This window comes from Alnus glutinosa, chromosome 13 (assembly GCF_958979055.1).
Source record: "Alnus glutinosa chromosome 13, dhAlnGlut1.1, whole genome shotgun sequence".
NCBI classification, from domain to species: Eukaryota; Viridiplantae; Streptophyta; class Magnoliopsida; order Fagales; family Betulaceae; genus Alnus; species Alnus glutinosa.
The window spans coordinates 23,047,709-23,119,171 of record NC_084898.1 but is presented as its reverse complement, the minus strand read 5'-3'; the positions used below and the strand labels follow the sequence as shown (position 1 = coordinate 23,119,171).

At 37.6% G+C, this 71,463-nt stretch overlaps 4 protein-coding genes across 4 annotated transcripts; 2 read left to right on the top strand and 2 right to left on the bottom strand.

Moving 5' to 3' along the window:
• Positions 1 to 26,499: 26,499 nt before the first annotated feature.
• LOC133854808 (acetylornithine deacetylase-like) lies at positions 26,500 to 31,512 on the top strand. The gene is made up of 10 exons (XM_062291076.1): positions 26,500 to 26,894; positions 27,766 to 28,010; positions 28,123 to 28,231; positions 28,935 to 29,073; positions 29,156 to 29,213; positions 29,303 to 29,320; positions 29,468 to 29,590; positions 29,880 to 30,033; positions 30,117 to 30,150; positions 31,208 to 31,512. Exons 1-10 carry the CDS (start codon positions 26,565 to 26,567, stop codon positions 31,318 to 31,320), a joined length of 1,323 nt encoding a protein of 440 aa, XP_062147060.1. The 5' UTR covers positions 26,500 to 26,564; the 3' UTR covers positions 31,321 to 31,512.
• Positions 31,513 to 39,380: 7,868 nt separating this feature from the next.
• On the top strand, positions 39,381 to 44,328 carry LOC133854801 (acetylornithine deacetylase-like). Its single transcript, XM_062291072.1, has 10 exons — positions 39,381 to 39,775; positions 40,647 to 40,891; positions 41,004 to 41,112; positions 41,816 to 41,954; positions 42,037 to 42,094; positions 42,184 to 42,201; positions 42,349 to 42,471; positions 42,752 to 42,905; positions 42,989 to 43,022; positions 44,114 to 44,328. The coding sequence occupies exons 1-10, from the start codon at positions 39,446 to 39,448 to the stop codon at positions 44,224 to 44,226; spliced, it is 1,323 nt and encodes a 440-aa protein (XP_062147056.1). The 5' UTR covers positions 39,381 to 39,445; the 3' UTR covers positions 44,227 to 44,328.
• Positions 44,329 to 54,108: 9,780 nt separating this feature from the next.
• Positions 54,109 to 57,960, bottom strand: LOC133854968 (uncharacterized). Its single transcript, XM_062291248.1, has 9 exons — positions 57,470 to 57,960; positions 56,442 to 56,593; positions 56,061 to 56,156; positions 55,902 to 55,964; positions 55,245 to 55,313; positions 54,980 to 55,082; positions 54,816 to 54,887; positions 54,474 to 54,562; positions 54,109 to 54,368 (listed from the first exon to the last, which is right to left on the bottom strand). Exons 1-9 carry the CDS (start codon positions 57,780 to 57,782, stop codon positions 54,216 to 54,218), a joined length of 1,110 nt encoding a protein of 369 aa, XP_062147232.1. The 5' UTR covers positions 57,783 to 57,960; the 3' UTR covers positions 54,109 to 54,215.
• A 1,885-nt stretch (positions 57,961 to 59,845) lies between these two features.
• On the bottom strand, positions 59,846 to 70,390 carry LOC133854214 (protein PARALOG OF AIPP2-like). Its single transcript, XM_062290302.1, has 11 exons — positions 70,153 to 70,390; positions 67,078 to 67,962; positions 66,697 to 66,984; positions 63,220 to 63,305; positions 62,675 to 63,078; positions 62,536 to 62,589; positions 61,750 to 62,434; positions 61,408 to 61,638; positions 61,206 to 61,330; positions 61,019 to 61,101; positions 59,846 to 60,627 (listed from the first exon to the last, which is right to left on the bottom strand). The coding sequence occupies exons 1-11, from the start codon at positions 70,216 to 70,218 to the stop codon at positions 60,121 to 60,123; spliced, it is 3,414 nt and encodes a 1,137-aa protein (XP_062146286.1). The 5' UTR covers positions 70,219 to 70,390; the 3' UTR covers positions 59,846 to 60,120.
• Positions 70,391 to 71,463: the final 1,073 nt, after the last annotated feature.

The window sequence follows — 71,463 nt, the reverse complement described above, 5'->3', positions numbered from 1 at the left end:
TGAGAAAAATGGATGAAAAAATCACGGAAGAACCTGTTTCAAATTCGCAAAAAAGTTTAGCATTGAATAAAGACTTTCAAAAAGTGAGGGATCGAGTTCAAATGGCATTTCGACTCAGAGATTTATTAGACATTTATTCTAAATTATTTCTACTTCATATCACATCAAACAAGGCATTTTTAAATTAAAGTTTGGATATATTTTTGAATTTCTTCAAAAGTGGTAAAAGATTAGAAGATATAAGTAAAGTTTTTTCTAATAATAAATAGCTACCGACCAACTTAGTGGGTATTAATTTTCTTTATTATTTGTTAGTAATTATGTAATAGATCTCTCTAACATTTTCTTTATTAGTAATTTATTTAATAGAGATATATATAGTTGAGGACTTGAGGTGTGATAGTCGGCTCATGCTGTTCTTCTTTGGACTCTTCTTTATTAATTAGGGGTAGCTAGGTAGGCCTGCCGCGCTGCACATGCTATTAGAGCTCCCAACCTTTTCACGAACACAGATCTTTCCCTTTTCCAGAAGAAAGCAAAAACATTCCCAAAGGGCAGCTAAATAAGCGAACGTCGTTAATATATATATCCCAGATTCCCAGTACCTTTGTGCCATTCCCTTACACGCGCATTCCTTCTGAACAATGCAGGATTCCTTTGCCCGACCACCAAAAAAAAAAGAAGTAAAATAAGACAAAGAAAGAAAAGCAGTACTGAACTCGATCTTTGTCATCTACACAAGTATGTATATATCAAGCTAGCTTCATGTATATCTCAAACTCCAGCCAATGTACATCATGTGCTAACGTGGCGGCCATCTAGAATAGTGAATTTAGTCCATCCAAAAGATGATGACCTATTGCATCAAACAAAATAATAATAATAAAATCACAATTTGGCTAGGGGTGGTTCGGCCACCTCCAAAGACAAAAACTTTTTTTTATTATTTTTTATTTTTACTTTGATCCTTAAGGGTGGTTGAACCACCTTCTCATATATATATATATATATGGGGGCCACATGTCGCTAACGTGAAAAATTATTAGTTTTGAATGGAAAAATGGACGGAGGTACTATCTTCGTCTTTTCCCATAGCATAGATACTACCTATAAAAAAAAAAACTGAAGGAACAAAAAATAAAGTTTTTAAACCACAAAGATTGTAAGGTATTTAACCCTAAAATGAAAATAATACTCATGTATCAAATAAAATAATAATAATAATAATAATAATAATAAAAACCACCATGGAGATCGAAGGCTGCCATGCATGGGTCTCCTCCATATTAAAAGAAAGAAAGAAAAATGGGCACCGACTTTGGGGGCGGTTCAGCTAGCCTCTTTGGACATGCAGTTATGGAAGTTGTTCGGCCACCCCAAGCCATTTTTCTGTTCTTTTGTTTTTAATTTTTACAGTTTTTTAAAGGTTACATGTGTAACTTCATAATGACCCTAACAGACAAATCGATATGATGGTCAGAATTTGTATGAAGAGAGTAATTAATTTGTCAAATAGGTGTACCACAAGGAGTGATTGGTCACTCTTTACACCATGGGGAGCTATTTGTCAAATGGGTAAACCCCAAAGACCAATATAGCAATTTTCCCAAAATAAAAAGAAATTTTCTTTCACACTTAGGAACCCTTATGAAGCTTATTGGGCAATTATTTGAACAAAAAATTAAATTTAGCAGCAACAACAAATTTTTATGCCCGCTATTTAAGCATTTTATATAAAATTCCAAGGAGTTATTTATGATGAAAAAAAGGGAAAAATACTTAAGCCCCCTAAACTACCACTACGTTTTTATTTACATACACCACCAAACTTTAAAAAATAATAGGAAAAATATAATTTAACCCCTCAAATTACCACCCTTTTTCCAGATGACCCCCCAAATTACCAAGGCTTGCACTTTGGCCCCCCAAACTACTAAAACCTTTGAAAAATGCACATTTTTGGTGAAATATTCTTATAATACTCCTGCCATGTAGGGGTGAAATAACCGTCCGCTAACCATTAACCGCCTATAAACCCTAACTATATAACCGCAAAACCGCTAACCGCTAACAATCTTACAAAGGTGGTTAGCGGTTATAACCACTAACCGCCTTTATTATTATTATTATTATTTAGATATAAAAACATCAAAACACGTTGTTTTGGAGATTTAAACTAGACATAAAAAAAAAAATAATAATAATAATAAAAATAAAAAAAAATCCACGACTCATCTCCATTCTGTCACGTCTCCCTCTCCACGTCGCCAGCCTCTTACCTCTCAACTCTCTCATGATTCTCATCTCTATTCTCTCTCGTCTCCCTCTTCAGTCGTTTAATGCAGTCTTCGAAGAGAAGCTCCAGGGTGATGGGGAGGAGATCGAGGGCGGTGGAAGTGCTATCGATGGAACCGGAGAGATCGGAATAGTAGAGGAGTTGGAGGACGGTTAGGTGGCACTGGAGAGACGGTTAGCGGCAGAGCACGTGGGAGTGAAGGTAGATATGGAGTGGTGGTGGTGGTTGGGTAGATCTAGAGTGGTCTTTGTTGTTGGATGTGGAGTCATCGGAGTCTGGAGTGGTGGTAGTGGTGGCTAGGTCCATGAAGAGGCAAAGGATGATGTCGGAGGTGGAGGGGTCGATTTCCGCACGGCCAAACGTCAGGCACGGCATAAGGTCCCCCCCACCCCCAAAAAAAAAAACACAAACAGTTGGCGGTTTTTCCATGACCGCCAACCGCCTAGGCGGTTGGCAATTTTTGCTAACCGTCTAGGCGGTAACGGTTAGTGGTTATTGGTCAAAACTGCTAACCGTAACCATCTTTTCACCCCTACTGCCACGTGTCATTTTTCAATTAAAAAACATTAAAAATTCAAAAAAATAAAAAATAAAAAAAAAACTAAAATTTTATTTCTTATTTTTTATTTTTATTTGAGGTGGCGTTATTTTTATTTGGGATAGCATTATTTCTCAACTGCAAAAGATCAATATCATAGACATCGAAAGATAGGAAATTAGCCATGTCTGCGTTCGAAGAGGCAGGGACAAGTTCGCTAAGCTGCAAGCGTGCATCATGCCCAACGACAATGCTGGAAAGAAGCAGTACGTCCTCCACCAGTACTTAATTTGCCTTAAAAATGTGCTGGAAAAAAGTTCTTTTAACTCAATATATAAAATTATAATGTGTCCTTCGAATCATCATGCGAGAAATATAATAACATTCACTTTTTTATATTTCAAGAAATTAACGCCGTTGATAATTTACTGCTAAGACCAACATAATATACTTAATTATCTCACAAAGTAAATAAAAAAGACCAATATGTGAGAAACATCCACTTTTTTTAATATTATTAACAACTTTGAAGAAAATTTTATTAAAAAGGGCATGTGTTTCTCCGTGCTATTAAAATATATATATATTTTTTACAGGGTAAGTAACACATGGCACTTTTATAGATTAAATTTGAGGAACTACGATCTTCCTCCAATCCATATTAGAGAAAAACTATATATGTCCGTTAAGGTTTTTGTTCACCTTCCAGTGTCATCACCACAGGTTTTTGTTGTTTGTGTTCTTAGCTGCTATTTATGCAGCTAGTTGTGTCTTTTCTGTTGGAACTCTTGTTAATTTCCAGTTTTTACTGGAGTGCTTGTATTGTTGTGTTTGGGTTTATATAGGTTTAATTCATAAAAAAAATAAAAAGGAAACTGAAACGATCTAGTGTAGGTACGTGCACAATTAAACACCTAACCTAATATACGTATATTACAGCATACCATCGATTCACATGAAATTACTGACTTATATCCACATTCTCCGTTAATATTTACTGATCATAAACGCTAAGATCGAGTGTATAAGGTTGAAAGGAACACAACATAAATATTGTACGTCATTCGATCCCTATCCCATATATATATGTGCTGTGGCTGGAGTGCCATTACTCTAGTATGTATTTGTCCCTGCGCAAATCTAAAAGTACATATTAATTAAATCCAAATTATATAATTTTAGAGTATTGTTAGGAGTAGTGTTTAATACAAATCTCTTAAAAAATAACGTGGCAGTTTATATGCCATTTACTGTGTCAACTAATAGACAATCAAATTTTTTTGGTAAATTTTTTTTCATTAATGTTATAATACCGCGTGCATTGCTACGTAAATTTGTAAGAAATAATATATAGTAAGAACCCACTATTTTTCATAATTTTATCCTGCAATTAGTAGTCAGATTAGTGAGTTTTGGAGAAATGCTAGCTATTAATTGTAAGCATATCCAGTAATAATAGTTATTTTAGTTACTTAAAAGATATAATTTTTTCTTTTTTAATTTTAGCTATTAGTTTTTCAAAACAAACTCCAACATATTATTTATTTCACTCTCTATTTTCTATACATATTATTTTTTAATGTATATTTTTATTGTGAAAGTTGAGAGAGAAAGGAAAAAAAGAATAATAAAACAAAAGATCACTTTAACAAAATAGATAAAGATAATGTATTTTAAAGCACTATTTACCAGAGAAATAAAGTGATTCATAATACCTCTCCGGCGAGTATGCTGAGATGCTCGAAGATAAGCAGAGCATGGGTATTTATAATCCCGATAAAATATATATAAAAAGGGTTTGAAGCATTTTCTTTGGAAACTATTACCGGTGCATGTGCAGTTGTGCACCTTCGATCGTAGAAGATACTCTCTATAAATATCTTTGTAACTTCGTTTATATATATATATATATATATATATATATATATATATATATATTCAAGTACCATTCATTTCATTCATAGATGGACCCCAAACCCTAATCGTACCCTGTCATATATGGACCCCACAAAAATCCTTAGCTAGACAGAGAGCCAGCTAAGAGACCAGAACATATTTCATGATTTCAATTTCTTTGGCCGGACGCTGTGGTTCTTTTCTTTCTTGGTCCCCTCTCTCCCTCTTCCACCTCTCCTGTGGATGATCATAAAGATGCATGCTAAGATGCTAATAACCATGAATTCAGTGTCCATTCTTTATTTATTCTTTTTTTGATGAAGATTCTTTATTTATTCTCTCTCTGTGTGGGAGTGTATTGAAACCCTAGGAAGCTAGGAAGGCTTTGAACGAAAGAAACAGCTTTTAGGGGCTATATATGTATATATAATGCATGTTTTAGGTGGCAGGGGGGGAGTAATATATATCGATCGACCAAGATTCGGACAGTTAAAAAAGGTATACAGAGAGAAAGAGATGGGTGGGTGGGGATTGTTAAAAGCAATGCGTGTGGGAAGTGGGATTGAGGAATAGTCGTGGTCAGTGCATGGGCTCGGATTCCGAGTCACCAATGCGTAATCATTGCCTTTTCTCTTATCCTCAGCTGCATGGAACTCTGTCGCCCTTTTCCCTCCCTTCTAAACACTTGACTGTTACGAATAGTGACACTTCTTCCATATGTACATGATCACTTTATAGCATTTGCCATGTTTGAAAGGTGTGCTAGCTAGTAGGTACATGTATAGATCGAGAAAGAAATTCAGTTTGGTGGTTTGCTCAATGCATTTGAATCTAGCTCTCATAATGTATTGCTTGATGGGATTAGGCTTCGCTTAAGGGAGCATTTGTAAATCTCCCCCATTTCTGCTAAAAAAAAAAAAAAAAAAGACAGTTTTTATTTGAAAATATTTTTTCCTTTGTCAATAAATAATTATAATATATAAAAATCCATGTCTTCTAGAGTAAGACGTACAATTAGGCTTGGAAAAAGCTAATCTAATAGCTCTCGCCACGTCATCACAAGTTTGAGGAAGAAAGCGCGAGAAAAGCAGTAAGCCAAGATCGGCGCGTGAGAGCACGTATGAGCCGGAGAAGGTTGCCGACGGCCGATGATGATGATTACTCAGAATCTATTGATCATTCAGATTGGTTCTATTCAATTTGAATGTTGAATTGATTCTGTGCAATTCGGGTGGTGGTGTGAAGTCATGGCGAAGAAGACAGGACGAGGCAGAGGAAAGTTGAATGTGACTATTGGGAAAAGTGATCGCTCTCCATGTTCGGTGACCGAAGGATCATTGGAGCCTGAGGTCTTTGATGATACAATTGATCCTGAGGATAGCCAATCGGAATTGGAGAATCGGGTTGATAAATTGGATGTGGAGATTGATTAAAAGGAGGATTTTGGTGGGGATTCCTTTGTTGAACAAGGAATTGGGAAGGGTGATGGATTTGTGGTTGAGGAGGTGGATTATCATAGTGCTGGAGAGGGGGAAATTCCCATTCTTGATGGCCTAGAGATTCCTGAGGTTGACTTTATTGATGTCCCTAAGGTGGGGGATTGGGTGAATCTGTTCAAGACAGATAGAACTATGGGTTCTCTTCAACACTTTGAACCTAAGAAGAATGGGGGCAAGACTTGTGTTTTCCCTCCTGATGCTGTCGTAGAAGAAGGCATTGTGAAATGGAGTTCCAGTTTAGTAGGGCAATTCATGGATAAACCATTGCCGTATTTTCTTGTGAAGAAATATGTGCAATTAATGTGGAGCTAGTGTGCTGAGGTCGAGGTTTTTTCCCTGGATAATGGCATGTTCATTTTTCTGTTTCAAGATGAGGCTACTTGTGAAGAAATTCTGGAGAACAAGCTCTGGCATGTTGCAAACAAGCCATTGATTCTACGTAAATGGCAGCCAGGGATGCAGGTTCTCAAATTATCTCTTACTTCGGTTCCAGTTTGGGTTAAATTTCTTCATTTACCTATGGAGTTTTGGACTCCCACTGGCCTTAGTTATGTGTCTACTGGCGCAGGCAAACCTTTGTATGCTGACAAGGTCACTGAGGAACAAAAATGCTTAGGTTTTGCCCGAGTTTTAATTGAAATTGACATTACTTCAAAATGCCCTAAGGAGATAGTAATCTGTAGAGAGAATGGTGACACTATTAATATAGTAGTTGAATACTCAAGGCTGCCTCCCAAGTGCTATTTATGTGGAGGTTTTGGCCATGCTGCCTATGCATGTGCCAAGAAGGATAAGAAGGAAAAAAAAGGTATGGATTCTTAAGGTACAAAGGAAAGCACCAGTGAGGAAACTATTCCTCATTCAAAGCAGGAATTGTCTTTTGATAGGACAATTAGGAAGCCTGTTGGGGCTTCAACTTCCAAAGGGAAATCAGGGCGTATCCGATTGTCTAATTCCTTTAAGCACTTAGCCAAGGAGGACAAGGAAGATGAGGAAGTCCAAAGTAGGCAACCTATCACTTTCCTGGATGTGTTTGAAAATGTCCTTTCTTCTAAGGGTAAAGGGAAAGCAAAAGTGGGTAAGGGAAGTTTGGATGTGAGGGGATTTTCCCCTACTCAGGTCCTATGAATATCCTCTTTTGGAATGTTAGGGGATTGAATATGCTCCTAAAACAAAAGGAGGTTAGGAATATGGTGAGAAGGATTAGAATTTCTATTCTTTGCCTAGTGGAAACTCGGGTTAAACATGAAAACTTTTTGAAAATTGTTGCTTCTATGCTTCCGGGATGGGAGGTGGTCAATAACTACTCTACTTATATTTTAGGGAGGATTTGGGTTTGCTAGGACCCGAGTATATCCTCCCTCAAGGCCATGGACATTCATGAGCAAGTTATCACTTGCCAAGTTGAATCTAAAACTATTGGTTCTCCATGGGCTCTTTCTGTGATTTATGGTGCTCCTTAGGGTTTGGATAGTAGAGGTCTATTGGAAAGGCTGAAGTTTCTTAAGTTCTCTGTTGGTTTCTTGCCTTGGCTTATAGCAGGGGATTTTAATGTGGTTCGGGCTACTCAAAAGAGATGGGGTTTTGTTGGATTGAACTGTTATGAGAAGGACTTTGGGGATTGTATTCTTAGTCTGGAGGTGGATGATCTTGCTTATTCTAGTTCTTTTCACACTTGGACTAATAAGCAGGCAGGTTCTGATTTTGTTGCAATGAAGCTTGATAGGGTTATGACTAATGTTAACTGGTTGCAGCACTATGGTAATACCTCTGTGGAATTTCTGGAAAGAGGTTTATCTTATCATTCTCCTTCCCTTGTTTCTGTTGCAAAGTATTTTAGCTATGGGCCTAAACCTTTTAAGTTTTTTAATTTCTGGGCTGAACATGCTCAATTCCTGAATTGGGTTGATGAGGGTTGGAAGATAGAGGCTATTAGCTATGCTTTGTTCAGATTGTATTCTAGGCTCAAATCTGTGAAGGGCATCCACAAGATCAAAAATCTTGAAGTTTTTTGTGGCCTAAGTCAAAAGGTTGTCCAAGCTAGGCAGAATCTTGCCATAGCTCAAGTTGATTTCCTATCTCCTAGTGGAAGTGTTGCTTGCCAAAGGAATGAGAGGGAATGTTTACATCACTTCATTTCAGTCTCGAATGCATATGAGAACTTCCTCAAACAAAAATCATGGAATAGGTGGCTGAACTTGGGGATGGGAACAATGCTTTTTTCCATAATTCAGTTAAGATTAGTAATTCTTCTAATCTTATCAAACTGCTGAAGGATGAGGAGAGTAATTGTATTTCTGATTTTCAACAGATCAAAGAGTTAGCTACTGAGTTTTATCATAAGCTAATTGGTAGTTCTTCCCACGTGTTCTCTCAAGATAAGGCTGATCAGGTCTCTGGGCTTATCAAGAAAAAGTTCTCTGCAGCTAGTGTTATGGGGATGAATGATGCTATTACTAGAGCTGAAATTCAGAAAGTTTTATTTTCCTTGAGTATGAATAAGGCACCAAGCCTGGATGGGTTTTCTGTTGATTTCTTTCATAAAACCCGGCCTCTCATTGGTGATGATGTGTGTGAAGTTGTGCTGAAATTCTTTCAACATGGCCAGCTTCTTAAAGAAGTCAATTCTACTATACTTACCTTAGTCCCCAAGAAGAAGAACCCCTCATTTATGGGGGACTATTGCCCCATTTCTTACTGCAACATTATATACAAATGTATTACTAAAATCTTGGCTAACAGGATGATCCCGAGGTTGGAAGAAGTTATTAGCTTTAATCAAGGTGACTTATTCCCCAGCCGGGGGATAGCTGAAAATGTTTTGTTGGCTCAAGAAGCGGTTAGTGATTATCACAAGGAGAAGGGTAAAGCTAGGTGTACTCTAAAAGTTGATTTGATGAAAGCTTATGACTTCTTGAGTTGGGAGTGTATTCTGCATTGCCTTCAATGCTTTGGTGCCCCTCCTAGGTACATTGCTTGGATCTGGGAGTGTATCAACAGTCCCAGCTTTTCCATAGCCCTCAATGGGACTTTGGTAGGCTACTTCAAAGGAAGGAAAGGTCTAAGGCAAGGGGATCCTATTTTCCCTTACTTGTTTGTGTTAGCTATGGAGGGTCTTTCTCCCTTGCTGGAAGAGGCTTTTGTTTTTAATTCCCTTTTTAGCTATCACCCCAAGTGCAATTTGATTAAACTCCCTCACCTTTGCTTTGCGGACGACTTATTGATCTTTTCTGCAGCTACTTTAGCTTATGTTCAATGTGTCCTTGGTGCTCTTGTTGATTGATGTGCAAATTTGTTTAACTCGCAAGCGCACGAATCGTATGTAGCATAGTGCGTGCAAGTGCGAGGTCGAATCCGCAAGAAAGTGTGTGTGAAAAAAAGAAAATCACTTTCTATTTAGATAAATCTTGTTTTAACCTAGACCCAAAGATTTTGGAATTTTTGTTAACAAAATAATAAACAAAAAAAAACTAAATAAGAACAATTTATAAAGAAAGACACTAAGGTATCGGAATTCACCAAACCAAATCAAACACCCTACTCTTGTATTTTATTCATAAATTCAATTCAATGGGCTCAATATTCAAATTCAAAACATGAAAACATTTGTAGAAATCAATTCAAACAAATCACAACTATTATCCCTTTTTAATTGAAATCATCTATTGTATCCGGAAATCACAATAGATATCCCAATCTCAAAGAAATCAATCGATGTATCCATCGATTGAATTACAACAAACATTAAATAAAGATCATCAATCTAAAAAAAATAAATTGACGTAGAATTTGAACATATATATAAGAACAATGAATCTATGAATATCACGACAAGAGTATAGGTGTTATCATTGATGGGGTTTCATCCTCAACCTTAGTTGAGGATTTTAGCCTCTCATGATTAAAAACACCAACAAGTCGTGAAATGAAATCATGAAATAATAAAAGCGAAGAAGAAAAAGAAGAACAGAAGTTTTTTTTTTTTTTTTAAAAAAAGTAAAATTAAAACAATAAATTAAAACAATGGGAAAGAAAGGAAGAACGGAAACGAAGTAACAATAAACAAAAGATAAGTGATGAGAAAGAAAGAAGAACAATTGAAAATTAAATAACAATGTCAAAGAAAGAAAGAACGAAAATTAAATAAAGAGTAAGCAATAAATAAAAATGAAAAGAAAGAAGAACAACTGAAATTTGAATAACTTAAAATTAAAAGAAAGAGTAACAACTTACAAAAGAAAAGAAAAGAGCTAAGACAACTGCTCTGAAGAGAAAAGTTGATGCCCTAAGTGGTACCTAGCAGGGGGTATTTATAGCAGAAGATTAGGTTAAACCAATCTTTTACAAAATGGCACCTCTACCCCTCTAAACCTAATAGGAGAAAAGAACGCTAGGGTTTAGGGCCATATTTTCAAAATAGCACCTCTACCCCTCAAAAACCCTAATAAGATAAAAGAATGCTAGGGTTTGGAGTGTCTGCAATCGACAGGAACAAGGAAATTCACGCTCTTATATTGCGAGGCATTTATGACGTGGCAGACATTCGAATTGGGAAAATTATATTTCACAATGATTTGTATAATTTTGAATTATCTTTCTAGCGCCGCTAATTTCACTTCAATCCAATACTTGAGCTGAAAGTTATGATCAAAATACTATGACTTGTGCAGAACTTAAAATTTAATCCAATCCAATTTTGACTTCCAAAATTTGCATTTTTTTTTCACTTTCAAACTACGGTTTTCTCTCTAGGATCTGAAAAATACCAAAATACAAAAACTAACCAAAAATATTAGAAAATAACAAAACTAAAGGTCTAACTAATACAAATTAAGGGGTCCAAATATACAATATTTGGCACTCATCATTGATTTTGAAGCTCTCTCAGGTTTGAAGGCTAATCCTTCCAAAAGTTCAGTCTTCATTGCTGCAGTTTCTACTACTGATAAGCAGAATCATTTTGAGTTGCTGTATATGCCGAAAGGGGTCATTTCTGTGAGATACTTAGGTGTCCCTCTCATCACCAAAAGGCTCTCTGCTACAGACTGTGATAGCCTTATCTCCAAGATCTCCTATCGGATTGATCATTGGTTAGTAAGGAAGCTGTCTTTTGCAGGTAGACTACAACTTCTCTCTTCTATTTTGGTTAGTTTGCAATTGTTCTGGGCCCAGTTTTTTATCTTGCCCAAAAAGGCTATTTAGCTCTTGGAACATAAATTTAATAGCTTTCTTTGGTCTGGTAGTGATGTGAAGGCTAAGGCCAAAGTCTCTTGGGAGAATCTTTGTTTTCCAAAGGAGGGGGTTGGCTTAGGGATTAAAAGGGTTGCTGTTTGGAATCAGGCCTCGATGTTAAACCATTCTGGAGCTTGTTTACCAAAGCTGGATCATTATGGGTAGAAGTCTATGGCAGATCCCTATTCCAAAGTCATTTTTTTGGAGTTGGAAAAAGCTTTTAAAGCTTAGGGAGGTTGCTAAAACTTTTATCCATTTTCAGGTTGGGGATGGGAGCAATATCTTTCTTTGGCATGACCATTGGCACCCTACAGGGTATTTACTTGAGAAGTATGGGTACCGTGTGGTCTATGATTCTGGGTTTTCAAAGGAAGCTAAGCTTTCTTCTATTCTCCTTAATGGAGACTGGTTTTGGCCAAGTGCCAGGTCAGATACTTTGGTGGAAATCCAAAGTAAACTTCCAAAGATTACTCTTGGAGACTTTGATAGGCCTGTTTAGAATTCTTGTAGGGTTTCTTACTCTTGTGCAGAAGCTTGTGAGAGCTTAAGAGAGAAGCAACCAAAAGTCCCTTGGTGGAAGCTAGTCTGGTTCTTTATGACCATTCCTAAGCATTCATTTCTAAGCTGGCTTGTTTTTCGGGATGTTCTTGCAACAAAACAGAAGATGTCTTGTTAGGGCTTTAGTGGAAATTGGATTGCCTTTTCTGCTATGGTTGTATTGAATGCAAAGAGCACATTTTCTTTAGTTGCAATTTTAGCCATAGAATTTGGAGGGCTGCTATAAAAGCCTGCTGCTTTATTGACCCGCCTTTTTGCTGGGATGATGTTGTGGAATGGGGTACTTTTAAGCTCCATGGTAAGAGCCTACAAGCTTGTTTAGGCCGTCTTTGTTTTGGGTCGGTGGTTTATCATCTCTGAAAGCATTGCAATGATCTCCTGCATGGCAATACATCGAGATCAGAGGAAGCTATCTTGGTTCAGATTCTATGGGAAGTTAGAACCAGGATTTTAGCTAAAGGGCGTTTCAAGAATTTGTCTTCTTGTTTAGACCTTATGTATAGGTGCATGGAATCTTCATTCCTTGTTGTAACTTTGTTGCTTTCTTTAGTTCTGTGTTGTTGTATTGGTCGCTACTAGTTACTGCAAGTTATCTTGATATTGTTGTTTTGTTGCAGCAGGTATTTCTTGTTGTTAGGCTTCTGCTTAGTTGCAATTATTGCGTGTCCTGTTTTTTATTTTTTAGACGTGGTCCAGTCTTTACTAGCGGGTTGTATTGGTGTTGTTCTTGTTCTATAAAAGATTTGATTCATCTAAAAATAAATAAATAGACGTACAATCAGATTCTAGTACCAAGGGAAAGCGTGAACTCTCATTAAATATAGCTTATCAAGCCAAATCCATATAAGTTTTTGTACCGGATGGAAATATCAATATAGGGATTTATTCCAATAAACAATTCATAATATTCGAGATGGACTTGATTCAAAAGCCAATATGTTGAGTAATCCAAATTGTTTATATCTTTCTTTCTTTCTTCTTCTTCTTCTTTTTCTCAAACTCTATTCTTTTTGTTAGTTTGTGATTGGATGTATTCTGTTGAATAAAATTACTTCTACGTAATGATGCTTATTTGATAGGGATGTTGTTTTATTCAGAGTCTACACTTCAATTATGAGCTTCAAGAAGACTCTGTGCAAGATTCAAAACAGTGTAGTTCAGTTCCCTTACATCCTTCCAAACGTGTGGTATTCCGTCCGAACGCTCATCTATCAAAGCATTATCTGTCAAGACGACGAGAACTTTCCGTCCGGACGTCCCTCTGTGTCCAGAAGCTTCGAACTATTCTCGGTTGCATTCGTCTGGACGTCTCAACAACACGTCCGGATGCCTTTCAATGTTCAACAAGTAAAAGGATTTCTTTCCAAAACACAAATATGGGAAGACAGCTGCAACCTTCCGGATGATGTGGCTATTTCGTCCGGACACTATCCTTGATAAGGCAAGTCGTGCAGAAGATGTTCAACCGTCCGGACGTCAGACTCCATGGTCTGGATGCTTAGGCCTTAATATAAAAATTAAGTGCAGCAGAAGTGCAACCGTCCAGACGCTAGGGCAACACCGTCCGGACGCGACCCTATTCAGAAAAGAATTTCAAGCGAATTTGGAAAGCCGATTGCACAGTTGTCTGTCTGGAGGCCACCTAGGAAAATCGTATCAGACGCGATTTAGGTTTTTGTAGCCTATAAATAGAGGCTCCTAGGCATGGAATTTGTAAGAATTCGGTATTGAATTCCGTAGAGCTTAGAGAGTTTATTTTAGGAGTTGTTGTGCTGATCCGCTCACTCTCTAGCCGTTGCCATTGTGTGTTGTTGCTAAGCTGAAACTGAAGTCTATCTTTGGAGTTAGCACTAAGGTAAAGGATTTCATTGAAAACCCCTTCAAGTAGATGACTTGGTTGGGAAACGTTCATGTTGGGTTACACGTCAGAGTTCAAGGTACGACCACTACATAAGGGTATGGGAGTGTTACTGCTTTGTAACTAGCTTTGTCTTCTGAATAGTGGATATCCTGGGTTTTGCTGCCCCAGAGTGGTTTTTCTCTTAATTGAGTTTATACTTCGTTAACAAAATTCTTATGTCATTTAAATTTCGCTTTTATATTATTTTCTTAACACATTATGCACACACACACACACGGTTAAAATAGAAGTCATCTATTTTTAAATTGGTATCAGAGCTTGGTACACTCTGAGAAGCTTAAATTCTAGAGTGTAATTTTGTTTGATTTCTATTTTTTGTATCATGTCTGTCAATTTTGATTTGATGGAAAAATGTGAACTCCAAAAGATGTGTATCGAATTGTTTAAACAATTTGAAGATTTTTAAAAATCTAGCATTGATCATTTACAAAGACTTAAAAATTTTGAAGTTGAAAAAGATGTGTTTATTGAAAAAATTAAGTCTTTAGAAGATGATCTAATGAATTCAAAACTCCCTTTGGACAAACCTTTTAATTCTGGCTTGAGTATTGATAGTATCACTTCTATTTCACATGCTATGCCTGCTCATAGAACTATGTTTATTAAACCTAGCATGTCTCATAATCATACTTAGTCTACTTGTGGGGATAAAGGAGATAGTTATAAAAACTTCAATTCTATCCCTACTTGTCATTATTGTGGCAATTAGTGGTCATATCCGCTCTAATTGTTTCCATATTCATTCTCAGAAACTTTAGGATAAATTGCATGTACCTAGGGAAGGTGAATTAGGTTTTGAGAACCAAGTCAAGAATTTAAGTGATCAGGTTAAACTCATTAGTGAAAAGCTAGAAAGCCTCACTCCTAATGAAAAGAAATCTGTCTTGACTAATAATAAGAAGAAAACTTTCAAACAAGTTTGGGTTAAGAAAGAGGACAGCCTGTGTCTAACTGCTCATACTGCCTTAAAAATTCTTGATACTTGTTTGTGGTATTTGGATAGTGGTTGCTCTAAACACATGACATGTGATAAGACTCTACTAAAAGAAGTTCAGATGGGAAAAGGAGGAAGAGTCACCTATGGAGATGGAAGTCAATCCAAGGTAATTGGAAAAGGGATCATCGACATTCCAAGACTCAGAGCATCTCAGGAAGCCTTGTATGTAGAAGGACTCAAGGCAAATCTTCTCAACATCAGCCAATTCTGTGACAATAATTTGGTGGTTCAATTCTCCAAAAAGGAGTGTAATATCTTGGATAGCAGTGGCAAGTGGCTAATGGGAGGAGAAATGACTGTTGACAATTGCTATGACCTCCCTGGTCTCATTTCAGATCCTCAAATTATCTGCAATAAGGCAACCATAGATACAGTGAATTATGGCATCAAAGGTTGGGGCACTTGAATTTCACAGATATGCTGAAGATAGCTAGCAAAGAGATTGTCAAAGATCTTCCTAAAATGGAAAAGACTGGGAAAGAAGCATAGCTAGCAAAGAGATTGTCAGCTAGGGAAGCAGACTCGAGCGGCTCATAAGAAGACTTCAGATATTCTCACTTCCAGAAATTTAGAATTGCTGCATATGGATCTCATGGGTCCCACTAGAACTGCTAGTCTAGGTGGAAGGAAGTATATATTGGTAGTGATAGATGACGTTTCTCGATACAAATGGGCTCTTCTTCTCCAAAAAGTCTGATGCTTTTGATGCAGCTCAATAGTTATTCAAGAAAATTCAAATTGAGCAAAACTGCCCCATAATGAGAATCCGCAGTGATCATGAAAGAGAATTTGAAAATGCCAAGTTTGAAGAGGACATTTTGCCTTTCGTATGAGATCCAGTAGGAATTTTCATCCCCCATCACTCCTCAACAGAATGGGGTTGTAGAAAGGAAGAACATGGTGATTCAAGAGATGGCTCGTGTAATGATCCACTCAAAAAATCTTGCTCAACATTTTTGGGGTAAAGCTGTCAATACTGCTTGTCATATCATCAACAGAGTCTACCTGAGGCCTGAAACAAACAAGACTCCTTATGAGATTTGGCGAGGAAAGAAGCCCACAGTTAAGTACTTCAAAACTTTTGGAAGTAAATGCTATATTCTTCGAGATAGGGAAAATATTGAGAAATTTGATCCCAAAAATGATGAAGGTATATTCTTGGGGTACTCCACCAACAGTCGTGCATACATGGTCTTTAATAAAAGAACATAAACTGTGATGGAGTCAATCAATATGATAATTAATGATGAAGAAATTGAGGCATCGGGCAAAGGGGAGGAAATTCAGCCAATTCCTACAGAGCTGCCTATTCCTTCAACTGACATGATCAAGCCTTCTACTTTACCTCAAGAAACCCCAGGTATGTCTCCAACGGCTGAATCTCTTCTTGTTCCTACAACTTCTGATACTACTGTCAGTGCTTCTGAAGATGAGGATATTCCCACAAATCCTCCTAAGCGGTCATGTGTAAAGCATAATCATCCCCCTCAGCAGCTCATTGGGACTTTTGAAGAAGGGTGTCGGCTAAGAAACAGAGTGATCCAGCCCTCGAGTGAAGTAGCTAATTAAGTATCCTACAACTGCTACCCTCCACAGACAGAGCCCAAGAAAGTTGACGAAACCCTACAAGATGAAAGTTGGGTCTTTGTCATGCATGATGAGTTACATCAGTTTACTAGAAACGATGTATGGACTCTGGTTCCCAGACCTGCTGATCATAACATCATTGGCACCAAGTGAATTTTCAAAAACAAATCAGATGAGCATGGTACAGTGGTCAGGAATAAGGCACGCCTTATTGCTTAGGGGTACACACAGATTGAAGGGATAGACTTTGATGAAACCTTTGCTCCGGTTGCCAAGTTAGAATCCATCAGAATTCTTCTCTCCATCGCTTGCCATCTTGGATTCAAGCTTTATCAGATGGATGTAAAGAGTGCCTTTCTGAACGGCGTTCTTCAAGAAGAAGTTTATGTAGAACAGCCAAAAGGATTTCAAGATCCTCATCATCCCCATCATGTTTACAAGCTAAAGAAAGCTCTGTATGGTCTTAAGCAGGCTCCTCGAGCATGGTATGATCGTCTAACCACATATCTTTTGGCTAAGGGGTTTACAAGGGGACAGGCTGATCGGACCTTGTTCATCAAAAACCAAGGTACACACAAGCTCATTGCTCAAATCTATGTTGATGATATCATATTTGGAACTACTCTAGATTCCCTAGCCCATGAATTTTTTGAAGAGATGAAGCAGAAATTCGAGATGAGCATGATTGGTGAGTTGAACTACTTTCTGAGTCTTCAAGTCAAACAAACTTCTAAAGGCATCTTTATTTCTCAATCCAAGTATGCTAAGGATTTGGTTAAACGTTTCGGCCTAGATGGGAAGAGTCATGCCCGTAGTCCCATGAGCACTAGTGTTAAGATAAGCACTGATCTTACAGGGAAACCAGTTGATCCTACTCTCTACAGAAGTATGATAGGGAGTCTCCTCTACCTCAGAGCCAGCCGACCAGATATTGCCTGCAGTGTGGGAGTTTGTACTCGTTTTCAGGCAAATTCTAAAGAATCTCACTTCACTGCAGTCAGGCGTATCATTAGGTATGTAAATGATACTTTTCTCTATGGCATCTGGTATTCCAGGGAAACAAATCTTGTTGTTGCAGGTTACTCTGATGCAAACTGGGCTGGCAATGCTGATGATAGAAAGAGCACATCGGAAGGATACTTCTATGTGGGAAATAATCTTGTGGCTTGGATGAGTAGGAAGGAATCTTCGATTTCCCTCTCCACTGCTGAGGCTGAGTATATTGTTGCGGTGTTGTACCCAATTGCTGTGGATGAAAAAACTGTTATGTGATTATGGATTCACTCAGGATACCATGATTATTGATGTGGTTAAGCTTAAACATATCTTTTAGATCTTCTCAAAGTGTGCTTTAAACCCAAAGTCAATGGAATTAATTGCATCTTTATTTAAAACCTGAAAACAATAAAACAACACAAAATCAAACAAATAACAATGCTAAGGAATTAACATATGTAAGTTAAGGGACTTGAATGTCGCTTATCAATTATCAACTGTGATAATACTAGTGCCATAAACATTTCCAAGAATCTTGTTCAGCACTCTCGGACCAAGCACATTGACATCAGACATCACTTCTTACGTTATCTTGTGGAGTCCAAGGTAGTATCTCTCTCTTTCATTCTCACTCATAACCAATTGGCTGACATTCTTACCAAACCTCTGGATGGTAGTAGGTTTGAGTCTCTTTGAAAAGCCATTGGTGTTTGTGACATGTCCTAGACATGTTTTTCCATGCTAGGATTAGACTTTTTTTTTTTTTTTTTTTTTTTTTTTAAGTCTTGTCCTCTGAAAGCATGATGTTTTATTAAATAAATAAATTTAAAAAAAAAAATGTTTTGGGGAGTTTGGTATGAGGGGTATTCTTTTTAAAGTTTGTCAGCTATCTCACGTCTCTTATTCTGTTTTATTGGTTCATTATGCTTTGATGAATTATGCTTACATGTGGTTGAGATCATAAGTCTGACATATGCAAAGTTTTCCTGCTCACTTTTTGTGCTTGATAGTTGCTTTCCTCATGTGATGATTTTGTGCACTATCCAAGACTCCCCGAAAGTGCATTTTTTCTCTCTGACTTTTTGCTTTCGAAGATTCTTATGAAAGAGATTTTTTTTTTTGTAAGATGGTCAAATTAACCAACTCGCTAGTTGAACCTATAACTTAAAAATTCTAGCATTCTCTCTAGGTTGCAACACCTTGTGATAAAAAGCATTTAAAATTCAAAAAATATGGATAAATAAAAAGATCCACTGCTTTTGTGCTATAAATCTATTCTTGAACTTGTCCCTAAAGAAACAATCAGTGACCAAATCATTGCAGAAATAGACAGTCACTAAAGGACTAAGTAAAAGAAAAGCACTATATCTTAGGGGGAGTGTATCAAATGATCTTCATTAATTTTTTCTCTTGTTTAGAAAATTTAGTTGCTTTAAGTTATATCAGTGAACTTCATACCTTATGGAGAAAGCCTTCACACACACACATTACAGGAGTTGAGCAAGTTATTTTAATTATTCTGTTTGCAGGGAAATTTTGGCTTATTCATTTCTTATCTCTCAACTCTATGTTTGTGTAATTCTGACTTGTTATTTGGCTAATTTCTCATAATTGGATACATGTGTGTGCTGCTCTACTTGTGAATGAACTAACCTTATTGTTTTTCTCTCCCTTTTCAACAAGATGTTTTTCTCATGATTTTTTAACAGTTTCTTTGATTTTAGAACTGTTTCTGGGATTGGTTTTATTTACTCTGTTCACCCTCGTCTTGCTGAACCATTGAGTGGGAGTAATTATTTTGTGGTTTTTCTTATACTCTGTTTTATCCTTTGTCATTTTGAGACAAAAAGGGGAAGTATTTTTTGATTTGGACCGGGATTATATTGTTAACCGGTCAAGTGATTTTTGTCCCAGAATGGCCAAAATGGAGAGTTTGTTAGTTTGTGATTGGATGCATTCTGTTGGACAAAATCACTTCTATGTAATGATGCTTATTTTACAGGGATATTTTATTCAGAGTCTACACTTCAATTATGAGCTTCAAGAAGACTCTTTGCAAGATGCAAAATAGTAAAGTTCAGTTCCCTTGCATCTGTCTGGACGATGTGATATTCCGTTTGGACGCTCATCTGTCAAAGCATCATCCGTCTGGACGACGAGAACTTTCCGTCAAGACGTCCCTCTGTGTCCAGAAGCTTCGAACTGTTCTCGGTTGCATCTGTCCAGACGTCTCAGCAACACATCCGGACGTCTTTCAGTGTTCAACAAGTAAAATGATTTTTTTTCCAAAACACAGATATGGGAAGACAGTTGCAACCGTCGGGACGCTATTCCGTCGGGACGCTATCCTTGATAAGGCAAGTCGTGCAGAAGATGTTCAACCGTCCGGACATCAGACTCCATGGTCCGGATGCTCAGGTCTTAATATGGAAATTACGTGAAGCAGAAATGCAACCATCCGGACATTAGGGCAACACCGTACGGCCGCGGCCCTGTTCAGGAAAGAATTTCAAGCGAATTTGAAAGCCAGTTGTACAGTTGTTCGTCCGGACACCCTCAGCTACCGTCCAGACGCCGCCTAAAAAAATCGTATCAGACGCGATTTAAGTTTCTGTAGCCTATAAATAGAGGCTCCTAGGCATGTAATTTGTAAGAATTCGGTATTAAATTCCGTAGAGCTTAGAGAGTTTATTTTAGGAGTTGTTGTGCTGATCTGCTCACTCTCTAGCCGTTGCCGTTGTGTGTTGTTACTGTGCTGAAACTGAAGTCTATTTTAGTGGTTGGCCCTAAGGTAAAGGATTCCATTGAAGACCCCGTCAAGTAGGTGACTTGGTTGAAAGGCATTCGTGTTGGGTTACAAATCAGAGTTTAAGGTACGACCACTACATAAAAGGTATGTAAGTGCTACGCTTTGTAACTAGCTTTATCTTCTAAATAGTGGATATCCTGGGTTTAGCTGTCCCGAAGTGCTTTTTCTCTTAATTGAATTTCTACTTCGTTAACAAAATTCTTGTGTCATTTAAATTCTGCTTTTATATTATTTTGTTAACACATTGTGCACACACACACGGTTAAAATAAAAGTCATCTATTTTTTACTTTTGAAAAGTGTACTTAATTAGAAAACAATGAACTTTGATGCCAGAGCGTTTAGTAGGGAAGAGTCCAACAACACTGAAACTGAAGAGATTTGCGATGGACCAAATTGTAAGCGGAAGTCTAAAAGAACCATTAGGAAACCAGCCTACTTAAGAAACTGTAAAAGTTCATGGGCCTTACTCACTCTTAAAAGATGCATGGAGAGAGGATGGGTGTCCATGGCTTATAAAGTGTCCAGGTCATGTATCTCTTGGCGATATGGGACACTTTAACACGCCCCCTCACGTGTGACAACTTTTGGCCAAACACGTGTTCAACATCAGGAGGGAAAGACCCATCTTCGTCCAAGGAACTTACTCTGATACCATGTAAAAGTCCATGGGCCTTACTCACTCTCAAAAGACGTCTTATGGGAAGAGGTTTGCTGAAGGCTCATAAAGCCCACAATCCAAGTATACCTTGGCAATGTCGGACTCTTAACTATTTGCTTAAGGCTTATAAAGCTCACAACCCAGGTATATGTCAGACTCTTAACACATATCATCACGTGTGACACTATTATCCAAACTCGTGTACAACGGGAGGGAAGGCACAACATTGTCCAAGGCCCTGAAGCTCTGATACCATGTAAAAGTCCATAGGCCTTACTCACTTTCAAAATGCGTCTTGAGGGAGAATGGGTGTCCATAGCTTATAAAGTGCCCAGGTCATGTATCTCTTGGCGACATGGGACACTTTAACAAAAACATCTTCCCTTAAGGTGCTTTTGTGGAAGGGTAAAGCTCAATGAACTTTATCAGAAACTATATATTTAGTCTAAGTAAATGAGGGAACATAATATGACGGAGTGAAGGGACTTTAGAGTAATTAATAAGTATTCATGAAATTAGGACATGCCATTCATGAATCTATATTTGTTTGTGTCTATCTCTATAAATGATTGTCTTGTATTGTCTTTTGGAGATTATCTTTTAACATACTTTATTAATTGAATTTCAAACATTGAGTTGCTTTGCACTCTAGTTTCTTCTCCCCCTCCTCTACTTTTAGCAATTACAGCTATAGTTGAGTTTAGTTCACATCCTTTGATGAATAAAATGAAGCAATAATTTCATTCAATTTTGGATATATATGTTTAAGGGGGAACACAATGAAGCCCGAGTTCCATTTCCTTGTTTCCTTTTCTTTCATTTCATTTTTCTCTACCCTTTTTTTTTTTTTCTTTTTCTTTTTTTTTTTTCTTTTTTTTTTCTTTTTTTTTTTTTTCCAGCCATAATCATAATGTCTAATTAAGGTAGTTTGGATCACATTTGGAATACACAATTGATTTTCTATGAACAAAAAACCGTCATGTACGTATGGCATAATCATCCCGCTATCTTGTTTCCAAGTCACTCACAATCGGACCAAAGCAGAAAAAATATTATCTGAATAAATAAAACCCATGTACCTTAGTCTTCATAGTCACCAAAAAAGATGTCTTCATTTTGAGTGCATCCCCCACTTTGTTCAACGCATCAGATTTATGCTTGTAACAAAGGAAAACTGTTGAATATACGCCAATCGGACTGCATGTCGAGATGAGAGTTTATCCTGGCTATGAATATGTTCAAAGCCTCATAATCTGATTACTGGATGAACTCTTTATACGCCAGATAAGAACTACAATGCTTCAAAAACTAAACCACTACATAGAACTTCTTGTCACAGATGCTATAATTAAGTTTAGAATCATTTAATGTTTCACATAAATAAGCCACACGTAGGCCACCTTCACTAAGAACAATGCCTCCAACCTTGAAACGTCTTCCTCACGTCAAAGTACTCTCTTACTCTTTCGAACTCTCACTATAGTAATGGGGCTTAAAGGGTCGGATTACAGAAAATAATCCAAAGGGTGGTGGGGTATTTATAGGGGAGAAATCGTAAAAGATAAGGATGAGGTGATTTGCTACTTGTCTATCATTCAGTACCCGAGCTCGAACATTCATATACTATTGCATACGTTCGTCATACGAAACAATCATTCGATGTACGATCTATCGTACACGCCGAAGGCGTGGGATGTACCCTTCTGACACATAGTACACCACGTCATTAGACGTTCAAAGTGGGAAATTTGATCGTTCGTAAAGGGAAAAATGAACGTTTGAGATGGGAAAAATGATCAATCGAGGTCGATCGTTCGGTGTTCACAGCAAACGTTCTGTCATCGCAGAAAGTCAGAAGATTTAATTTTCAATGAAGACCTACTTAATGCTATTAAATATTATGGGGTACTACACCTAGGAAGCCAATCTACTATAAAAGTATAGAGATTACAAGCAATTCAAATTACAAAACCTTTGTAAAATCGACCTTACTTATATCAAACAAATGACCCGTTTGTCCCTACCACAATAGCACCAAAACTCTCATCAATCTCCTATCTCACTTCCTCTTGCAATCCCAAAAACTATGGTGTCTTAAGGTAACAGTTTGTGAGCGGTGTGGTATTACAAACTCTAAGAGAGAATCAAACAATGAAGCATAAAACTAAGGTTTTCTCTTTTAGAACAACGAATAGATGGCTTCAACACTTCAAAAGTCGTGCATAGTGGTCCTTAAATACTCTAGGCATTCATCCCGACGTTTTAGTCTAAATTAAACTCTGAATGTTGTAAATTTGTCGGTGGCATCATGACAGATTAGTATGCTTGTCCACATGAAACTAGGGTTTCACAACTTAAACCCTAGCGGCGCCCGGACCTCCATGGAACGGACCAGGGAACGACCAACACTGCCACTTTCAATCTTCAATTTATTTTTATCTCGTCTAGACCTTCATCGAACGCCCTTTGAAAATGAGGCTCTCTTGATCAATCACCCGTACTGGCTTTTGAGAGACTTGGGCAGTTGATTTTTGCACAATGCCCTTACTAAAAGCGCATTGAGAATGGATGGAAGGTTCAACGGAAGGAATGGAGATCTCAAGATGAGCAATGATACGATCATACGAGTGATGAGAACAATATTAAATGGAAGAGAAGTGTGTCTCTCATGAAATTGTTTTACCTCGAGAATGTTCAAAAGGCTTATTAAAACATTCCCACTCACTCCCTTGCTCTAATCCCCTTCTCAAAACTTGTGAAAAAAAAATAAAAATAACTTACTTATAATTGCCACGTGTTCAGGCAGGGTATTACATCTCAGCCCCTTTCTTGTCCTTTGTGTACTGGAACGTTAAGAACCTGAACCATTGCCTATTTTCTTGCTAATTTTCTAGGAGTAATTGGCATTATTTGATTTTTTTTTTCTAAGCAAAATCAATACATCGCTAAACAAAAAATAGAAACGAGATCCAAATAATGGTACAAACCAAATAGATCCTGGGATAAGATAAGTGGGTCTAACGCCAATACAACAGTATTAGCCCAAGGGACAAAGGAAGGAGTCGTGGTTTGAAACCCACAATGGGCAATCGAAGTCTCACACCTTATCGAAAAGTTGATCAGGGACTAAGAAGAAAGATGCCTCGACATAGGTACGACTTGGCCCTCATAGCATGGAATTGATCACATGGAGTTTGGCTAGAAAGCCCACTGCAAGTAGATCTAGACTGGAGGCACCCCAATAGGAGGGTGTTCGGCTATGTGCGATTAGGGGCAACTGGTTGAGAACCCTTTGATGACAAGAAAGTGATCACCGACTAAGAAGAGACAAAGGAGAAGTTGGAAACAAGTAGGAATATAGATGGCCATAAGTTCTGCTAGCTACTCAGGTAAGGGAAGATGCATTTGGTGTACACGAGCTAAAAGGAGGAGGTGGAGCAAGCTGACAAGGGTCCAAGGGTGGTGGTGGAAGGCGGTGTGGATGATGGACATCAACAAATCTAGCCTGGAAAATGAGAAAATTAAAAATAAAGAAAGAAAGAAAAGGGACAAGGAAAAAAAGAGAAAGAGGAGTGGGAAGAAAGGAGGAGGGCAAAGGTGGGATGTTTGGTGTTGCTTTTGAAAGAAAATATAATGCGAAATATAAATAAATACAAAAAATTACGTGGTTCAATCTATGACTTATGTCTACAAGATAAAGCCCAAATGACTACATTTTGCTCTTATTTCTTTGAGTGATGTTTACAATATAACATGCTCCTATTTATAGGAGAATTAGATAATACAAATAGACTTCAACTGTAATTTGGTCACAGTCTTCAACTGTGACTAGGTAATAGTCTTTAACTGTAGTTAAGTCACAGATTCTATAACTCTTGATATGCTCTAACATTCCCCTCAAAGGTGAAAATTTAATGAATCTTGAGTTTGATTTTTTTTTTTTTTTTCGCCTAAAGACTGCAACAGACGGTTGAATCTCACTGTAAACCATCAGGAACGATCTGATTTCACCGCAAAACACCAAGGGCGCGGTCGAATCTCGCCGAAAAATACCAAGGGATGGTTGAATCTTGCCGCGAAACACCAAAGAACGGTTGGATTTCACCATAAAATACAAAAGCCAGCAAAAAAATAAAATCAAATCAATTGAAATCCACAGGATCCAAAACTGCCGTTAGCCTATAGCTCTGATACCATAAAATAAAATAAAATATAATGCAGAATATAAAGCTGAATATAGATAAATAAACACACAGAATTACATGGTTCGTTCTATGACTTAAGTTTACAGGATAAAGCCTAAAGTGCTACATTTTACTCTTATTTATTTGAGTGATGTTTACAATATAACATGCTCCTATTTATATGAGAATTAGATAATACAAATAGACTTCAACTACATCTAAGTGATAGTCTTCAACTCTGATTAGGCAATAAACTTCAATGTAGCTAGGTCACTGTCTTTAACTGTGACTAGGTGATAGTCTTCAACTGTAGTTTCTTCAACTGTAGTTAAGTCACAGTGGAATGGGCATAATAGCATCGTCAATCTCGCAATCCATCTTTGATAGTCTTTAACTGTAATAATCTTCAATTGTAGCTTAAATTCTAGAACTCTTGATATACTATAGGTTTTCACTTTCCAATGTTCTTTCTCTATATATGTTTGTTGGTTCGACTTGTTTGGTTTGTAGCTGGTTAGCTTCTTGATTGTTTTCTCTCTTTGTATGATGAGGCAATAGGAAGCAATTTGCTATTTTATTTATTAATTTTGAGTTTCTTTTCTTTTCTTTTTTAAACTTTGAGGGTGTTTAAGTAAATTTAGTTTCTAAGCTCAAGGTATTTTCGTCATTTCACATTAAAAATTGGAATGTGTGACACATGTTTGTTTTTGTGTTTGAATAAACGTGTTCGGCTAACATAAAAGTTATTTCGCCAATAATTGATAGTTGAAGGAGTTATATGTCACGAGTGGTAGTTCGTGAAGACAATCTATATATATATATATATATATATATATATATAAATGAGTTATAGTTGGTGGGGACTAGAGTATTGAACCTCTTCTTGTCTTTGAATACTCCCATCTAACTTAAGCCCAAGGAATAAGCTATTAACTTGGCCGAGCAACACTAGTAAATCTTTCGGATTAGAATCTCTAACAATTTGTTGTCTGTAACACATTGTGAGAGAGCCCAAATATGATCTATCTGTCCAAATAATATTTTAGCTATCCGACCACCTAGTCGGACATATGAGTCTCGTGTAAACTTCCACACATGACACATATATTGTCCAAATTATAATAATTTAAACAAAAAATTGCTCGAAAAGAGATGTAAATCTCCATGGAATCTATCAATAATAATAATAAAAAAAATTAAATTATTTTTTTAAAGAGAGAGAGAGAGAGAGAGAGAGAGAGAGAGAAAAGGAAAAGAAAAAGAAAAATTAAGTTCCTAGGTATCTATCTTGATTTCTTTTATTCGTAGAAAACTTTGGAACATATTCTCCACTTCTAGTGCCCTTATAAACGGAGTTACGCACCGGTTCGTATTCGACAGACGCTCCAACAATGGCTTCCTCGCTCGTAAAACAAACGCTAGGTGACCTCAATAAGGACTCCTTCGTGAGCCTCCTCTCGAAGCTCATTGGCGAAGCCAAGTACGTCCAGAACAACCCACCTGAGCTGATCCCAGAGGAGGACAGGGTGGTCAAGCACGTCTTGGACGCCCTTCTTCCCTATAGCACCACCACAGGGGGAGGACCCCTGGTGGTCAACCATGTCACCTATCATCCAGGCAGAGGCAACGTGATCGTGGAGTACCCCGGCACCGTGCCTGGCAAGATCTTGTCCTTCGTGGGATGTCACATGGACGTGGTTACTGCTAATCCTGATGATTGGGTCTGCTTCTTGTGCTTAATTTGGTGTTATCTTTACTGGGTTTTTCTTGAATAGGCTATTGAATCGTTTCATATTCATAAATTCAATCTGGGATTGTTTGTTTTTTCTAATGTTATTCGTAGTGGTTGTTATGAACTGGTTTCTGTGGAGGAAATTCCTGTCATAAGTTATTGGATTCATCTAAGTTTATACTGCCCTTTTTATTTTCTTTATAATAATTTATCTGGCATTGTTTTTTCTGGGATTTTGGGCCTTTAGGCGATGTGATTTCAGGCTGCATACAAACACAATCTGGGTTGTTCTGAATTGGATTTAATGCTTGGCCTGGGTCTTATCTAGTTCAAGTTGCTTACCATATCGAATTTGGTGGCTTTTAATCTGTACCCCCATAACTTTGGCACTGAATCTTATATATACTCAATCTCAATTGGCTTCAGCACTTGATATGTTGTAAGGTAAAAGTTTCAACATATCAATTTTGTGAAATTCAATCTGCATTTGCAAATTTCATTTTTATACTCATTCTGTTAGAATCATCTTTCTTGGGGTTTTTAGAATTGGCTTCAGCACCATTCTTTTACAGATTAAGGATGACCCATGTCAAGCTTTTGTTCAATTTGTTCTCTCTTTTTTGGCGATAGTTGATTTTCTCTCTATTATTAATTGCGAAATAAAAACAATATTTTTAATTTAGTTATATTAGCTGTTTTTTTTTTCTGCAGTTAATGTATAAGGTCTGCCTGATGATAACTAAAAACTTCTCATTATAGCAACTCTGTTTTTGAATTTTGATTTGAGTATAGAGTGATGGATTTGTTCGGGTATGATATAGTGATGTTCTTTATGCATCTTATGATTATCAATTTTACAGGAATTTGATCCATTCTCACTGAGCATTGATGGGGATAAACTCCGCGGCCGTGGAACTACTGATTGTTTAGGGCATGTTGCCCTTGTAACTGAACTCTTGAGGAGGCTAGGGGAGAAAAAGCCCAAATTGAAGTCAACTGTAGTTGCAGTCTTTATAGCCAATGAAGAGAATTCTGCTATTTCTGGGGTTGGTGTGGATGCACTTGTGAAAGATGGACTACTCAATAAGCTGAAGGAAGGTCCGCTGTAAGTGAACGGCATCTCTTGTTTATGAACAGAAAAATAAAGCATCTCTTGAAATCTTTACATTAAAGCTTAGCAGAATTTGGTTATTGTGATTTTTGGCTTTTCCACACAGGTTTTGGATTGACACAGCGGATAAACAACCTTGCATTGGTACTGGTGGTATGATACCTTGGAAACTTAAAGTGACGGGGAAGCTTTTCCACAGTGGCTTAGCACACAAGGTATACACACCATTACAATTATGTCATAGAGTCATTTTTGTATAAGGTTTCTGTCCACACGGTTCCCCTAAAGGAAATATTTGCTTAGATTCTTTACAATAAAGTATACCAAATTGATGAGACTGTTTTGCTGGTTTTCTAAGATTCTGAATGAGTGAGAGAAAAGCAGAAGAGAATTAGGAGGAAGGAACATGCTGTTTTTAGGTTGCAGATGAAAATGAATTGAAGGTATTGGAATTTAAATAGTTCCCGTATTATGTATAAAAATTTTCCACTCAAATACTGAGCAATAGTCATGTGAATGACTAAGACGAGTTGGGATTGTAGTTATCAAGTTTGAGGTCACACAGAGAATTCCAAAATATGTCTGTGAGCTGAGGTAGTGAGAGAATGCTTGATTCCTTTAGATCTAAGAGACGGTATGGTTCTTGATAGAGTGCAATATTGAGATGACATAGAGTTGGATTATGTAAGAATCTTAAATATAAAGTGGTTGAGAGTTATTTATTGGGTCAAAAATCGGACTTGTACATTTATTAATTTGAGAATTTATACCAAAATATAGCAATTCCATTAAATTTTTTAGAATAGTTAGCCTTTGAACAAGGAAGAAAGGAGGTGCTTGCCAAAAAATGAAAATACTGAAATCATATGTCCAGTTTTTAGTTGTTTATTCATTCAGACTCTTGTTGAATATCCGCAGGCTATAAATCCTTTGGAGCTAGCAATGGAAGCACTGAAAGAGATGCAATCACGCTTTTACAGGGACTTTCCTCCCCATCCTAAGGAACAGGTCTATGGATTTGCAACACCTTCAACCATGAAACCAACTCAATGGAGTTGTAAGTTTTTTTGCCTATACTGAAAAGTTATGGGGGAAAAGAAAATTGTTTCATTATACCATGCTCAGCATCTTTATTGCAGATCCAGGTGGTGGGATCAATCAGATTCCAGCTGAGTGTACAATTTCAGGAGATGTCAGGTTTATAATCTTCCCCAAAAACCTTTTTAAGACCTTTTCTGGAAAATGAAGAAGCTTAATTTTTTTAATTCTTTTCTATTGATTTTCAGGTTAACTCCCTTCTATGAGTAAGCAATCTGCTTCATCTTTAAGGCAAAAATTATTACATAGAAGCCAATTTCTTTATTCTGTAAATTTCAAGTGATCTTCTTAAAAGGAATTAACAAGGCCAGCTTATGGATTTTGAATTCCAATTTTCTGATGCTCTGCTTCAGTGTAAAAGATGTAATGAAGAAGCTACAAGAATATGTGGATGACATCAATGACAACATTGAGAAGCTAGATTCACGTGGTCCTGTTTCAAAATATGTCCTGCCTGATGAAAACCTGAGGGGAAGGTCTCTCTCTCTCCATCCCTCCCTCCTTCCCCCCCCCCCCCCCCCCCCCCCCCCCCTCTTCTCTCTCTCTCTCTCTCTCTCTCTCTCTTCCTTGCATGAATTTAGACAAGTAATTTGGATACTCCTTTAAAAAACTTTGCTGTACTGGAAATGTAGTTACATATGCTTCTGTAAAATGTTGTGTCTATCTCAAAATAATTTCTTTTAGGCACCTTAATCTCCTCTTCCATATTTCTACTATTTTGCTATATTACAAAGTACTTAAATGGCATTTCTTTCTTCCCTACAGTCTTAAAATAAGTTTTGATGAAGCGATGTCTGGAGTTGCATGTGATCTTAATTCACGTGGCTTTCATGTATTGTGTAAAGCTACTGAAGAGGTAGTTGGGCATGTAAAGCCTTACTCAATTACTGGCAGTTTGCCACTCATTAGAGAACTGCAGGTGAGTATCTCACGTTCTTCTATGGCTTTTTGAATTTTCATTCTTTTACTCTTTCATCCCTCACCGTCCTTTTTCTTTGGTAGGACGAAGGATTTGACGTTCAAACTGCAGGCTACGGTATGATACTGTTAATATTTCTTCTTCACCATAGACTTATTATTGAAGCTCATGTACCTTTTGATGTAAAGTAACCCTTATAATCTAATGTGGTAAGGCACATTACTAATGTGCATATTGTAGGGAAAGATTTTTATTGTTTATACTTTTTCATGTGAAGAATATGACTACTGTTGGCGACACTAGTCCATAATTTCCTTTTCTCTTCACATAATATGTTCTTATTTTCCCTTTTTATTTTCTGAATTCATAACACATTTTTGGACCATGGAATTTGGCCATGGTCAAGGTGAATTATGTTATTTCGTGGGCTAAGATATTGCATGACAGAGGTGAATGCCAAGAAAGATTTATGTTTCTGACCTCAAATGTAAAGGGCTTGCCACAGTTGGTCCATCAAATAGATTACGGATCCTCCACCCTTTAAAAATAAAAGGATCCAAAACACACGCATAGATGTCAAGCACACATGATTTAACACCTGGGTATTGGGATTTATAACCTCCATAACTTGAATCAAAGCAAGACTCTCTCCACAAATTAGAGGAGATGCTTATTGTTCATAGTTAAGCATAGTTCCTTCTGCTAGTAAGGGGAACTGTTGTTTTCAGCGGTTTGAGGTTTACTATTTTTTGTTCAAATGGGTAGCTTTTCCATAGCTCGATGAAGATGGTGCCATGTTAATTAATGGTGTATTGTTAGGTCATATTCTTTTAACTGTCTATTGAATGGCTCACATTTTCAATGGATGAACCTAAGCAACTTTCACTAACACTGCCAACCACCTTGTTAATTTGTCTTTGTTTTTCGGAATGGCTTTTTTTTTTTTTTTTTTTTGGGCGGAGTTGCACTCCATCTTTATTGACAATGTCTTGAAATTTAACATTATTTCTTAGTTTGATTTACTCAAAAAGAAGGAAAGAAGTTGCTCAGTGTTTTGTGCATGATGGTCTTTTTTTTTTTTTTTTTCTTTTTTTTTTTATGATGAAGTTATTAGGTTGATCATTCGAAAGCTCATTACAAAATCTGATTCATTGCTTTTGCATCATATTTGCAGGTTTAATGGCCACATACCATGCCAAGAATGAGTACTGTCTTCTCTTTGATATGTGTCAAGGCTACGAGGTCTTTGTCAGCATCATCTCTCAGCTAGAAGATTCTGAGAAATGATATGTGCCAATTAATGGCCCTTAACTATGTTCTCAACAGATGGAACAAACTTTGGCTTATGTGATTGGCATAGTATTTGAGTGAGCTGCCAACTTTTTGATCCGGAGTTTTGTTCATTTACAATTGCTTGTCCTTATGGCTTAATTAAAAAGATTTAGTAATGGGACAAAAGAATTTACATGATTCATTTTATGCAACTCTCTGAAGAATACTTGTATTTCTTAAAAGCATATGAGAGCACGTGAAGCCGTTGGATCAAACGAAATTCAGCCGTTCGATTATGCGTAATAACTCACAGTTGGATGAAAAGCTTCCAGAGCCAACACTCACTACCCACTCGTTTACATCAAGGTTAAACCCTATAAAACCAGCTAGCTTGATAAAGCCCCCCTTCTTCTATGTTAAACTATACGATCCAGATAGTTTGGAGGAGTGGGATAATATGTCTATACTTATGACTCCTAAACCAAATCCTAATAAAACTCTTAATCCAAATTTTAATAATAAGACTTCTAATAAAAAATAATTTCTGAATCCTAATAAGATAATAAAAAATAAGTCGGTTCGTCATGGGCTTTTTATATTGGGCCTAGCAAGGGGTGTAATTTCGAGCCAGTTATAACTGGCCGGGAAATCGTAACCAGGCACCAACCGAAAAACCGGTTTGGTACTCAGTTACTTATAACAGGGTAACCGGGCACCCGGAGCCGGAGCCGGTTATTAATTTCTTAGACACCCGGTTATAACCGGGTAACTGGCTCCGGGTGTATATATATATATATATATATATATATATATATATATATATATATATATTTAATATATAAATTAAAAAAAAAAATTACCCTCCTGCCTTTTACCGTAATACACGGTATTATACACCCTCTCTTTTCTCTTTCGCCTTTGCTTTATTTTCTCTCTTTGTCTCGACGATACGGCGCCTTCACAAGTTCACCTAGGGTTCTTCATCTCTTCTTCTTCTTCGGCCCTACACGGCTACACGGTATTCACCCCTTCAATTAGGGTTCTTCAGTTCTTTTTCTTCGACTTTGATCTTTCTCACCCTTTGTGACTTTGTCTTTCTTTGTTTCTCTACAGATCTGGTGACTTCGTCGTTCAAAACTTCAAAGCATGCCCATTAACACAAAGAAGAAAAATGAAGCAAGGGGAATATGATTCTAGGATGTAAAGAGAATTAATGGAAGAATTCTAGTAGGAATATTAATGAGCTGGAGAATTAGGAGAATTAAAATGATAACAGTAATGGCAAGTTCGAGCTGCCACCCTCTAAAAGACAAAAGCAGTAAATGCCAGCTGATAACCCTAATACCCTAGAGGCTTTATATTATAGCCCCTTGCAATTAAGCCCACTAAGCCATAGATAATAATAGACCCACATAAGGCCCATTATCAGCTGATAACCCTAATACCCTAGAGGCTTTATATTATAGCCCCTTGCAATTAAGCCCACTAAGCCATAGATAATAATAGACCCACATAAGGCCCATTAAGCTGGCCTTTATTTACTAAGTTCGGTTGCCCAGATACACTCTTTAGACGCACCATTTGGACAGCACTAGTGATTGTAGCTGTCACGCATCTCTCTATCTAACCATCTATCTTCGCCACTTGTCTCTTGCAACTCCACTTCTTCTTCAAACTTCTTCTGAACTCCTCGATTCTTCAAGACTCCAACTTTACCCTTCCTCCTCTTTCAGCACTGTGACAACTACCCCCTCGATCAAAACACCTTGCCCACAAGGTGTGGATAAGCATCCTTGAGACGGTGGTATTCTTCCCAAGTGGCGTCGTCGACGATTTGCCCGTCCCAGCGAACGAGTATTTCGACGAGAGCCCGATTGTTCTTCGGCCGAGATCGGCAATCCAACACCTCCACAAGTTATGGTTGGAGAACCCCTCGGGCGTCAACAGGAGGCAATTTTGGCAAGGGCACTACTGCAGATCCCAGTTTCGATTTTAGCTGGCTCACGTGGACGACAGGGTGAATACGAGCTTCCGGTGGGAGCTCAATCTCATAGGCCACTTTTCCCACGCGTCGGAGCACTCGAAACGGCCCGTAGAACCGAGGAGAGAGCTTCAAGGAGCGTCTATGGGCGACGATGGTTTGTCGGTACGGCTGGAGCCTCAAGTAAACCCTTTGACCCACTTTTAATTCCCGCTCGGTCCTCCTTAGATCCGCATATTTTTTCTTGCGTTGTTGGACCTGTTTGATGTTGTGTTGAAGCAAATGGCAGATTTGCCCACGGTTGCGGAGCACTTCGTCCACTGCCTCCACCCGAGTAGTACCGGGTGCATAGCTAAGGAGTCTCGGTGGTGGAACCCCGTAGACGACCTCATAGGGTGTCATTTTGATAGCCGAATGCCAACTGGTGGTGTACCAGTATTCGGCCCATGGAAGCCAGTGGCTCCATTCTTTAGGACTGTCCTGTGCGAAACACCTTAGGTAGTTTTCTAGGCTTTTGTTCACCACTTCAGTCTGGTCGTCTGTCTGTCGATGATAACTAGTGCTAAGCTTCAAAGAAGTTCCCTATAACTGAAATAACTCTTTCCAAAATAGGCTGGTAAATGTGGTGTCCTAGGTAGAGACAATTGATTGGGGCATTCCATGGAGCTTAAATACATTCTGTATGAATAGCTGGGCTATCTTGGCAGCAGTGTAGGGGTGAAAAGGGCTGTAAAGTGGCTATATTTAGACAATCTATCCACTACAACCAGAACCACTGAGTGCCCTTGTGAGAGGGGCAACCCTTCTATGAAGTCCATTGATATGTTAGTCCAGATTCGGGTTGGGATGGGGAGAGGCTGGAGAAGCCCTACTGGCCGAGTATTCTCATACTTGTTTTGTTGGCAGCCATCACAGTCTCTAATGAACCTCTTGATTTCCTTCTGCATGCCTTTCTAGTAAAAATCCCGCTTAGCCCTTTGTATAGTTTTGTCATACCCCGAATGTCCTACCATAGGATCACTATGCACAAATTGGAGCACTTGAGCCTTGATTTTAGGGGAATTCTCGAGGATATTTTTTGTTTATACAACAAAACCCCATCTCGGGTTGAGTACTTCCGAACGTCCAACTCATTCCTTAGCCATTTCTCCCATAGGGGTTGCAGTTCTTCATCACTCTGATATTGCTGCTTGAGTTCCTCAAGCCACTCTACAGTAGGGATAGATAGTAAGAATAAGGTGCCATCTTCTTCCCATCCCTCCTTCCTTGACAGGGCATCAACCACCCTGTTTTTCACCCCCTTTTTGTACTCCACTACAAAGTCGTATCCCAGTAGTTTCGTGATCCATTTCTGTTGGAATGGGGTGCCAACTTTCTGGTCCAGCAGGAATTTTTAACTCTGCTGGTCGGTTCTCACAACAAAAGGTTTTCCCAATAAATATGGCCTCCATTTTTGGATTGCTGTTACCAAGGCGAATAGCTCATTCTCATAAACTGACATGTGTAAGGCCTTGCCCTTAAAGGCTTTACTCAAGAAGGCTATCAGTCGATTACTTTGCATTAAAACCGCTCCTATGCCAACCCCGCTAGCATCGCATTCGATTAAAAATGGCTGGGAGAAATCTGGGAGGGCTAAGACAGGGGTCTGGGATACTGCCCTCTTCAGGGCTTGAAATGCTTCTCGGCCCTCCTCTATCCAAGTAAAAGAATTCTGGCGCAACATGGCTTTCAAGGGGGCGGCTATTGATCCATAGCCCTTTACAAATTTTCGGTAGTAACCGGTAAGCCCTAGGAACCCCCGAAGTGCCTTGGTAGTCTTTGGAAGAGGCCAATCGATCATAGCTTGGATCTTTCCCGGGTCAGCACAAACCCCTTCACCCGAGATGATGTGGCCTAAGTACTCGACCTCTGAACACCCGAATTTACACTTAGAGAGCTTGGCAAAAAGCTGGTGCTATTGAAGCATGGTTAAGGCCTTTGTGAGATGTTCTATATGGGTGTGCATATCCTTACTATAAATTAGGATATCATCAAAAAATACCAACACAAATTTTCCTAGATATGGCTGAAATATGTGATTCATCAAAATTTGAAATGTGGACGGGGCATTGGTTAGCCCAAAGGGCATAACCAAAAATTCATAGTGCCCAGAATAGGTTCTAAAGGCTGTCTTGGGTATATCAGCCTCCACTACCCGAATTTGATGGTAGCCGGATTGAAGGTCCAACTTAGAAAAAACCTTAGAACCCCATAGTTCGTCTAATAAATCATCAACTAAGGGAATAGGGAACTTATCTTTCACCGTCACCTTGTTGAGAGCCCGGTAGTCCATGCACATTCTCCATGTGCCGTTGGCATCAATCGAGGTCGATCGTTCGGTGTTCACAGCAAACGTTCTGTCATCGCAGAAAGTCAGAAGATTTAATTTTCAATGAAGACCTACTTAATGCTATTAAATATTATGGGGTACTACACCTAGGAAGCCAATCTACTATAAAAGTATAGAGATTACAAGCAATTCAAATTACAAAACCTTTGTAAAATCGACCTTACTTATATCAAACAAATGACCCGTTTGTCCCTACCACAATAGCACCAAAACTCTCATCAATCTCCTATCTCACTTCCTCTTGCAATCCCAAAAACTATGGTGTCTTAAGGTAACAGTTTGTGAGCGGTGTGGTATTACAAACTCTAAGAGAGAATCAAACAATGAAGCATAAAACTAAGGTTTTCTCTTTTAGAACAACGAATAGATGGCTTCAACACTTCAGAAGTCGTGCATAGTGGTCCTTAAATACTCTAGGCATTCATCCCGACGTTTTAGTCTAAATTAAACTCTGAATGTTGTAAATTTGTCGGTGGCATCATGACAGATTAGTATGCTTGTCCACATGAAACTAGGGTTTCACAACTTAAACCCTAGCGGCGCCCGGACCTCCATGGAACGGACCAGGGAACGACCAACACTGCCACTTTCAATCTTCAATTTATTTTTATCTCGTCTAGACCTTCATCGAACGCCCTTTGAAAATGAGGCTCTCTTGATCAATCACCCGTACTGGCTTTTGAGAGACTTGGGCAGTTGATTTTTGCACAATGCCCTTACTAAAAGCGCATTGAGAATGGATGGAAGGTTCAACGGAAGGAATGGAGATCTCAAGATGAGCAATGATACGATCATACGAGTGATGAGAACAATATTAAATGGAAGAGAAGTGTGTCTCTCATGAAATTGTTTTACCTCGAGAATGTTCAAAAGGCTTATTAAAACATTCCCACTCACTCCCTTGCTCTAATCCCCTTCTCAAAACTTGTGAAAAAAAAATAAAAATAACTTACTTATAATTGCCACGTGTTCAGGCAGGGTATTACATCTCAGCCCCTTTCTTGTCCTTTGTGTACTGGAACGTTAAGAACCTGAACCATTGCCTATTTTCTTGCTAATTTTCTAGGAGTAATTGGCATTATTTGATTTTTTTTTTCTAAGCAAAATCAATACATCGCTAAACAAAAAATAGAAACGAGATCCAAATAATGGTACAAACCAAATAGATCCTGGGATAAGATAAGTGGGTCTAACGCCAATACAACAGTATTAGCCCAAGGGACAAAGGAAGGAGTCGTGGTTTGAAACCCACAATGGGCAATCGAAGTCTCACACCTTATCGAAAAGTTGATCAGGGACTAAGAAGAAAGATGCCTCGACATAGGTACGACTTGGCCCTCATAGCATGGAATTGATCACATGGAGTTTGGCTAGAAAGCCCACTGCAAGTAGATCTAGACTGGAGGCACCCCAATAGGAGGGTGTTCGGCTATGTGCGATTAGGGGCAACTGGTTGAGAACCCTTTGATGACAAGAAAGTGATCACCGACTAAGAAGAGACAAAGGAGAAGTTGGAAACAAGTAGGAATATAGATGGCCATAAGTTCTGCTAGCTACTCAGGTAAGGGAAGATGCATTTGGGGTACACGAGCTAAAAGGAGGAGGTGGAGCAAGCTGACAAGGGTCCAAGGGTGGTGGTGGAAGGCGGTGTGGATGATGGACATCAACAAATCTAGCCTGGAAAATGAGAAAATTAAAAATAAAGAAAGAAAGAAAAGGGACAAGGAAAAAAAGAGAAAGAGGAGTGGGAAGAAAGGAGGAGGGCAAAGGTGGGATGTTTGGTGTTGCTTTTGAAAGAAAATATAATGCGAAATATAAATAAATACAAAAAATTACGTGGTTCAATCTATGACTTATGTCTACAAGATAAAGCCCAAATGACTACATTTTGCTCTTATTTCTTTGAGTGATGTTTACAATATAACATGCTCCTATTTATAGGAGAATTAGATAATACAAATAGACTTCAACTGTAATTTGGTCACAGTCTTCAACTGTGACTAGGTAATAGTCTTTAACTGTAGTTAAGTCACAGATTCTATAACTCTTGATATGCTCTAACATTCCCCTCAAAGGTGAAAATTTAATGAATCTTGAGTTTGATTTTTTTTTTTTTTTTTCGCCTAAAGACTGCAACAGACGGTTGAATCTCACTGTAAACCATCAGGAACGATCTGATTTCACCGCAAAACACCAAGGGCGCGGTCGAATCTCGCCGAAAAATACCAAGGGATGGTTGAATCTTGCCGCGAAACACCAAAGAACGGTTGGATTTCACCATAAAATACAAAAGCCAGCAAAAAAATAAAATCAAATCAATTGAAATCCACAGGATCCAAAACTGCCGTTAGCCTATAGCTCTGATACCATAAAATAAAATAAAATATAATGCAGAATATAAAGCTGAATATAGATAAATAAACACACAGAATTACATGGTTCGTTCTATGACTTAAGTTTACAGGATAAAGCCTAAAGTGCTACATTTTACTCTTATTTATTTGAGTGATGTTTACAATATAACATGCTCCTATTTATATGAGAATTAGATAATACAAATAGACTTCAACTACATCTAAGTGATAGTCTTCAACTCTGATTAGGCAATAAACTTCAATGTAGCTAGGTCACTGTCTTTAACTGTGACTAGGTGATAGTCTTCAACTGTAGTTTCTTCAACTGTAATTAAGTCACAGTGGAATGGGCATAATAGCATCGTCAATCTCGCAATCCATCTTTGATAGTCTTTAACTGTAATAATCTTCAATTGTAGCTTAAATTCTAGAACTCTTGATATACTATAGGTTTTCACTTTCCAATGTTCTTTCTCTATATATGTTTGTTGGTTCGACTTGTTTGGTTTGTAGCTGGTTAGCTTCTTGATTGTTTTCTCTCTTTGTATGATGAGGCAATAGGAAGCAATTTGCTATTTTATTTATTAATTTTGAGTTTCTTTTCTTTTCTTTTTTAAACTTTGAGGGTGTTTAAGTAAATTTAGTTTCTAAGCTCAAGGTATTTTCGTCATTTCACATTAAAAATTGGAATGTGTGACACATGTTTGTTTTTGTGTTTGAATAAACGTGTTCGGCTAACATAAAAGTTATTTCGCCAATAATTGATAGTTGAAGGAGTTATATGTCACGAGTGGTAGTTCGTGAAGACAATCTATATATATATATATATATATATATATATATATATATATATATATATATATATAAATGAGTTATAGTTGGTGGGGACTAGAGTATTGAACCTCTTCTTGTCTTTGAATACTCCCATCTAACTTAAGCCCAAGGAATAAGCTATTAACTTGGCCGAGCAACACTAGTAAATCTTTCGGATTAGAATCTCTAACAATTTGTTGTCTGTAACACATTGTGAGAGAGCCCAAATATGATCTATCTGTCCAAATAATATTTTAGCTATCCGACCACCTAGTCGGACATATGAGTCTCGTGTAAACTTCCACACATGACACATATATTGTCCAAATTATAATAATTTAAACAAAAAATTGCTCGAAAAGAGATGTAAATCTCCATGGAATCTATCAATAATAATAATAAAAAAAATTAAATTATTTTTTTAAAGAGAGAGAGAGAGAGAGAGAGAGAGAGAGAGAAAAGGAAAAGAAAAAGAAAAATTAAGTTCCTAGGTATCTATCTTGATTTCTTTTATTCGTAGAAAACTTTGGAACATATTCTCCACTTCTAGTGCCCTTATAAACGGAGTTACGCACCGGTTCGTATTCGACAGACGCTCCAACAATGGCTTCCTCGCTCGTAAAACAAACGCTAGGTGACCTCAATAAGGACTCCTTCGTGAGCCTCCTCTCGAAGCTCATTGGCGAAGCCAAGTACGTCCAGAACAACCCACCTGAGCTGATCCCAGAGGAGGACAGGGTGGTCAAGCACGTCTTGGACGCCCTTCTTCCCTATAGCACCACCACAGGGGGAGGACCCCTGGTGGTCAACCATGTCACCTATCATCCAGGCAGAGGTAACGTGATCGTGGAGTACCCCGGCACCGTGCCTGGCAAGATCTTGTCCTTCGTGGGATGTCACATGGACGTGGTTACTGCTAATCCTGATGATTGGGTCTGCTTCTTGTGCTTAATTTGGTGTTATCTTTACTGGGTTTTTCTTGAATAGGCTATTGAATCGTTTCATATTCATAAATTCAATCTGGGATTGTTTGTTTTTTCTAATGTTATACGTAGTGGTTGTTATGAACTGGTTTCTGTGGAGGAAATTCCTGTCATAAGTTATTGGATTCATCTAAGTTTATACTGCCCTTTTTATTTTCTTTATAATAATTTATCTGGCATTGTTTTTTCTGGGATTTTGGGCCTTTAGGCGATGTGATTTCAGGCTGCATACAAACACAATCTGGGTTGTTCTGAATTGGATTTAATGCTTGGCCTGGGTCTTATCTAGTTCAAGTTGCTTACCATATCGAATTTGGTGGCTTTTAATCTGTACCCCCATAACTTTGGCACTGAATCTTATATATACTCAATCTCAATTGGCTTCAGCACTTGATATGTTGTAAGGTAAAAGTTTCAACATATCAATTTTGTGAAATTCAATCTGCATTTGCAAATTTCATTTTTATACTCATTCTGTTAGAATCATCTTTCTTGGGGTTTTTAGAATTGGCTTCAGCACCATTCTTTTACAGATTAAGGATGACCCATGTCAAGCTTTTGTTCAATTTGTTCTCTCTTTTTTGGCGATAGTTGATTTTCTCTCTATTATTAATTGCGAAATAAAAACAATATTTTTAATTTAGTTATATTAGCTGTTTTTCTTTTCTGCAGTTAATGTATAAGGTCTGCCTGATGATAACTAAAAACTTCTCATTATAGCAACTCTGTTTTTGAATTTTGATTTGAGTATAGAGTGATGGATTTGTTCGGGTATGATATAGTGATGTTCTTTATGCATCTTATGATTATCAATTTTACAGGAATTTGATCCATTCTCACTGAGCATTGATGGGGATAAACTCCGCGGCCGTGGAACTACTGATTGTTTAGGGCATGTTGCCCTTGTAACTGAACTCTTGAGGAGGCTAGGGGAGAAAAAGCCCAAATTGAAGTCAACTGTAGTTGCAGTCTTTATAGCCAATGAAGAGAATTCTGCTATTTCTGGGGTTGGTGTGGATGCACTTGTGAAAGATGGACTACTCAATAAGCTGAAGGAAGGTCCGCTGTAAGTGAACGGCATCTCTTGTTTATGAACAGAAAAATAAAGCATCTCTTGAAATCTTTACATTAAAGCTTAGCAGAATTTGGTTATTGTGATTTTTGGCTTTTCCACACAGGTTTTGGATTGACACAGCGGATAAACAACCTTGCATTGGTACTGGTGGTATGATACCTTGGAAACTTAAAGTGACGGGGAAGCTTTTCCACAGTGGCTTAGCACACAAGGTACACACACCATTACAATTATGTCATAGAGTCATTTTTGTATAAGGTTTCTGTCCACACGGTTCCCCTAAAGGAAATATTTGCTTAGATTCTTTACAATAAAGTATACCAAATTGATGAGACTGTTTTGCTGGTTTTCTAAGATTCTGAATGAGTGAGAGAAAAGCAGAAGAGAATTAGGAGGAAGGAACATGCTGTTTTTAGGTTGCAGATGAAAATGAATTGAAGGTATTGGAATTTAAATAGTTCCCGTATTATGTATAAAAATTTTCCACTCAAATACTGAGCAATAGTCATGTGAATGACTAAGACGAGTTGGGATTGTAGTTATCAAGTTTGAGGTCACACAGAGAATTCCAAAATATGTCTGTGAGCTGAGGTAGTGAGAGAATGCTTGATTCCTTTAGATCTAAGAGACGGTATGGTTCTTGATAGAGTGCAATATTGAGATGACATAGAGTTGGATTATGTAAGAATCTTAAATATAAAGTGGTTGAGAGTTATTTATTGGGTCAAAAATCGGACTTGTACATTTATTAATTTGAGAATTTATACCAAAATATAGCAATTCCATTAAATTTTTTAGAATAGTTAGCCTTTGAACAAGGAAGAAAGGAGGTGCTTGCCAAAAAATGAAAATACTGAAATCATATGTCCAGTTTTTAGTTGTTTATTCATTCAGACTCTTGTTGAATATCCGCAGGCTATAAATCCTTTGGAGCTAGCAATGGAAGCACTGAAAGAGATGCAATCACGCTTTTACAGGGACTTTCCTCCCCATCCTAAGGAACAGGTCTATGGATTTGCAACACCTTCAACCATGAAACCAACTCAATGGAGTTGTAAGTTTTTTTGCCTATTCTGAAAAGTTATGGGGGAAAAGAAAATTGTTTCATTATACCATGCTCAGCATCTTTATTGCAGATCCAGGTGGTGGGATCAATCAGATTCCAGCTGAGTGTACAATTTCAGGAGATGTCAGGTTTATAATCTTCCCCAAAAACCTTTTTAAGACCTTTTCTGGAAAATGAAGAAGCTTAATTTTTTTAATTCTTTTCTATTGATTTTCAGGTTAACTCCCTTCTATGAGTAAGCAATCTGCTTCATCTTTAAGGCAAAAATTATTACATAGAAGCCAATTTCTTTATTCTGTAAATTTCAAGTGATCTTCTTAAAAGGAATTAACAAGGCCAGCTTATGGATTTTGAATTCCAATTTTCTGATGCTCTGCTTCAGTGTAAAAGATGTAATGAAGAAGCTACAAGAATATGTGGATGACATCAATGACAACATTGAGAAGCTAGATTCACGTGGTCCTGTTTCAAAATATGTCCTGCCTGATGAAAACCTGAGGGGAAGGTCTCTCTCTCTCCATCCCTCCCTCCTTCCCCCCCCCCCCCCCCCCCCCTCTTCTCTCTCTCTCTCTCTCTCTCTCTCTTCCTTGCATGAATTTAGACAAGTAATTTGGATACTCCTTTAAAAAACTTTGCTGTACTGGAAATGTAGTTACATATGCTTCTGTAAAATGTTGTGTCTATCTCAAAATAATTTCTTTTAGGCACCTTAATCTCCTCTTCCATATTTCTACTATTTTGCTATATTACAAAGTACTTAAATGGCATTTCTTTCTTCCCTACAGTCTTAAAATAAGTTTTGATGAAGCGATGTCTGGAGTTGCATGTGATCTTAATTCACGTGGCTTTCATGTATTGTGTAAAGCTACTGAAGAGGTAGTTGGGCATGTAAAGCCTTACTCAATTACTGGCAGTTTGCCACTCATTAGAGAACTGCAGGTGAGTATCTCACGTTCTTCTATGGCTTTTTGAATTTTCATTCTTTTACTCTTTCATCCCTCACCGTCCTTTTTCTTTGGTAGGACGAAGGATTTGACGTTCAAACTGCAGGCTACGGTATGATACTGTTAATATTTCTTCTTCACCATAGACTTATTATTGAAGCTCATGTACCTTTTGATGTAAAGTAACCCTTATAATCTAATGTGGTAAGGCACATTACTAATGTGCATATTGTAGGGAAAGATTTTTATTGTTTATACTTTTTCATGTGAAGAATATGACTACTGTTGGCGACACTAGTCCATAATTTCCTTTTCTCTTCACATAATATGTTCTTATTTTCCCTTTTTATTTTCTGAATTCATAACACATTTTTGGACCATGGAATTTGGCCATGGTCAAGGTGAATTATGTTATTTCGTGGGCTAAGATATTGCATGACAGAGGTGAATGCCAAGAAAGATTTATGTTTCTGACCTCAAATGTAAAGGGCTTGCCACAGTTGGTCCATCAAATAGATTACGGATCCTCCACCCTTTAAAAATAAAAGGATCCAAAACACACGCATAGATGTCAAGCACACATGATTTAACACCTGGGTATTGGGATTTATAACCTCCATAACTTGAATCAAAGCAAGACTCTCTCCACAAATTAGAGGAGATGCTTATTGTTCATAGTTAAGCATAGTTCCTTCTGCTAGTAAGGGGAACTGTTGTTTTCAGCGGTTTGAGGTTTACTATTTTTTGTTCAAATGGGTAGCTTTTCCATAGCTCGATGAAGATGGTGCCATGTTAATTAATGGTGTATTGTTAGGTCATATTCTTTTAACTGTCTATTGAATGGCTCACATTTTCAATGGATGAACCTAAGCAACTTTCACTAACACTGCCAACCACCTTGTTAATTTGTCTTTGTTTTTCGGAATGGCTTTTTTTTTTTCTTTTTTTCTTTTTTCTTTTTTTCTTTTTTTTTTTTTTCTGGCGGAGTTGCACTCCATCTTTATTGACAATGTCTTGAAATTTAACATTATTTCTTAGTTTGATTTACTCAAAAAGAAGGAAAGAAGTTGCCCAGTGTTTTGTGCATGATGGTCTTTTTTTCTTTTTCTTTTTCTTTTTCTTTTTTTATGATGAAGTTATTAGGTTGATCATTTGAAAGCTCATTACAAAATCTGATTCATTGCTTTTGCATCATATTTGCAGGTTTAATGGCCACATACCATGCCAAGAATGAGTACTGTCTTCTCTTTGATATGTGTCAAGGCTACGAGGTCTTTGTCAGCATCATCTCTCAGCTAGAAGATTCTGAGAAATGATATGTGCCAATTAATGGCCCTTAACTATGTTCTCAACAGATGGAACAAACTTTGGTTTATGTGATTGGCATAGTATTTGAGTGAGCTGCCAACTTTTTGATCCGGAGTTTTGTTCATTTACAATTGCTTGTCCTTATGGCTTAATTAAAAAGATTTAGTAATGGGACAAAAGAATTTACATGATTCATTATATGCAACTCTCTGAAGAATACTTGTATTTCTTAAAAGCATATGAGAGCACGTGAAGCCGTTGGATCAAACGAAATTCAGCCATTCAATTATGCGTAATAACCCACTCATTTACATCAAGGTTAAACCCTATAAAACCAGCTAGCTTGATAAAGCCCCCCTTCTTCTATGTTAAACTATACGATCCAGATAGTTTGGAGGAGTGGGATAATATGTCTATACATGTGACTCCTAAACCAAATCCTAATAATACTCTTAATCCAAATTTTAATAATAAGACTTCTAATAAAAAATAATTTCTGAATCCTAATAAGATAATAAAAAATAAGTCGATTAGTCATGGGCTTTTTATATTGGGCCCAGCAAGGGGTGTAATTCCGAGCAAGTTATAACTGGCCAGAAAATCGTAACCAGGCACCAACCGGAAAACCGGTTCGGTACTCGGTTATTTATAACAGGGTAACCGGGCAGTCGGAGCCGGTTATTAGTTTCTTAGACACCCGGTTATAACCGGGTAATCGGCTCCGAGTATATATATATATATATATATATATATATATATATATATATATATATATATATATAAATTAAAAAAATAAAAATAAAAATTACCCTCCTGTCCTTTACCATAACACGGTATTATACACCCCCTCTTTTCTCTTTCGCCTTTGCTTTCTTTTCTCTCTTTGTCTCGACGATACGGCGCCTTCACAAGTTCACCTAAGCTTCTTCAGCTTTTCTTCTTCTTCGGCCCTACACGGCTACACGGTATTCACCCCTTCACTTAGGGTTCTTCAGTTCTTTTTCTTCGACTTTGATCTTTCTCACCCTTCGTGACTTCGTCTTTCTTTGTTTCTCTACAGATCTGGTGACTTCGTCGTTCAAAACTTCAAAGTATGCCCATTAACACAAAGAAGAAAAATGAAGCAAGGGGAATATGATTCTAGGGTGTAAAGAGAATTAATGGAAGAATTCTAGTAGGAATATTAATGAGCTGGAGAATTAGGAGAATTAAAATGATAACAGTAATAGCAAGTTCGAGCTGCCACCCTCCAAAAGACAAAAGCAGTAAATGCCAGCTGATAACCCTAATACCCTAGAGGCTTTATATTATAGCCCCTTGCAATTAAGCCCACTAAGCCATAGATAATAATAGACCCACATAAGGCCCATTAAGCTGGCCTTTATTTAATAAGTTCGGTTGCCCAGATACACTCTTTAGACACACCATTTGGACAGCACTAGTGATTCTAGCTGTCACGCATCTCTCTATCTAACCATCTATCTTCGCCACTTGTCTCTTGCAACTCCACTTCTTCTTCGAACTTCTTCTGAACTCCTCGATTCTTCAAGACTCCAACTTTACCCTTCCTCCTCTCTCAGCACTGTGACAACTACCCCCACGATCAGAACACCTTGCCCACAAGGTGTGGGTAAGCATCCTTGAAACGGTGGTATTCTTCCCAAGTGGCGTCGTCGGCGGTTTGCCCGTCCCAGCGAACGAGTATTTCGACGAGAGCCCGATTGTTCTTCGGCCAAGATCGGCAATCCAACACCTCCACAAGTTATGGTTGGAGAACCCCTCGGGCGTCAACAGGAGGCAATTTTGGCAAGGGCACCACTGCAGATCCCAGTTTCGGTTTTAGCTAGCTCACGTGGAAGACAGGGTGAATACGAGCTTCCGGTGGGAGCTCAATCTCATAGGCCACTTTTCCCACGCGTCGGAGCACTCGAAACGGCCCGTAGAACCGAGGAGAGAGCTTCAAGGAGCGTCTATGGGCGACGATGTTTTGTCGGTACGGCTGGAGCCTCAAGTAAACCCTTTGACCCACTTTTAATTCCCGCTCGGTCCTCCTTAGATCCACATATTTTTTCATGCGTTGTTGGACCTGTTTGATGTTGTGTTGAAGCAGATGGCAGATTTGCTCACGGTTGCGGAGCACTTCGTCCACTGCCTCCACCCAAGTAGTACCGGGTACATAGCTAAGGAGTCTAGGTGGTGGAACCCCATAGACGACCTCATAGGGTGTCATTTTGATAGCCGAATGCCAACTGGTGGTGTACCAGTATTCGGCCCATGGAAGCCAGTGGCTCCATTCTTTAGGACTGTCCTGTGCAAAACACCTTAGGTAGTTTTCTAGGCTTTTGTTCACCACTTCAGTCTGGCCGTCTGTCTGTCGATGATAACTAGTGCTGAGCTTCAAAGAAGTTCCCTGTAACCGAAATAACTCTTTCCAAAATAGGCTGGTAAATGTGGTGTCCCAGGTAGAGACAATTGATTGGGGCATTCCATGGAGCTTAAATACATTATGTATGAATAGCTGGGCTATCTTGGCAGCAGTGTAGGGGTAAGAAAGGGCTGTAAAGTGGCTATATTTAGACAATCTATCCACTACGACCAGAACCACTGAGTGCCCTTGTGAGAGGGGCAACCCTTCTATGAAGTCCATTGATATGTCAGTCCAGATTCAGGTTGGGATGGGGAGAGGCTGGAGAAGCCCTACTGGCCGAGTATTCTCATACTTGTTTTGTTGGCAGCCATCACAGTCTCTAATGAACTTCTTGATTTCCTTCTGCATGCCTTTCTAGTAAAAATCCCGCTTAGCCCTTTGTATAGTTTTGTCATACCCCGAGTGTCCTGCCATAGGATCACTATGCACAAATTGGAGCACTTGAGCCTTGATTTCAGGGGAATTCTCAAGGATAATTTTTTGTTTATACAACAAAACCCCATCTCGGGTTGAGTACTTCCGAACATCCAACTCATTCCTTAGCCATTTCTCCCATAGGGGTTGCAGTTCTTCATCAGTCTGATATTGCTGCTTGAGTTCCTCAAGCCACTCTACAGTAGGGATAGATAGTAAGAATAAGGTGCCATCTTCTTCCCATCTCTCCTTCCTTGACAGGGCATCAGCCACCCTGTTTTTCGCCCCCTTTTTGTACTCCACTACAAAGTCGTATCCCAGTAGTTTCGTGATCCATTTCTGTTGGAATGGGGTGCCAACTTTCTGTTCCAGCAGGAATTTTTAACTCTGTTGGTCGGTTCTCACAACAAAAGGTTTTCCCAATAAATATGGCCTCCATTTTTGGATTGCTGTTACCAAGGCGAATAGCTCATTCTCATAAACTGACATGTGTAAGGCCTTGCCCTTAAGGGCTTTACTCAAGAAGGCTATTAGTCGATTACTTTGAATTAAAACCGCTCCTATGCCAACCCCGCTAGCATCGCATTCGATTAAAAATGGCTGGGAGAAATCCGGGAGGGCTAAGACAGGGGTCTGGGATACTGCCCTTTTCAGGGCTTGAAATGCTTCTCGGCCCTCCTCTGTCCAAGTAAAAGAATTCTGGCGCAACATGGCTTTCAAGGGGGCAGCTATTGATCCATAGCCCTTTACAAATTTTCGGTAGTAACCGGTAAGCCCTAGGAACCCCCGAAGTGCCTTGGTAGTCTTTGGAAGAAGCCAATCAATCATAGCTTGGATCTTTCCCGGGTCAGCACAAACCCCCTCACCCGAGATGATGTGGCCTAAGTACTCGACCTCTGAACACCCGAATTTACACTTAGAGAGCTTGGTAAAAAGCTGGTGCTATTGAAGCATGGTTAAGGCCTTTGTGAGATGTTCTATGTGGGTGTGCATATCAATACTATAAATTAGGATATCATCAAAAAATACCAACACAAATTTCCTTAGATAGGGCTGAAATATGTGATTCATCAAAATTTGAAATATGGATGGGGCATTGGTTAGCCCAAAGGGCATAACCAAAAACTCATAGTGCCCAGAATGGGTTCTAAAGGCTGTCTTGGGTATATCAGCCTCCACTACCCGAATTTGATGGTAGCCGAATCGAAGGTTCAACTTAGAAAAAACCTTAGAACCCCATAGTTCGTCTAATAAATCATCAACTAAGGGAATAGGGAACTTATCTTTCACCGTCACCTTGTTGAGAGCCCGGTAGTCCATGCACATTCTCCATGTGCCGTTGGCTTTCCGTACAAGCAAGACCGATGAGGAAAAAGGGTTGTGACTTGGCTGGATCACCCCAGCGTCCAACAGCTCCTGGACTATGCACTCTATTTCTTCCTTTTGGAAATACGGGTACCGATAGGGCCGCACTGAGACAGGTTGGGCTCCTGCCTCTAGGACTATGGAATGGTCATGGGCTCTTGAGGGAGGAAGGCCCTTGGGCTCCTTAAATACCCCTTCAAACCGAGTTAGAACCCCCACTAATGGGCCGAGTATAACTGGCCGCTTTTCTGTCCTTAGGCCGAGTTGCTGGGCCTGTGTTACCCTAACCTCTTGGGCCTCGGGTAAGGGTTGGCCCACTAGTTGTAACAGCAGCCCTTTTTGCTCCATCTTAGGGAGTTTAAAAGAATCCCCCCCCCCCCCCCCCCCTCTAGGTTGACTTTAAGCCCTTGCCGTAGGCCTTGGAGAGTGCATGAAGTACCTCCCAATGAGAACTGTATGGTGAGGGCAGGAAAGTCCCAAAGAATGGGTCCGAGAGTTCGGAGCCATTGTATACCCAAAACGACGTCACACCCGGCCAATGGCAGGATGAACAAATCCGTTCAGAAGACAACCCCTTGTAATTTAACCTCCACCTCCCTACTACGCCCTAGGCTAGCCACCTCTTGGCAGTTAGTTACTTGGACAGTAATTCCATCTTGGGGTTGTGGCTAGATTCCCAATGAGGTTGCCAACTTAGTATCCACAAAATTGTGGGTACTCCCCGAGTCAATGAGGACAATAACTCTATGGAAACGGATGACTATGACGATCCGCATGGTTTTCGGGCTGGGCGTTCCAGTGATGGCATTTAGTGATATCTCCGGGAATTCTTCCAAGAAGAATTCTCCCGGGTCCTCCTCAGCTAGGGAAACTGGGTTTATGTCTTCTTCATCCTCCTTTTGCACAGCCTCAATTAAGAACTTGGGCATGGCACACATGGCCGCGAGTCCATTTGGAGTCGCACGAGTAACAAAGGCCCCGACAACCTTGATCTTCCATTTGTGCCTAGGAGATTTTTTGAACCAGAACCAATGCTTGATTCAGGTTGGGGCTTCGGTTCTGATTGAACCCTTGCCTCACCGGAGCTTGCGAGTTGAGCTTAGGCTGCCCCACTGTGTTCGCCCGAGGAAACCCTCCCTTTCCACCTCCAATTGGGAGCTCTGAGCTCATGCTACACAGGGAATGATTAAATGGAGTAGTCCTCCATGGTGGTTGGAAGCCCCGAGCCAAATTAGACAAACACTCCTCTTGGTTGCGGGCAAGGGAGTATGCCTCTACTAGGGTTTTTGGGTTGAACATTCGGACAGGTAACCGGATTTCGTCCTTTAAACTGCCTAAAAAACAGCTAAGCTTATGCTCATCGGGAAGGCGATGGACCTTGAGGGCAAGAATGCCGAACTGGTTCTTGTACTCTTCCAAGGAACCTTCCTGCTTCAACTTGGAGAGAGTTTCCATGGGGTCATCATAGGGACCCCGGCCAAACCTGATTTGGATAGCCCGAACGAAATCCGTCAAAGACGAGACTTCATTGCTGGCCTTGAGCTCTTGGAACCACACCAGAGCTTTGCCATCCATATGGAAGGCAGAAATGGAGAGAGGTTAGGTGTCCGGTGTGCAATACATCTCAAAGAATTGCTCAGCTCGGCAACACCAAGTTTCAATATCATCTCCGTCGAATCGCGGAAACTCTAGTCTAACGGTCTTGGGTTTAAGGCCCTCCCTGGAATGGGAACTGTCCTGAAAGGAATGGGACTCACCGCCAAAGCTGACGGGGGGTAGGTTAGGAGGGTGTGGCTTAGAATTTTGGAGAGGATGTCCGTTTGGAGAGTGGGTTTCAATGTGGGTTTTAGTGTGGGTTTCAGAGGTATGGATAGGTTGTTTTTCGGGATTTTTGGGACGGTCATTCATAAGGAGCTGCACCATCTGTGTTAGGCGATCCACAGCCTCACGGGTGCTCTGAATTTCTGACTGAGTAGCCATCTTGGCTTGTAGGCTAGTCACTCGACTCTGAAGCTGAGCCAACTGTTGGTAGTCTTCCGCCATTGCAGCAGAGTGGGTTTTCATAGACGAGGATCGGGGGTTCTGATACCAAATTGAAGCAAGGGGAATATGATTCTAAGGTGTAAAGAGAATTAATGGAAGAATTCTGGTAGGGATATTAATGAGCTGGAGAATTAGGAGAATTAAAATGATAGCAGTAATGGCAAGTTCGAGCTGCCACCCTCCAAAAGACAAAAGCAGTAAATGCCAGCTGATAACCCTAATACCCTAGAGGCTTTATATTTATAGCCCATTACAATTAAGCTCACTAAGCCATAGATAATAATAGACCGACGTAAGGCCCATTAAGCTAGCCCTTATTTACCAAGTTCGGTGGCCCAAATACACTCTTTAGACGCGCCGTTTGGACCGCACTAGTGATTCTAGCTGTCACGCATCTTTCTATCTAACCATCTATCTTCGCCACGTGTCTCTTGCAACTCCACTTCTTCTTCTGAGCTCCTCGATTCTTCAAGACTCCAACTTTACCCTTCCTCCTCTCTCAACATTGTGACAAAAAAAAAAAAAGCAGACGAAGTCTAAGCAAAAGATTACGCTTTCTCTTTGTGAAAGCCGATTTCTGAAGTAATCTTGGTGTTTTTTTTGTAGATCGATCTGTGATTCTGTTCTATTATTTATGTTTAATTTTCTGTTGGTTGATTATTTTGGTGGTTTTGACCACTTGATTTTGAATTACAACCTCTCGATCTAGTTTTGACAATGAATCTCTGTGTTATATTTGATGTAGTGTGTAAACGTTTGGTGTTTGTTAGATTTTGTGATTAATTTTCGCTTTCTATATTCTAAACTTTAGAAGTCTATGACTGTCGTCCCAAAAAAGATAGTAGGAGAATATAACTTTTTTTCTACTTCACATTTTGCTTTTTATCATGAACATGCCATATTATACTCTTTTTGGATTAATGGGCATCAATTCCCCATGATTCAATTAAGATTATGCTAGTGAATAGATCGGTGTGATTGCTGAAATTGAGTCAGATTGTCGTGGATATGTAGCTGATCTAGGGTTTTGGTAGAAGTTTTTGCCATATTTTGTGCTTAGATAGCTGATTAGTGATTTTGTTCTATCATTAAGTTTTGAAATGATTTTGGTCGTATTGCTCGGTTTTGTTGTCTGATCTGATTTTCATCCATGTAGATCTCTGAACTTTTTGATAATCAAGAATAACTTCATTCTGAATTTTCATTTTCCTTGACTATCAGTTATTTTTATCTTTTGCTTTTTGACTACAATTTTGATATAGGAACAGTGCTTCGGCTCTATTGGATCCCTTTAAAAGGTCATTATCTCCATTGACAGTTAAGGCCTTGATTTGCACACAAGACTGGTTAAAGAACAATTAGCAGTTGGAGAAGATTATTGAAATCTTTGATAAGCATGGTATATGGTTATAAATTCATTTACTTTTCATTATTATTAATTCATTTAACTCATTCTCCTTTTTCTTTTCTTTTTTTCTTCTTCTATTGTAGTTATAGATGATTGAAAGCAAAGCTCCAGAAAACCAGAAACCGGTCCATGCTTGAATATGTTTAATGAAAGCCCCTACTATAAGGATAGACTGTAAAACACCACTTTTATAGCTTCCAATAAAAATTTGACACATCAGAATATATATATATATATATATATATATATATATATATATATATATATATATATATATATATATCTTTTAGCCAAACCAACTCATCTATCACTTTTCTCATCCCCCACTCCGACAAGATTTCCCCTGAATTTTTTTTTTTTTCGTTGATATTTGATTTAGGTTTAAAGATCCTGTGTATTTCTCACCATTCTATTTGGTGTTTTTTCCTAGGTGTCAGTGTTTTGCAACCGGTCCAGATTGCAGGTTTACTCATGTTTAGTATGTTTATGAACTTTTGGTCGTTGGTTTATTTAAAATTGGTGGTTGAGTTCTATTAGACTTGCTCTTAATTAAATTTCACATTCTAGAGGTTTGATGTAGTTTTTAGAGGTTTTGACATTTTGTGGAGGCTTGATGTGGTTTCTGGAGGTTCTGCCATGGAAGCAGGGCCGGCTCGATATATTTTGGGGCCTTAAGCGAGAAGTTTAAGTGAGGCATTTTATTTAAAATTAAATATTATTTAATTTTTATTTTTATTTAAAATTCATTCTTTTTGCTTTTTGGGATGTAAAATTACCTATTAAATTTTTATATTCGAGTTTTTTTAACATTTCTTTTTTAATTGATAATATGGCTAATCCATTTAATCTTTCTTGTGACATTGATGATCTTAGGTAAGATTTTATTAATTTTAATTTTGAAAAACTTATTTCTGCAGAAGCAACTGTAACAGGTATTGTTAATAAAATTCTATAAGCGATACTTGCATTAGGAAAAGAATCAAGTCTTTTTATATAATTTAATTTGTCGATTGGAGCATTTTCTTCTATTTGTAAAATTTTTGTTAAAACTTTTAGTTCTGAAAATAAAAATTTCTAGAATGATTTTAAGGAATTGAATAGTAAGTTATTAAGAAATAATGAAAATGGAAAAGAAGAGATAAATTCAAATTCGAATAAGACTTAGAATAGAGAAATTGAGATAAAAAATGGAAACTTATAAAGAGTATATATAGGATTTTTGATAGGATGAAATGCTAGAGCATCTCTTGGTATTATTGAGATGTTGTAGCATTCCTCCTTATAAAGAGTAGGATTTGAAATGGAAACTTAAAGTCTTTCCATCTTCTTAGCTTCTTTATTTTTTTTATTTTATTTTGTCTTTGAATGCTGGACTTAACTTAAGACCTTCAATTTTGGCAATTAAGGCATTTGTGACTTTTGAGAATTTTCATATCTTCTTAGCATTTATTTATTTTTTTCCATTCTATTTTGTCTTTAAACGTTAGACTTACCGTAAGGCCTTCAATTTTGGTAATTAAGGTATTCATTACTTTTGAGGCTTTCTATATATTTTTAGCATATTTTTTTTCATTGTATTTTTTCTTTAAATGTTGGACTTAACTTAAGGCCTTCAATTTTGGTAATTAAGGCTTTCATGACTTTTGAGACTTTCCATATCTTCTTAGCATTTATTTTTTGAGAAATGCTTGGTTGTACACTCTCATCCCACTCCTATCCCACCTTTGCCTACTTGGACCAATAATATTGTTAAAAAAAATGGGTCCCACTACACTCTCTCCACTATCTCTTACATTATTGGTCCAAGTAGACAAGAGTGGGATAGAAGTGGGATGAGAGTGTACAACCAAGCATTTCTCTTATTTTTTTCATTCTATTTTGTCTTTGAACGCTGGACTTAACTTAAGGTCTTCAATTTTGATAATTAAGGCATTGTTGACTTTTGAAATTTTCCATATCTTAGAGGCCATATGTACTGGCCAATAAGCATCAAAAAAGTTTGCTAGTGCTTTTTTTTTTTTTACTTATTATTTATGCTGGCATTATTGGCCGTTCGAATATGTTAAGAGTACATTTGGATTAACCTGAAGTTAGGGATTTGATGAGCATTGTATTGCCTTCGATAAAGATTACATTTCAATACAATACTCATTGATCAAATCCCTAACTACAGGATAATCCAAATATACTCTAACAGAATATGTGTGCTGTAAAGTTCTACAAGTTATACACTGTTCGTATAAAAAGTACCATATTACACTACTAACAAACATCTATGATCTATGTTATAATATACAAATTTCCTTCACAATCTGGCTATTCTTCATGGTACAGTTCCTTCATAAGTTATTTGAGTTCTTTCCTTCTAATTTAAGATGCTCGATTCTTTCGTGTAGTTTTCGCCGATGGTCGTGTATTTTCCAAAGGCCATGTCCCAATATTACGGCGGAGTATATCCCGTGGGTGATAATGGGCGCAAGAATATTGTTCGTCTGTCACATTCGCATCAAAAGATACAGAAACTATATCTATTAGTTTCATCCTCTTGAGACTATAACCTACCATGACAACAGATTGATCAAGTAAACTAGACTGACCTGAATCCATTCAAAACCAAGGTAGAGTGCTAACAGGCCTTCCAGGAGGGGAGAATAGATCTTTTTCAATTGCCTCTTCTCATACCAGGCTGCAATCATTCACCAAAATCGATTTATGTTATTCATTGTCATTCTAGCTAAAGTGGAATAACCACCACACTATCCATTACTAACAGTAGCAAAACGAAAGATGACATTTATTGGAGATCCCAACTCTAATTTAAGCAAAAGTTGATTAAAAAGAAAAAGTGGTTTCCAAACAAAGGAAATGAAACAAGATTATTTCAAATACCAAGAAAGGAAATCACTGTTATAAGAATTCCCTTAGGGAAGGGGCTGAACCTGCAAAGAGCTTTTTCATATCTTCACGACCAGAGCGAGTTTGTAAAACAGGTGCAACAACATACGTAGGATCTGGAGGAAAAATAAGCAACTCATAAATCAAACTTGAGACTTTTAAGTTCAGGAAACGTTTCCTTAATAACATGACTATCTGAGAGTCAAACCTTTTGGAGAGGCAGCTACATAATAGAGAGAACCTGTAAGGCCAGCTGTAATCACGGCGGCAAACGCTTGAGCAAACGGGACAAAAGGAGGCAGTACCCCAGTCTACATTTGGAAGAAACTTAAAACCAATTAGTCTCACTTTACACTAAAAAAATGGGAGCCCTAATTTGAAATATGGAACAAGTTTGCAACAGGAGAGACAGCAAAGGGAAATACGTTACTATTACTACTAATGACAAGAAGAAACATGACTTGGGCACATACCAGAGACGCCATTCCTCGAGCATCAGTTAAAAAATCAGTTCCCCGTAAAAATATATCAGCCAGCGCTCCCTATGAAGTTGCACAAAAAAGAAAACATATATTAGTAAGAATGAAGTAAAGCAGAATAGGATTTTTAAAGGACCATGATTTAACATCTATGGCAGAAATGTGATAAATTAATTGTATAGATTCCATGTACTTCAACAAAATTATGAAGAAAAAAAAAGGTAACCTAGTTAATGCCTTCCAAAGTTTCAAATGTTTCTTAGTTTACTTATCAAAAAAAAAAAGTTTCAAATGTTTCTTAGTATGAATGTGAAATACATTGTATGGATGATTATGTAAACTATGCTGAATATTGTGTCAGGATTACAAATCTTGAAAATTCCAGAAAGCTAGTGGGTGGATGATTGAATCTAGGATCTGAAGCTTCCAGAATGCTCACACAGTAACCGGGTCAGCTTGAAAAATACGGCAAAACAAATTAATATTTAACTTAGCGCTTCAAAAATCTTGCACTTCAAAATAGAATCAACTTAGTGTGATTTTATCACAGAGACGACTGTGCCACATATTTTTCAATACAATATTATTCCTTGGCTTTTATAGTGTAGAATAGCTTAAGGGTAGAAACAAGACATCTTTATGAGAAGATACCTGAACAGCAGCCCGGTAGAAAAGCTCCTCTCCCACTGAGCTTGCAGCAACAACTAGTATAAACTACAAAAAGCAAGGATGATTAAACCATTTCCCTTACACTACAGCCAAATGAAGTTGGTAAAGTACGTAAAAACCACACAGCTTTATATAATCTACCTGCCATGGTGACATTCCATAAAAGAAGTTCCATAGCTCCTCATCCTCCACATCTCTGATGGCACGAGCATGAGGTGACAACTTCACAACTTCATCCTGTCACCAAGTCAATTTGTTAAGGTGTTATTTTGTGTGTGTGTGTGTGTGTATAAAACAAATAAGTCCCAAATTCAAAAGTCAAATCTACTTAAAAAATGGATAACTTATGACTTGAAGCAGTTCTTGCAAGACACTAAACCAAGATATTCTGTCCATTAAGACCCAAACAATGTAATTTGCTCAGGATGCAGGAAGCCAGGAAGTCATATAAGCACAAATCACAAATCAACTAAAGCACGATAGAAAACAAAAGGGGTTTTCTAAAACTAAATCAAATCTTACATCTAGTATAAACAGGAGGGCCATGATTGGAGGAGCTGCATATCCAAGTCCTCCTAATATGGCATCTAATGATGGGTGGAAACCACCCATAGAATCAATTCCAGAGATTGAGCATATAAACCTTCCTGCTAGAGCCATTGCACCATATATACCTGGTAGAACAAAACCAGAATAAACATTATGATTTTTTTTTTTTTTAAAAAAAAAAAAAGAACTTAGAAAGAATATCAGCAGAGTACACAGTTTTTCCTCTCTTTCCTCTCTCTCTTCCTTGCATGAATTTAGACAAGTAATTTGGATACTCCTTTAAAAACCTATTATCATTCCTAGGAATTTTAGTCTCATCAGATGCAGAAATGTTATATTCCCGGGAATCTAACAGGAATACCACATGGCAAGTTAAATAAGAAAATCCCACGTTCCCAGGTAACTAATTCCAGAAACGCAGGATTCTGTAATTAATAGCTTTAGTGAGAATCCCAGATTCCCCAAGCCAAATTGCCCCTATACCGCTATACGTAAACCAAATTTTGATACATTTTGGTTACAAACTAATGATGTAATTTGAACCATGAAGCCATGTGTATCACAAATGTCCACCCTGTGATAAATTTGAACTGTACTTGTTAAAGTCCCTTAAATCCGACCCATTATTCTCAAATTAAATAGTTTTAAATTTTTCCACTTTAGCATTTATCACACATGAAATACCCTTAATTTTTCTTTAAATCATTGCATATCACGTGAAATAAATACCGAGGTAAACAAAATATGAACCCTTTAATTTTGAAAATGAAAACTAGAACTTAAAGAACCTAGAAACAAAAAAAAAAAAGACCCCAAGAAAAAGAAGAAAGAAAGAAAGAATACTTTTTAGTTGAAGCTCAAATTATTGCTTTGCGGAAAAAGGAAAAGAAAAGTGGCGTGTTTGCACCAGACACGTACCTCGTAGCAAATTAGCAATATAGCATTGAAGAATTCGAAACAAACAAATAAATCAAAGAAATGAATGAAAGAATGGAACAGACCGATTCCGTAGCTGAGTCTGACCACAGCGCCGATCTTCTCCCATACGGGGAACTCGGTCTCGTGGAAGCTCTGATCAAATGTGGTCACCTCCATGGCCGGGCTCGTGAACCCTCCTCGTCCTCCACTCTCTCCTCCCTCTCTTCTTCTCCCATCAATACCTTCTCTACTCCGCTCCGCCGAGCCCCGAACAGACCGTATCGGAAGCCTCCCTCCGTCCAAGCACAGCCTCCTGCTCTTCCTCGCCGGAAACTCGCCAAGCTTCGTGCACGCTCCGGCTATGGCCGGAAACGACGTCGTCGAACTTAGCGACATCAACGTGAGTTCCTTTCAGGTAACGGTCTTGGTCTTCGTCTTGGCCATTGGTGAGCTCCGAGGAATGATTGATGATTGACCGTACGTTTTGTGTAGAGAGAGGGGGGCGTTTGGGGCTGTCCGATCTGTGATGTGGGAAGATCGGACGGTGAGAGAGATGAGAGGAGTGAATTGTTTTGGTTTTGGATTCATAGGCAGTGTGCGATGGCGGTGTGGGAATATCCAGTCGACCTATGAGGGAAGGACGCGTGGGGATAATGCTATTTCTGGCAATCCTTTTGTACACGTAGGCTTATGAATTTGGAATATTGTTTGGACGTCAACCCATATGAGAGTGTACAAAGCATATACTTGTAGAGTATATAGCACGCAAATTTGTCACCTATGTTAATTGACAAATAGACAACAAAAGGATAAATAGAATTTATTCTTACGAGTATATATATAAATAAATAAATAAATAGAAAAGTAAATAGACAACAAAATTGAAAGATCGATATGGGTGGTAGATTTGGTGAAGTTTTGAGAAATGTTTTAAGTTTTGGGTTTTGAAAAGAATTTCAAATAATACTTTATTTGTTTCGACGTAAAACGATTTCCTTCTTAAAATATTTTCGATAAAATTATTTTTCTTTTCAAAAATATTTTTCGGCGTTTGGCTTGCACGAAAAAATCTCCAATGACGAAAAACGAAATCTGACAATCACCGCTTGAATCCGACAATGTCCGGACACTGTCGTCAGATTTCGGCTAGATTGGCCAGATCTAGCCAGAATCTGGTCTAATATGGCCGGAATTTGTCCAGATTTGGCCAGCTCCAGCCGAACTCCGGTTGTATTGGCCAGAATCTGGTTTGTCGAAATCCGGCAACAGCGGCCGGACGTCGTAGGATTCTGACGGCCGACCATCACCAGAATCAGACGAGTGCCGCCTGATTCTGGCAATCAGATACCAAAATTCGGGACATTCGGTGATAGATTCGAGCTACCAACAAACTCAAATGCCCGGCGATAGCGAATTCTCACAAACGTGCGTGCAAAAATGAAGAGTTTTAAATTCTGAAAACGATTTACAGTTTTAAATCGTTGTCTAAAAATTAAAGAAGCTTTTACGGTCAAACTGAAAATGATTTCCGTTGACCATTATTTTCGCCCACACCAAATACCGAAAAATGCCAAAAATATTTTACGCCGAAACAAACAGATTATAAGGTAAAAATTTGAGAAAACTACACTTATTCTCTCGAAGTTACATTTAAATTCCAATGTCCTACAAACTTAAAAAAGTTGCAATTACCCTCCCAAACTGTCTAGCCCTTTCACTTAGTTCCCTACATTATAATTTTTTTGTTAAATCCAACAGAAAATAGATAAAATATCTATTATATCCCTATCCCTATCAGTTCTAGGAAAATACAATAATGCTTTTAGATTAAAAAAAAAATAAAAATAAATAAATAAATTCCCTAGCCATGGAGACCTACGGCTTGCTTCTACTTTTCTTCTTCTTCTTTTTTTTCTTTTTTTTCTTTTTTTTTTCTTTTTATGTGATGCAAGGTATTATTGTCATTTTAATATATATATATATATATATATATTGAATTTAACGAAAAATCCTAAAGAAGGAGGCTAAGTTAAAGAGGTAGACCATATGCTTGCTTATTTTGATTTCTATGTTCCTCCACTTTGCAAATGCTACTAGCAACAATTACCTTGTAGAAAAGCACTAATAAGCCCTATAGAATCTAATTCAGAAGAGTAACAAACTCATAATGACTTAATAGATATTAAAAAGGGATTTTTGAAATTTTTTGTCTTATCTTATTTTCCATTGGGTCAGAGATTTTTAATTTTTTTTTTTTATTAAAAAAAAAAAAAAAAATCAAGAAACTTTCGCTTACATTATTACATAGAGCTAATAATGGGCCAAAAACGTGCAAAGACTTAGAAATCTTACACAAAAAAAATAAATTAAGTTGCACGTTTTTATGTATAAAGCCTTTTGAACCAAAGGAAGAAATATTCTGATGAATAACTAATTGAACCAAATTTCAAGCAAGAATCAAACCAAAACAACAAAAACTTAGAAATCTTACATAAATTCTAAACCAGATGGAAAATTGGCTTCTATTAAATAAGATTAGGGTCGTCATCATGCTACTGGTATACATTAAAAGTTTTTTTTTTTTTTTTTTTTTTTTTTTTTTTTGTTCATCCTATTCACAGTATATCTTTCTATATCTAAGAGCTTGCAAAGCCTCCAGAAAGTGACAGCGAGGTTTTTTCACAGCATGCCTCTCATGCAACAACTGCTTTGTTCTTGCAAGCTTTCACACTTGCTAATTGTTGGAGAAAGGTAATGCAAGGGAAAGAGATAGTGATAAAGAGACTTCACCATTATCTTTATTGCTTTTGTTAACCAGTGGCTCAAAATGCTTGTCTTGGTCAGTTTTGTTGTCCATGATACCAAGAAAGGAAGGCATGACTCCCTGCTTGTTCGATTTGTTTTCGACTCCCAAGCAAAGCTCAAGATTTAGAACCCCGTGTTCCGATCGATCCCTTTCATCTGTCGGAAGTACTTGCCTCTCTGGTGAAGATGCAGCCAAATCATAGACTCCACCCCATCTGAGATTCCCCAAGGAAAAGGAAGGAGCAAAGCCATTTATACCAGATGGAAGTCTATCACCAAAATACTTTGTGCCTGTAGAACCATCACATCCATTCGCCACACTGAAACAACTCTTCATCCTCTTACATTCACGTTCTTGGTCTACAATATATTCTCCACTTTCTTGAAAACAAGGTTTGAGATCTGTTTCCTGCCTTTTAGCATCTCTTTCTTCTCTCTGCAGGAAGAACAAATACATCAGTGCTAAATTCTGATACTCTAGGGTAACGAATATGTTGCTCAATAATCCAAAACTGGATGATCAAAATTTACAGTTAAGGAACACTTTGCTCTTTAATTCAATATTAACAGACTTTTGGCAAGGAAATTGAGGTTCTCTAACCAAATCAAGATAATTAATCAATAAATGAAGAAAGAAGCATAAGTATTTCAATCAACAAAACACCAAAATTTCACACGTGGCATTATGAGTTTCTATCCTACATACAATAGATGCATGAAATCCAATAAATTTTTCTTGAACACAAAGCTACCAAGTGTATTTGAAGAACTTGAAGACTTACGTTTCACTTAACATTGAGTAATTACTCTAGGGAATATATCAGTACCTTCTTGGAACTCTGCATGTCTTGTGAGCAGCTAACCCTTCTTCCTCGAAATACACCCCAAAAAAACAATAATTTATTCCAACCTGCCAAGAAAAAATAATATAATTTGAAGAAGTGAATGAATTTGTAAGCGGGTCTCCAAATAAATTTCTATACTAATATAGAAGTTAAGGTCAATGCTACTTACGCTGAGATTTTTCAGGCAGAAAGTTAGATGTGAAAATTAACAGTTCAACTCCATCCAAATTTCCCTTGAGTGCTAAGTCATTCTTAATCATGCATTCCAGCAGGCTCTTGTAGTTTCTTCCGTAGCTGCATAAAAAGCATATAAATGTGAATGACAGCATAAGGAGCACTTTGACTTACACAACGAAATGCCTATACGTTACCTTCCAAGGTCTTTGGCAAAAAGGTAGAGTGCAATATTATCTTCTGTAGCATGATTTTCAGAGAACTGAGTTGGCCAAATGCTCAGGCGGGGTACTTCCTCAAATATAATTTTTTGAGGAAGCTTGAGAACTACTTCAAGAACTTTAGGTGAAGCACAAGTTGATAGGTGCGCTTGTATCCCGTTACAAGAACTTGGAAGTTTTACACTTCTCTGCATTTCAAATTCGCCTCTGCATGAATTCAGATACTCTTGCATGAGACATAATTAGCAAGGTACCAAAGTGAGTTGAGTTAAAACAAACACTGGCAATGAACTTTCAGAAAAGAGCAAAAGACCATACTGCCATATGCAATGAAGCTGTGGAACAGCAGAAATTAGAGACGGAATGGCTGCCGTAAACCATGGAAAGTTTCTCAAGTACGGCATTTCATTGGACGGAAACATGGTATTTGAATGGTTTGCTTTTGCAACAGAAGCTGCTTCTGTGGAGTGTTCAACATGCCGGCTCACATCATCAAACCCATCTGGATATTTTAAGCCTTGCTGCACCAGATGACTAAATGGGTTCAATGAATTATTCGATAGCTCATGACCCTGGACGGCCTCAAGGTCATGGTAGTTGGATACTGATGAGAATGTTTCGCCATGAGATGCATTTTCTTTTACACTCAATGATGAGATACCAGAATTAGCAACTGGTGAATTTACTGTAGAGTGTAATTCAGACGCATACTTCCCTTGAGTTGACTTGCATTCTTTTGTATGGCCTAAATTCCTAAACTCCTCAAGATGAGAACAATTAGGAGACAGCATTGTAACCTTTACATCGGCAGCATTTGAAAGGTGTAACCTAGCATTATCAAATGACAAGGATTTACACAGTATTCTGGAACGTCCTTCCTTTCTCCTGTCCTCAACAGTAGTAATGCTGGCAAAAATTTTCTTTTGGACATTGACACCTTTTGCAAGTTGGCCTTTCACTTTCGAGTCCGTAATGTTAAATGATTTCGACTTAAAAAGAGAACCTGTTGTGGGAAAATCTTAAATTAAATAGACAACAACCCAGAGAAAACATTATAATGAACAACACAGGCTTGTGCCCTAAAGCTATGAAGCAGATACTCACCCCGCTGCAACTGAGTTTGTGATTGCAATTGGGGTGATTTATCACCTGTCATTGCTGGTAAGCATTCATCGTCAGGAATATAATTAAAAGATTGGTCACTAGAGAAGTGACTTGATGGGCTGGCTTGATTTTGTCTTACCTGAATTCTTAAATGAAGACTTCCCATGAAGTAGAGATCTACTGAAGGTTCTTGATGCCCTAGATGATTTATCACTTGTTTCAAGAGTCCTTTTTGTCACCAGACCAGCTTCCGAGTTTCGTGCATGTTTCTTAGCTGATAAAAGAGAAGAAGAATCTCCTTTCTTTGTTTGGACTTCCTCAACATCTGAACCCTTTCTGTTCAATTTTAAACCACTCTTAAATCTGAAAGGGCTAGCGATTGTAGATATTTTAACAATTCTATTCATGAACGATGCTTTTGAGGTTCTAGCAGTTTTTGGCACTTCATCTTCATTTCGTATGTCCATCTGCTCCCCAAGCATGCATTCTTCACACACCCAATCGCCTTCAGGAACTTTGTCCAGCTTAACACGCATGCAATAGCTGTTTGATACAAAACAAAACTTCAATCTTTCATCTTCGTGGAAAGGGAAGAAAATGATGGAACACTCATAAACCTAGTTTGCTTTTAAAAGGCAAAGAGAGAGAGAGAGAGAGAGAGTAAAAACTCCAGAAGATATTTACATGTGTTCAGCGCCATCGTAGCATTTGCTACAAATAGCAAGCGACTCTTCCCAGCCTACATCACCACAGATATCACAAACACTTACCTGTTGCTCAAAACAGAATGTAAATGTTATTATGTCGACAATAAATGCAGTATAAAGGTGCTATATCTATAAAGAAACAAACAAAAAAAAATAAAGGCGAAACGGTGATGAAAAACTAAGCATAACACAAACATATAGATTGAGATGAAAGACAAAAATAATAGAGATAAGCAAGTTAAATCATAATTTTAGCTTGGCTTTGTCAGATAAGCAAGTTAAATCATAACATTTTTAAGACTTCAACCATTGTTTTCATGGAATATGCATAAAAAAGTTCAAATAAATTCAATGGTGCAGTAGCAGAATTTACGTTTTTGTTAATCATGGTCTTATCTAATTCTCTTATGTAGTAATGAATGTTAGACTTCAGTATCAACAAGTGATCGTGTATGTTGCATATGTCCATTAAGTTCATCTGTATCAGCTCATGTCTAAAATATGTACCCTAATTTCATTTAACCAACATGTTGTAAGAGTCATGATTGTTAAAGATGGACTGAAGGCCATTATTCTATATAGAATTGAATGGCGAAAAACCATGCTAAGACAACCAGTTTTGGATCTAAGGCTTCAGTAAGATTGAAGAAACTGGGTAATCTAAATTTGGACCATAGACTGGTGCAAGTCATACAAATTTGTGAAATGGTATGAAAATGATCTCAAATACATTAATAATTTAAGCATTCATCACCATCATCACCAAGATTTTTTTTTTTTAATTTTTTTTTATACACACCAACATCGCCAAGAAGTTATTTGGATAGCAACATAATGCTTTTCTTTTTTTTCTTTTTTTAAATGACGAGGAACCCCTCCAAGTCAAGGCCATTAGGCTTGAGTAACCATCAATCAAACAGGGAAAACCAATTCAATGAATCTTTTGGAGATATAGAAACTAAACAATCGATAATTAAAATTATTTTGATACCATACAAAAAAAGACGTAGAAACCAATCAAATTTTCCAATTGACTTACTAGGCTAACTCCAACTAACTCAATGAGACTTTATAGCCAACTACATGGGGTCAGCCACAGAAATTCAGCTTTGTATATCAACACTATCTAGGGCAATATTTTCTACTAAATTATTAGTAATAATGTCTTTCCTCCCACCTCAATCTACATTTTACTTTTTCTTTATTAGTGCGTTACTTGATCTTAATAACACACGAAAAGACCATCTTAAATGATGTCTGCCATTGCGAAGCCTAACTTCTCTAAATCTGTCTTTTCTTCTGTGACCACCCTAAGATTTGAGGCCCCTGATGCAGGAGGGTTTAAGAGTTGGAAATGCGATCATTGTACTTATTTGAGTAACCAGTTTCTTACAAGCTTTCAGTTTAGCATTCATTTCAATCATGAGTTAGTTATAGGTATTTAAGGAACATTACCAAATTTAGTAACTAGCAAACATTTTGGGTTCAAAAAAGGCCTTGTAATTTATAATACATTGGACCTAATTTGGTCAAGAACAAACAGCTTGTTATGAATAATAGGCTTGACATGAAGTTCTTATCTTCAGAATCCTTACTATTGATTTCAGGTATAGACTCTCAGTCCAAGGCATCTCTCTCCTCTTATATTTAGGCTTTCAAAGGTTTCTTCTTTATCATATAAGTTCAAATAAGTTCTAGATTTATTCCATCTAATTAGCATTCTTGAAGTACTATGTAACTGAACTTACAAAATTTGAACAGACTTCAAAATATGTTTAGATGAGAATAGCAATCTAATCAGTAGAAGGACATGTTGTAGCCTAAGTTGCCTAATAACATCTAGCTTCATAACTCCTTCATTTTGACTGCTACATCTATTAAACATTGTTTTACCTTGAGTCAGTATCAGAATATAACGTAAAGAATAGCTGGTCTAAATTTTATCCTTTTAAGTTTAAAGGCTCCATTTCCTCCAATTGATGATATCTTATTCAAACTCGCGTTCCTTATGGATAACAATCCAAGTTATCTAAAAGGTCAAGTTAGATTCTACACAATCAATTTTCTTTCTTTCTTTCCCTCTTTTCTTCTTTCATTTTGCTAGGACTAAACCATCCATTTTCACCATGCTCATGCCATTGCTCTTAGTTCTGCTAAAGTCCCATTCCACACATTCTATCTGAACTTAATCTTTAACACCTTTGAAACTGTTCAAAATACTAATCTAGAATCAAAACTTATTCCAGTTATGTCAACTAACACTATCATCTGCCAATTACACAATGGGATGTCTTCCTAAAACTGCTGATTAAGCAGCATTTAATCTGAACTTTTTCCCAGCATGTCTTATGAGGCAGTGCCATGACAATTAGCATGTGCTAGGCAATTAATATTAAAACTTACTATAGTTCTTAAACTATGGCCATCAAATCAGTAAGTTATCTAAAAAATTGCATGTATTAACAGAGTGAATATGTTGAGCAATACACATCTCAACAGCCATAAATATCATAAAATGAACACTTATAACCATATCTGATAATCCGAAAGCACTACCTTCTTAAACCATCAAAATGATAATGACATAAATTACAAGTTACTGACTTTCAGAAGAAAATTATAATATAAGATATAGGACAGTACAGAGCACATCATTTCCTATGTATTGCTATCTCAAGAACTCTTATGCCAGCCTTCAATTTACAGAAAGTATTTAAACAGAAATTCAGTGTATATGTCTCCGTATAGGAGCTCATATAATTTTATACGGCAAAGCACCACCTAGGCAATCTTAGACCTGCTAAACAAGCATTCAGCAATGTGGGCAGTACAGTCTTTTATTTTATTTTTAGGGGAAACTTCACTTAAACCCCCTAAACTACCAATGCTCTTTCAATGTCCCCCCTAAACTTAAAAAATTTGCAATGTGGGTGTCTAGATTGTCAAATCCCTTTCCATCACCCCCTTCCATCAAGATTTTCCTTTAAATCCTAACAAAGGAAATTAAAATGACCAAAACACCCCCTTCAAAAAATAAAAAGTTAAAAAAAAAAAAAATTGAATTCAATCTTGTGACCCATGCCCAGCCGTGGGTGGGTGGGTCATCTTTTTTTATTATTATTATTTTCATTTTTAAATTTTTTTTTTTTTTTTTTGGGGGGGGGGGGGGGGGGGGGGGGGCGGGAAAGAGAGAGAGAGAGAGAGAGAGAATGTTGAGGATGCCTTGACAGCATATCTAACTAGTTGTAAATTTTCAAGAAGTGACAGCAAAATATACAATTCTAAGGATCAAGAAACTTGTTTTTCAATGATTTTAAGCTTTTAACAGCCTCCATTTTCATATCTAGAAATCCCATTTATTCATGACATCCCAATAAGGTAAGATAAGTGCAGTTCACCCGATGCCAAAGCAGTATACAGTAGCAAAATATAACAGGAAGGAAAATTTACATACTTCATCCTCCAATGTAATTGATTTATCATTGCAGTCAACAATCTGGGATTGCAAAGGAGACTCCTGCATATTGAGTTCTACAACCACTGCACTAGAATTCCCAATGTGGTCCTTTTGATCTGAACATAATACAGCTTCAACCGCCAGATTTCCATTATTCATGCCAGCATCATCTATCATTGATGCAGCATGGTTATGCACATCTTGCATCTGTCTACTAACCCTGAAGGTTCTGACTCTTTTTAATGATGATTCCACCTGCTCCTCAGAGCAGTCAGAAGGCTCTCCCTGAAAATAAAGACAGAAATTAAACTTCAAACCATAGGGAATTTCATTAACCAAAATTAACTAGCCACCTAATGAAGAATCTAAATTACACACCTTCAGCAAGCTAGCGCCAGCACAGAAATCTCTTAAGGAAGAAATTTCTGATTGATCTGATTTGCTTGAAATATCTGCTACAGCCTGCGCAGAGTCTTTGCCAAAGTTTGGCCTCCAAGGATTATGATTGTCCACTTTGTCAAAATGACTACTACGGTCCAGATAATGGCAGGCAGGTTGATCATTAATAGCCTTTTCAACAGCAGGAACGCTATCAACTGAAGCTGAAGCACACAATAAATCCTTCATGTTAGCATCACCCTGATGATCTCCCACAATCATTTTTGCGTAGTCTGATCGACTGATGCACAAGACATTATCGCCGAGGCAATCCATTTCTTTCTGCTTCTGAAGCTGATTTGAGTAGATTTGAGGATAAATTATTTGCACTTTTGGAAAAGCATGTTTTCCTTCAGCAGTAGGGCCAGTGTTTACCTTCACATGCATCTCAATGTTTTCTGAAACATCAGTGGACTTCAAAGTAGCTTTACTTTCTACATTTTCAGAGAATGAATCATGACTACAACATGCACTAAAAACATTGCTTATTTCACTGCTGGTGTGCTGTCTACCATTGCATCCACTACTCGGCGAAGGAGATAACAGGTCAACATCACTAGAAGAGTTGCCACAAGCTGCTCTCCTCTTACAGGCTTCATCTGAAAACTCATCAACCTTGGTGCCCATTACTGATGCCATTCGTTCGAGATGCATAGATGATGAGCATGGGGTGGCAGACACGTTGCACGTACTGCATTCTTCTGGCTTTTGAAATGTACTGCTGGAAAAGTTGCATGTCCTGGACTCTTCTCCCATTTGAAATTCACAGCTCGAGAAATGCCTATCAAATTGTTCTTCAGTGCAGGATGAACCCTGCTGCAAATGCTATAAAAAAAAATTAAAACCAAAAAGAAAAAAGGTGTAAATCGTAAACAAACATAATCCAAGGGAAAAGCTAAATACCAAAAAATAAAATTAAAACAAAAGTAACAAGAGATAAATTGAGCAAGATTACTCATAATGTTGCATTTATACAAGCACAATGGTTATCTGAAACAGATGCATGGTGCCAGATAGGCAACTTTAGATACGTACGATATGCCAACAATGTAGCATTCTAATAAAAAAAAAAAAAAAAAAAGGTGACGAAAAATAAACTATAATAAGAAAAAAATGCAGAAGAATCAACAAATACGTAGATTATTGAATTTATATCATAACAAACCCTAATGAATCAGATCAACTGTGTAGGAAAAGAGCTTTTGTGAGCTTAATTATTGAAACCTTATATGGGTCGAAGTGTTCATGCAACATAGTTAAACTTTTTGAGGGGATGATGTACCAACCTAGGAAAAATGCAAACCACATTTGTGCTATCACTTCAAAATGACTAGTCAAGTTACAATTAAAACCCTTAGAATCACTTATAAAGCTCAATCTCATCTAGTAAAGAACCAATGTGGGACTTAACAAACATGAGTACCTTTATAATCTATTCACTCAATTTGGGCAATCCATCTTTCCAATATAAGACTACCTTTCTTTGGTGTCGCAATCTCCCTCACTCAAATCCCTGACGTCCTCCTTGTCAGGGTCTATGTCATGTAGTACCTTAGTCCCACGTAATGTTACTAAGTTGCTCTGATACCATTTGTAGTGACCAAAAAAGTGCTTATCACTCCAAAAGACTAATCAAATTACAATTTGAGGTCCTTAAAATCACTTATAAAACTCAGTTTCACCTAGTAAGGGACTAATGTGAGACTTAAACCTGGTTTGAGATTGCGTTAAGGATCTTAAAAAGTACTTTTAATACATAAAAAGCTCTGCCAAGCAAAAATGAATCCAATTAGTAAAAAACTTAAAATGTACTTATTTGACTTTTTTTCTCTAAAAAAGCACAAAATTGTGTTTTGGGAAAGCTTGAAAATGTCTGTAGACAAAAACACTATTTTCCAACACAATCCCAATGTGAGTAATCCGCCCCCATGAGGGGTAATCGATCTGTCTAATGTGGGACTAATTTTCTAGTGTAACAGATTGGGAGGAGGCTGAAAAATGAGAATAAAATGCCGATTGTCTCAGTAGAAAAAATAAAAAAATAAAAACATATCCATCCTATGAAAGAAAAAAAATCCAAGTATATTCCTATTCTGTTCCATTATTCTACTAGCAAACCAGCAAAGCCAGAAACTACAACTTACAATAAGAGGATAACCTAAAAGCAAATTGAAATACGCAAAAACCGTGCTCAATAGCCTTAAAAATCATTTGTTCTATCTGAAACCAACACTTTTAACTCTACAATAGCTTCCAACATCACATTGAATAAAAAAAATCTACTGAGATGGCCCCAACTAAAGTTCAATACAATATCATATAACCAAAGTCTTTTCAATTTAAAGAGTATTTCAAGAAATGTTGGTGTGATCAAATGCAGGCAAGAAAGTAATCAAAAGAGACATGTAATATTTCCTGTGGTTGGTTGCCAAGAAAATGTAAGGAAAAGAAATTAAAAGAAAAAAAAAATCATATGAAATATTAATTCATGATTGCTAGGACAATGAATTAGTTCGGGCAAGCTGTCGTGCATCAAAAACTTAAAACTAAATGATCGCTATGACATTTTGAACAACACCAGTAACAATTCATACCACTCCATAACTCGTCACAGAACTGCAAACTTAAAACCACCCAATCCAACTCAAAACTATAAATTTACAACTTTCACCACTAAAAATTTTGCGAAGGAAAAAAAAAAAAAAAAACAGGTAAATAGAATACCTTTTCCCTTAACATCAAAGAAACCCATAAACCCATCAAAATAATTCACAAAAAACATAAAGTTTACGCCAAATGCTCCCAATCAAAGTACGAATTCCATCAAAATGACAACTTGGAATGTAAAACCAAGACTAACCCACATAATAAAACCAACCAATTCCACCCAAAAATGACCCATTAACCCCCACCAAGAACCAGAGACAGACAAACTACACAAACAAAAATCATAAAGAAACAGAGAGAGAGAGAGAGAGAGAGAGAGAAAGAGAAAGAAGCAGCACAAGCACATGCCTTTATCGGCTCCTCCTCAGGACCACCATACAGCTCTCTCACAGGCCTAACCTTGACCTTTTTCATGTCCTCCAAAAACACCAACCCATCAACATGAGCACAAATACTTGGTACACACACTAGAAGAAATGGAGAAGAAGACCCACTTTTTATATCCGTCCTCAAAATCCCACAGCGCACGTCAAATACGAACACTAAAATGAAAAGCCTGTCAGCGTAATGCTCTCCTCCCCTTATATATTCCCCTTAATATTTATATATAGAGAAGTGATTCATCGTGACTTTTTTATACAATTTTTTTTTCACCACTTCATTTGTGTGGGTGATTCTTACTATTTTTTTGAATTTTAAAAATAAAATAAAATAAAAGACTTTTACTTCGTAAATAAGATAATGAAAAATTATATAAAACAATAGCAATGAATCATTATTCTTTTATATATATATATATGCACCATATTTCATAGCAATTGGCAGAGCCAACCTTTTTGTTTGCCTTCTCTTAGGAGCAAACTGAAGTTGTAAATGGTTTTTTTATTAGGTTGCTTTCATCGGAGTTGGAAGGGCAGACTTTTTGTCTGAGGACTGAGGTGGCGATTTGTGTTTGTTATATTATATAGTAGGGTAATGTCGGTATGTGTTAATCTTACTTTTATATATACAGTTAGATGTCAGCTTTAAATCATAATTTTTCATTTGAAATAGATATTATCTATTTCATTAAATGAAATGGAAGGGATCCTATTCTATGTGGGTAGGCCGTATGAGTTTTGATGTGTTTTGGACCATCGGTTGGAGGGTCATAAGATTTGTGTTTAGTATCGCGTGGACGATTGATATTTGAAGGAAGCTTATAGCGTTAGCGTTGGCGTTGGGAGTGCCACACTGCACACGTATTTGAAGTTGGCGGTAATTGGTTGGAGGGTATGATGAATGATGAGTATAAGATTATAGAGATTTGATACACATTTTATCTAGTACACATCTCATTTACAAATTAATGGTTGATTTGTAAAAATAATAATTTAAAAAAAAAAAAAAAAAAAAAATCATTTCTCAAGACTATATAGGTACTCATAATTTGATCTATTTAACTAAATATGTCAGATCTATCAATTTTAATCAGTTAATTTTGTGTTAAGTTCGTGTCGAATTCGAGGATTGTGTAAAAAATTGTTAGTTCTTATGTCAAATATCGGGTTCAAATCGTATCAAAGTATAAGTATAAGACTATATAGATCAACTGTTTTGCTAGAAGTTGAGCCTGCAAAGAGTAAAACTAGAGGAAAATGCTCTTCAGGTGGTTCATTT

Excerpts from the sequence above, each read along its gene's own strand:
- LOC133854808 (XM_062291076.1), top strand. The coding sequence starts at position 26,565 with ATGGCTTCCTCGCTCGTAAAACAAACGCTAGGTGACCTCAATAAGGAC. Across the intron at positions 26,895-27,765 it reads CTGCTAATCCTGATGATTGG|GAATTTGATCCATTCTCACT; the intron begins GTCTGCTTCTTG and ends TCAATTTTACAG. Across the intron at positions 28,232-28,934 it reads ACAGTGGCTTAGCACACAAG|GCTATAAATCCTTTGGAGCT; the intron begins GTATACACACCA and ends GAATATCCGCAG.
- LOC133854801 (XM_062291072.1), top strand. The coding sequence starts at position 39,446 with ATGGCTTCCTCGCTCGTAAAACAAACGCTAGGTGACCTCAATAAGGAC. Across the intron at positions 41,955-42,036 it reads GAAACCAACTCAATGGAGTT|ATCCAGGTGGTGGGATCAAT; the intron begins GTAAGTTTTTTT and ends TCTTTATTGCAG. Across the intron at positions 43,023-44,113 it reads CGTTCAAACTGCAGGCTACG|GTTTAATGGCCACATACCAT; the intron begins GTATGATACTGT and ends TCATATTTGCAG.
- LOC133854968 (XM_062291248.1), bottom strand. The coding sequence starts at position 57,782 with ATGTCGCTAAGTTCGACGACGTCGTTTCCGGCCATAGCCGGAGCGTGC. Across the intron at positions 56,157-56,441 it reads CCCTCCTGTTTATACTAGAT|GATGAAGTTGTGAAGTTGTC; the intron begins GTAAGATTTGAT and ends ACTTGGTGACAG. Across the intron at positions 54,888-54,979 it reads TGTAGCTGCCTCTCCAAAAG|ATCCTACGTATGTTGTTGCA; the intron begins GTTTGACTCTCA and ends TTTTTCCTCCAG.
- LOC133854214 (XM_062290302.1), bottom strand. The coding sequence starts at position 70,218 with ATGAAAAAGGTCAAGGTTAGGCCTGTGAGAGAGCTGTATGGTGGTCCT. Across the intron at positions 66,985-67,077 it reads CTGGCGCTAGCTTGCTGAAG|GGAGAGCCTTCTGACTGCTC; the intron begins GTGTGTAATTTA and ends CTTTATTTTCAG. Across the intron at positions 60,628-61,018 it reads ACATGCAGAGTTCCAAGAAG|AGAGAAGAAAGAGATGCTAA; the intron begins GTACTGATATAT and ends TTCTTCCTGCAG.